The sequence below is a fragment of the Strix uralensis genome, chromosome Z (assembly GCF_047716275.1).
Source record: "Strix uralensis isolate ZFMK-TIS-50842 chromosome Z, bStrUra1, whole genome shotgun sequence".
NCBI lineage: Eukaryota > Metazoa > Chordata > Aves > Strigiformes > Strigidae > Strix > Strix uralensis.
In genome coordinates, this window is record NC_134012.1 from 23,201,372 (window position 1) to 23,273,460 (window position 72,089).

Genomic DNA, 72,089 nt, shown 5'->3' on the forward strand with positions numbered 1-72,089 from the left:
AATACTATTTAGAGGACACAGTCAATGCTTGCTTTTCTTCAAGAAACTCAAGCACTATTTCACATTCAAATTAGTGTTTAATCTGTGTAGAGTAGATTTACCATTTTATAATAAATACTCTTTGTAAAATGTTTTGTAAGGCTGATTTTGAACAAAAGCCAAAACGATGTTCTCAAAATAGAATTTTAAGTAGGAAATTTGATGATATATATTGTTACTAAAGCAATTTCTCAAATAATCTTTTTATGGATGAATATTAAACTTTGATCACATACTGGCACCTAAAGTCAGAAAAGATAATTACTTAATTCTTTGTGTATGAATGAAGTTTTTCTTTTAATAGACAAAGCCGGTCACAGCTGTTTCAGTCTCTATTTGAAGATTTTACTAAAACCGTGATGCATTCTTTAAAGGAAAATTCACAGACAAGTCAGATTCTAAATTTTGAGAAGGAAATCCAGAGGCTATGGTTTTCTCCCAGGTCATGATTGTGAAGCTCCATGAGAGCATGAATTCCTTCTTCCACAGAGTCCAGCTGGATAAGAGCCATCCTGCAATCATTCCTGAAGTACAATAAAAACCATTATTAACCCTAACCAAATTTTCATTGCACTAGCCAACATAGAAAAGTGACACAAGTATTTTTTAAGCCACATCACACATACTGAGCACTTGTACAGCAAAAGAATCAGAACTAGTTATGCACCTGCTAAAATGAGGAGATAACAAAACAATATGAATTTTGCAGACCAATGGCCTACAGCCACACCATTCTTCCATTACACTGCGCTTCAAAAATAGGGTCGAAATAAGACCTGAAGACATTTAAGAAGCACTTGTATTGTCCATATATATAGCATTACCCTAGAAGGTATGATCATGCTAAGATAGTGCTGCCAAGCAATTTTAATGAATGCTAGAGCAGATTCATTGTCATCTTTTACATGATACTTTACATATCCATAGTTTGTATTTCTTTTTAAAGTATTTACTTTCCTTAAACTTATCTTACTTTGAGCACATGTGGAATTTGTCAAACGGCTCAATATTTTTCATTTAATTATGCTAACATAGTATCCCATTAAAATTTTAAGATTAGAATTATCATTAAAATTGTCATAACTAGTTTTTGCCTATATGGAATTTTGTTTATACTTATACACACATGGAATTCCCCAAAAAAACAATTAGCCATCTTCCAGAATGGGAGCTTGGTCAGCATTTTTACAAGAGAACTTACGGAAAGAATTTGAAGGCTTTCACAGTATATCCTGTCTCTGCAAAAAGTTTCTTCAGTTCATCAGCATTAACAGAAGGCCTATTTAAAAAACAAAACAAAACAAAACCCCCTCAACTTGTAAAAGAGTACAGATTTCTGTAATAGTATCAATTCTGCCAATTGTGTCAAATAGTATCAATTGCAAATAGTGTCAATTCAAGCCAATTCTGGCTTCTAAATTAAATTTGAACACCAAAAACTATCTCCACCAACTCAAGCTGTGTCAACATTTTAACCCAAACATTTTGGCTTTGACACAAAGATTTAGCATCACAGTGTGCCACAAAAATATTTCAGATATACTTTACTGCTTTTCATCCTCCCACATTTCTCCCTCAGTTCAATTCAGATTGCATAAAAATCACTTAAGATCTTAACCAGTACCTTCAGAAATACCATTCATCCTGTAATTACTGCAAGTGTGCTTCGCATATTTTCAAGTTGGTAAGTTTTTTTTTCTTCCTCAAAAAGCCATTTTAAGTATCTTAATTTTTTTTTCCTATTTGGACAAGATTCCATGGTTTTCCCTTTTCCCTGCCTGCACAGCTGCCAAACAAAAGAAGCCTGTAAAAACTTATGTTTGGCTTTCACTCCACACATTGCTGACAACATTCTAGATAGGAAAAAAGATTGTTTCAGTTTTAAAGAACACATTTCTTAATATATTTTTTTAAAACAACTTTCTCTATGGAAAAGGTCTGAATTCTTTCGAAACTGTTCTTTAAAAAGTGTTGGAATGATTAAAAACTGTATCTACATTAAATAATGATGCCAATGATGAATTTGATGTAAGTCCAGTACATTATCTCAAAAACCATCTCTTTAATGTTTGCAAAAATTTATAACACAGGACTTAATATGTGAAAACCAAAAGCATTTTCTCAAGAAAATATAAACTGTGGTAACACTCATAAAGAGGAATATTCAGTCAATTCTCTCTGCTAACAATAAAGGATTCACTTTTTGTTAATAACTCAGCAGAATGACCCAAATTCTCAGGAAACTAAAAGGCCAAGGAAATTTAAAGCTTATGTCAGACTTTATAACTTAAGAACATAATGTGAAAAACATCTTTCCAAGATCACCACACATGTAGATACTCACAGGAGGTTGGAGAGATGCAGGGTGGCTGATGGAGGACAGATATTTAGGAAGTTCCTAGAGCCCGGCTGCTTAAAGCGATGTAAAGGACTATTGCTATAGTCCTTTGTCAGACCATGGTCTTCTTGTCCCTTACGAAGAAGTTCAACCATTGTGTGTTTTGAAAAAGTAACAAAGATGGCCCTTCCATAAATCACCTGTCCATTCAAGTAGTTGATAGCTTACCAGTAGAAATGAATAGGAATGAATGAAGGGGAAGAAAGAAAGGATTCTTTGATAACTAATATTGTCTTCTATATAATGTCAGATTTCACATTCTAAATTTAAAGTGCAACTTCCACACCTACCAGGTGGTGTATGTCATATCACTATATTTAAAACAAATATAAGGATGTAATATATTCTCCAGTCTAAATATAACAAAAGTACAAAACAGCATTTTGATAAAGAGCAGTTGATTATTCTTAAATAGCTAGATATAGAATAAACTACAGGAAAACGATATGACGATTTAATTCTAATGTTTACTAGACTGAGATTCACAGGATTTTTTTTTAAACCACTATAGGAGAATAATTTGTTTACATGAAAGCAAACAGATCATTATCAACACATACAAGGAAAAATTTGTATGTAGTAAAGCATCACAATGATGGATTTAATTTGTTTATGCTTGTCACTGACACATGGCAAATTCTTCATCTATATTACACTCATGCTAGTTTGAAGCATAACTGCCTTAAAAATCAGTACCTAATAGAGCCTGGACTGCATCTGCCATCTGAACCAAAGCGCTTTCTTTGTTCCTATACATGATCTTCACACGATGCACATCACCATACAGTCCTGGGAAATCCAGAAAAGAAATTTGTCCAGAGCATTATTACAAACAGCACAAGGGCAAGTCTGTTTCTTTTGACTAACATTAGTGTTACAAAGAATAATCACCTCATTAAACAGATTGGTTAGAATACTAGTATGCAGGAGAGCGTTAAAGTTTGTGTATTGTTTTCTGAAGCTCAGAAATGGGGGGAAAATCCCATGATCTTAGTCATAAAACTGCATGTTTATGTTCAACTTTTAAATAGTGCAACAATGCTAAAGTCCTCTAAACAGAGGCATATTAAAATATTACTATGCCAAGAAACATTGTTGTCTGCAACTAATATACGTGACAGTTCTGTATTACATTTTCTCTGATGCAGTTTTTGTTTTTCCATCTAACTTTGCTTTCCCATTCTTTGTAGTAAATAAATTGGACCACACACTGAAATTCTTCTATCATCATAGCCATTTTGACTTTTTGATACCTGTGGCCTACAACTAGTGACTCAAGGTATTGTCATTTTAAAACCAGTACATTCTCCTGGCGTTTTGTGGACAAGGACAGAACAACAGATCTTGCATTAACCAGCATGTGTCAGACAAATAAAAAGAATGCTAACCCTGTAGTTTCTCAAGGTGTATTTGACATATCTTACCAAACAGGATGAAAAGTCCATATGGTGTGATGGCCTGTTTAAATGATAAAATGAGTATGTTATTCTTAAAGCCACATGAATGAAGACACCTATTGTATAAGTGCATGGTAAACAAAAAGAATGGAAGAGATAATGCACACTAATACATGAATCTGTCTCTTCAAAAGCCATTCCCTGCAACAACTACAGTGTATAGCATTCTTGTTAATATATATTTGCTATCCACGTATAAAATATTTAAACAAGCTAACACTTTACCTCATGCATTTTCATCAGTCAAGACTCAGTCTGTCATGATGAAGAAGTTATTAATATTTTAAGTGGCTTAATTATTTGAACTTGTTCTTTCCAAGCTAACAGATCATTCCATGAAAAATGAAAGAAATTTGCTGAACTAGAAAGAGATTTCAAGAACTCATTTGTATTTTTTAAACATCAGACAACACCTACAAGACTAAAACCAGTAGAATCAAAATGTGTTTGCTTTGTCTTCAATTGTCCCTGTCTCTGTGACCATGACATGATAAAGTTATACACATATCATTTAGTTGTTTACATATGAAACATATAAAAACTGATATTTAAACTGTGTTTCATTAGAAGCTGTGAACAGAAAGCTACATATCAAAAGAAATAATTTTTCTTCAGTGATTTTTAATTAAATCTTTGTGTACCAAGGTCCACAAGCACCAAAGAACATAATTTACAATCTAATGCAGCCAGTGGATAAGGAATTGGCTGGACGGTCACACTCAAAGAGTTGAGGTCGATGGCTCAATGTCCAAGTGGAGAGCAGTGACGAGTGCTGTTCCTCAGGGGTCGGTGTTAGGACCAGTGATGTTTAACATATTTATCAGTGACATGGACAGTGGGATTGAGTGCACCCTCAGCAAGTTTGCCAACGACACCAAGCTGTGTGGTGCGGTCAGCACGCTGGAGAGAAGGGATGTCATCCAGAAGGAACTTGACAGGCTTGAGGGCCATGTCCATGCAAACCTCATGAAGTTCCATAAGGCCAAGTGCAAGTCCTGCACCTGTGTCAGGCCAATCCCAAGCACAAACACAGGCTGGGCGAGGAGTGGATTGAGAGCAGCCCTGCAGAGAAAGACTTGGGGGTTCTAGTGGATGGAAAACTGACTATGAGCCAGCAATGTGTGCTCACAGTCCAGAAAGCCAACCATGTCCTGGGCTGCATCAAGAGAACTGTGGCCAGCAGGTCGAGGGAGGGGATTCTGCCCCTCTACTTCACTCTCGTGTGACCCCCCACCTGCAGTGTTGTGTCCAGCTCTAGGACCCCAACATAAGGACAACATGGACCTGTTGGAGCAGGTCCAGAGGAGGCCACAAAGATGCTCAGGGGGCTGCAGCACCTCCCCTGTGAGGACAGGCTGAGAGAGTTGGGGTTGTTCAGCGTGGAGAAGAGAAGGCTCCGGGGAGACCTTATAGCAGCCTTCCAGTACTTAAAGGGGGCTACAGGAAAGATGGGGATGGACTCTTTGTCAGGATGAGGGGTAACAGTTTTAAACTGAAAGAGGGTAGATTTAGATTAGATATAAGGAAGAAATTCTTCACTGTGAGGGTGGTGAGACACTGGCACAGGTTGCCCAGAGGGGCTCTGGCTCTGGCTGCCCCCTCCCTGGCAGTGTTCAAGACAGGTTGTACAGGGCTTTGAGCAACCTGGTCTAGTGGAAGGTGTCCCTGCCCATGGCAGGGGAGTTGGAACTAGATGATCTTTAAGGTCCCTTTCAACCCAAACCATTCTATGATTCTATGATATTTTACACAGCTGAGGCAAAGTTTTTGCTAGTAATGAGTACTAAAAATACCTGGGTATCAGAAGCACTACTCACACTCTCTAGCCCTATTCCTTCACAACTCACTTTTGAAATGTTTACCAAACATATCTAAATTATTTAAAAACAGAAGATACTGCAGTCTAAGTGTAAGCCCATAGCCTTTTATTGTCAGCATTTAATAATAAGGAACAATTACTATAAATGTAATTTTTAAATGCTTCTAGAGTTTATCCTTCTGGCCAAAATATTTTAATTCAGTACAGAGTTTATTTAATGAAATTTCTTAACCAAACGAGACTTCAGTATTGCTACTAAACATGTTTCTAGGGGACAGGGGGGAAATACAAATTGAAATAAGGCAGCCAGATTTTCCATACACAGAAAAAGAAGTGACAGGGCTCAGACAACCACTGCTGAAGAACAAGTGTTACAAAGTCACCAAGAAATGAATTTACAACAATTTATATTTCCAACAATTAATGTTGTTGTACGTTCTTATATTTTACCTTTAAGAACTTGAGCATTATTTAACACATTTATGCTGAATCATGCATTGCAGCACAAAGTTCTACATGTCAACTTCTTTGATATAACTAGTATTAAGTAAAGCAGCAATGTCCTAAACCAGCTTTGTCCTATCCTTCATATGATTATTCTTAAAACACACACTCTTTTAAGACTCAGAGAATCATCTTGAATAATCAGATGCAGAAAGCACCTCCACAGCAATCATCAGAAATTAACGGATAAGACATACTGACAAATCAAAAAATTGACTTGTCTTACAGTCCTAATCTGCAGCTGTTTCTTTTGATGCTTACTGGGGAATTCAACTATTAGTTCAAAAACAGAATCACAGCAATTACTTAAAAATTAAAGGAATTGATCAACAGATTTTTTAAACTGCAGTAGTATGAAGATATCTTCCATTTTGCCAATAACTCCTAATTTTATCAGTTTTATGGTTAATTGAATCTAGTGAGTAAAACAAACAAGAATTTTACAGTGCTGTAACAGGACTGCTTATCAACAGTCAAGTAGAATTGTCTTTTAAGTCAGGGCCTTGGTAAAGCTTGATTTTTGGTGTTTTTTTTTTTAACAGATGTACATTGCTTTTAATTAAGCATAGATCAATGTGTAATATTTGAGTAACATGAGTAAGCTTACAGAACTGTCTATATAATTTCCACAATAAAAAATAACTATCCAAGTTGTCCTTGGCAATTTAACTACCAACATATGAAAAAAATCTGTGTGGTACTATGGACAATGAACATGTGCATTTATTAACTTTTAAAAATTAATTTACAGTGATGTCAATAGCAAAGTGCACCTATGTTCTTCCTCTAACTAGACTAGATCCTGTCTAGATCTTTCACTAGATCTTCCTCTAACTAGAAAGATCCTATCAATGTTTTGAAAGATACTTGATTTGGCATGCTTTTATCTCCTTTTGTCTTCCCTACTGTTTCTCTTTGTTTTGTAACAAATGAAAAATACTTTGGCTTCTGTAATGATAAAGTAGCACACAGAGGAGTCATATTAACAGAGATACCAGTAAGATGATGTTTACCTCTTCGAATATCTCATATCTGATCATAGGTTCTTCTCCAATTACCAGCTACCCTGCTAACACCGTATTCCTGAAGCAAATTGTGTTAGGAAGATTTTCAACAATATCACAAACTATCTCAGACAAGAATAGATCAGTCCTGTTTTTTATATCTTCAGCTAATGTCAATTTGCAAGGAGGATTCTGGCAGCTGGGACTAATTGATACTTGTAGCCCTTCCACCAATCAAACTTACTTCAGGGTTGAGGTTGCTGACTAGTAAAACAGAAGTTCCTAAAACACCAGTAACATCAGGAATAATCATCTGTCCAGACATTGGAGATGCGATGACTGCGTTTAGAAGACAAAAGCAGGTTACATTTGGCAAAAACATCAATATTCAATTAAAAATGCTTTTAAGGTATTTAGTTATTCCTAGTAGCTGACCAGTAAAGCAGGAAGCACCTCCTCTCCAGAAGTGAGGAAATACTCAGCTGCACCAACAGACCCAAAAGGGGACATAAATGGCAGCTCAAGAAAGAAGAAAAATAATTTACCACAGAAGTTTATCGTGTGCTAGAAAGAAAAAGATCACTGAGTCTAGAAGACTGTTATTTCTCACTTTACAGCCAGAAAAGGGGACACTTCCTGCTTTGGCTTTGAAAGTTACTTAAGTCTTATGATTCTTAGAAAAACAGATGTAGGTTTTCTTCTCTTGCAGGTAATCTTTATCATGGCATTTAATTTCTGCACTTATTAAATTATAAACTACATGTGGTTTTTATTACAGAAAGTAATTTTACTGAATAATATGAGAAAGAGAATCAGAGTGACTCAGATGAACATTGTGTTCTGACTGCTATATTTGAAAACAGTTTGCTCTGAACTCAGGGGTACTCAGATAGACCACTAGCCTCAGATGCAAACATCACATTTTTAGAAAATAGAAACTTACCAGCACCTTGAGGATATCCCATGGCTGGGGTAAACACAGCAGCTCCTGCATATGGTGGGAAGGTGATATTTTGGGTCCCTAGAGAAAGCACACACATTAAAAGAGATTTTTTAATCTTTAGAAAACAGAAGAGACTTCAGCAAGGAGAGTCAGCTTCCAGTGTTGGTATTCTGACATCAGTCCGTGATTACATCTTTTATAAAACATTTGGGTTAAAAACTCTTATTGAAATCCAAGATTCTATGTTTTACAAAGAGAGTTTTCAGCCACTTCTGAAAGCAAATATTCTAATGTCCCTCTCTAAAATGAAGTCAGGGCAAAATGTAATTTAGACATGTTTGAACAGGAAAGCACAGCATAGATTAGCATCCATTAATGTTAAGACACCTGTGGTGCAATGTTCAACAGTTTTTCTTCACACAACAGAAATGCATTCTAGGAATTTTATGGAAAGAAATACACCCAAAGACATTTTGCAATGATAAGATACAACTATTTCCTATATATTTCTGAAACCAGTATGGGCTAAATAATACAAACTACAGTGAATCTGAGGTTCTGAATTTTACTGTCTATTGAGATATAGAAGTATACATATTTTGCTTTTAAGGAGATGCACTTTCCCAGCTTGTATTACTTCATAAATAACCAGTGGTTTTTGTGGTTCTCCTGGTGATCACAACCCTTACACAGATTTGGAATATCAACATAAGAGCCTCAAAGATAGCTCAGTGATTTTCACATTAGTATGTGGAGTTAAGTGCTACATGGGGCAACAAACTTGTGTTCTAAGATGCAGATAGATACAAGCTTGAGTTGTGGATTCTTTCATGTTGGCACACTAGATTTTTTTAAATGTGGTATGCACAGTCAGCAAATACATCCTGCAAGCCTGGCAATATATCTGTTTTACTACTCAAACCTCAACCATTGACTAAAATAGCTACATTCACTGACAGATGGTTATTGACAGGGATGATGCAATACTGGAAGTATCCGTTATGAATTACAAAAACACAAATGAAATGGATGCCATAGATATTCATGAATACTGCATCACATTACACCTCCTCTTATCTGTAGCAACAAAGTGTCTTTCACACAAACTATCACCAAAGCAAGTCATTGTGTTCTTGAAATATACACACTGGTGCATTATAGTGACAAGTTCTGGCAATATAGGTATTAATAACTTATTCACAATCCAAGAATGATAGTGGAAACTTTAATGAACAAATAGACAAAGCACTTTTATTCTGCCAAATAAGACCTGCATGTTGCACACTGATACCAAACTCAGGCATGTAAAAACTGTCACACAGATCTAATGCAGAAAGATCTGGAATTCTTTGTTGGGTTTTTTTTATGTGTAAAATAATTCACTTCATGACCAGCAGCTAGATTTCAAAAGCAAGTTAATTCATGCATCTCCGCTTATGGTCACTGGGTGAGGGAACTCTTAAAATGCAAAACATTCACAAAATCTGCTTGTTTATAGTGCAGTATGTTTTCCAACAACAACAAAAGAAAAAGGGGGAGGGAGTTAAAAAAAAAAAACAAACACGTTTCAAGAGCAGTTCAGCTTTGCTATTAAGATAATTTCAAGTCTATAGAATAACCAGAGATATCATTCTGCTAGATATCTGTGTTATCTTACAATTCTCCATCAAAACTACATCCACTACTAATAACATAAGTGTAAGTGCTGACAAGTGTCCCACCATCTTTTCCTCATGTCATGCAACTGAGGACTGTGAATATGCCTATGGCAACATATGTATGTTTTTACCACTAACAGAAAGTCTAGAAGTATGCTTCTCCCAGTCTACAGCTATTTTTTTTTTTTTAAGAAAAATATTTTTGCAGCTGCTTCACTGTGACTGCACTACAAACAAATTTTCATAGAGACATCAGCCTCTTCTTTACACGAGCACCTCTGCTGTTCTTACTATTACAGTAAGTGTTCAGACTGAAAATGGGATTACTAGCAATAACAAGCTTGGAAGAGAGAGGGGGGAGGAAATGTTATCCTCCAAAAACGTGTAAAATGTTATCTCTGCCCTACAAGCAAGTTTGTCCTTAGCTACTCTAATTGTTCTTTCCCCTTTCATTAACATTTCAAATTGTGTAAGTCTAATCAGAATGTATCAGATCTATAACATCATATTTCCATGATGTTCTATGGCAAATCCTCAAAAAAATTACAAAGATGGTTGTACATTACATAAAGATCCAAGGCCTGTCTTTAAGGGGACTAGCAAAAACAGTCAGGGAAGAAGTGAGTACAACTCACTTTCTTGCTCTAATCTAAGCTACCAAAGCCAACTATCCAAAAAAGCATCTGCAACTATCAAAAAAAGTATCTCCCCGACCTATCACAGAAAGCTAAAGGAAAAAAGGGAATTCCTTCCCAGACCTTGCTACTGTTCTAACCAACTGGATGGCACTTAGATATCTATTCAACAACTGAGAGTTCTTAGCTGTATTATCGCTAATAGTTTGTCATTAGAGAGAAAGAAAAACAGCTAAAATCACTCAAATTGCATTGAGCACTTCTGCCAGGTCATCAGATTAGTCTGTTTGGTGATTTACATTATTAACAAAATTGATTAAATGAGCATGCCTGAATTATTTATGTCAAAAAGGCTTTTCCAGTGTGGCTTCAAGCAGACACTGTCTCCTCTATGTCATAGAAGTGACTTCTAAAATTCAATAAAATATCTGAAATTTTATCTTTTAGAAGGTGACTACAAAACACACATATATAAGTGTAGTATTTCTAAGATTCTTATGGTTTTGTTTGTTACAACAGGCAGTTATCCTATATGAACAAATAAGAGCTAACACCCTTAAAACACTTATTTTCAAGGAGCATTAGGCAACCAGTGTCAATTTTGGATAACTGCCACTGACCATTCTGATATACAATATTTATTATACTACCTGTACCAATTATATTATTTCACAGCATTTTACAAATGTAGCTTTTTGACAACACTTTGAATTTGCCCAAGAGCATTCCTCATGTTATAGTTTCAGATACTCATTTATTTTGAGGAGGACTTCCTGCTTTCCATATAACTTTATCTAACAAACAGAAATGTACACAAAATGTACCCTTCTATGAACCTGATATGAAACCAGAGCATAAATGCAACATAAAAAGCATAATGATCTTATTGTGTATTTATCACTAAAAGTGAAGGTTTCTTACCAAAGGCAGCAGCCTGCAGGAATAATTGGCCATCACCAAAAGGAAGGTCAAAGCGAGTGAAATCTCTACTTTTGTTATTGTTGTACTTTACCGTAAGTCTAGCTAACCTGGAGAAATCAATATGCAGAGTGCAGCACGCAGTATAGATACTTCGGCCATCTAGATACTGAAGAAAAATAATTACATTTTCAGAGAAGAAACACATACTCTCAGCCACCACTCTATTTTCACCACGCAATTGTATCCAAACAGAAATTCATCTTCTGTTTTTAAGGTGCTCCTTTTAATCAGTAAGTAAAGAATTATACTGCCACTATCCTTACCTAAACATCCTGTATAGAGTATTACTGTAGTCCACTAATGAGTAAGTATGATGTTGCCTTGTGCCAATGGACAAAGCATAGCTTTAAGCATAACCTGTGTTTCTAGCTGTGCTTCTAATCTTGTCTCACACTCAACAGACAATATCAGATGCTAGTAGTGATACTAATCTGAAGATTTTTATTGTATAGAACTATCCCTTATATAAGCTGGTGAAGGGTCTAGAGCACAAGTCTTATGAGGAGTGGCTGAGTGACCTGAGGTTGTTCAGCCCAGAGAAAAGGAGGCTCAGGGGAGACCTTATTACTCTGTAGAACTACCTGAATGCATTACCTACCTAAATGATTCTATAAAATCCACCTTTTTTAGAGCAGCTATGCTCAGAAAGATCACTGAAGTAGTATTTTCTGCCTATACGTCATAAAATAATCATGATGAAGGCAGAAAAAACACTCTAAAGGTTCTGGTTTGTTATAAGTATTTAATATAATCTGAACTGAAATTAAAATTTCTGTGATATCTTTAATAAGGTATCATTTATTATTAATACTGATCTCTAAGAAAATATGCTATTCTAACAAACAGGCTATATAATCTGTCCTGGGTTTGGTTGGGCTAGAGTTAATTCTCTTCCTAGTAGCTGGTACAGTGCTGTGGTTTTGGATTTAGTGTGAGAATAATGTTGATAACACACTGATGCTTTAGTTGTTGCTAAGTAGCGCTGATCCAAAGTTGAAGATTTTTCAGTTTCCCATGCTCTGCCAGCAAGTAGGTCCACAAGAAGCTGTGAGGGAGCATGGCCAGGACAGCTGACCCGAACTAGCCAAAGGGCTATTCCATACCACAGAACATCATGCTCAGCATATAAACTGGGGGGAGTTGGCTGGGGGCTGGGATTGCTGCTCAGGCATCAGTCAGTGGGTGGTAAGAAATTGCATTGTGCATCACTTGTCTTTTCTTGGGGTTTATTTTCTCTCTCTCTGTTTTACTGTATTCCTTTTCACTACCATCATTATTGTTATTATTATATTTTATTCAGTTATTAAACCCTTCTAATCTCAACCTACAAGTTTTACTTTTTTTTCAATTCTCCTTCCCATTCCACTGGGAGGGGGGAAGAGTGAGTGAGCAGCTGTGTGGTGCTTAGTTGCTGGCTGGGGTTAAACCACAACAAATCCCAACTACCTTTACTACTTTCCAATATATACTTAATCCCTAAAACACACAGTGAATTACTTACTGGACTAAAGTGCAAGTAGCAATAGATAAATATTCTGTGTCTTTAATTTTGAAGCTGAGAATAAAATAACCTTCAATACCAAAAGTGGGATAAAAGTTCTATTCACTCTAGTCTTTCAGTAATTTTTTGAAAAAACTGAATGCTAAATACCACTTAATACTTAGCAGAATCTCTTCTTCTGTATACCTTCCATGGGAACTTTCAAACTGATTTTATTTATTTACTAATACTGAGGTGACCACATAGGTTAAAGAGAAATACAAAGTGTATCAGGCTTAATTTCAAGTAAATGAAGTATTTTATTTTCTGTCTTTATTTTTCACTTCACAGTTCAAGTATTATAACGTGATGATTTGTAACACTGCTGTCTCTTCTGCAAAAATCTTTGAGGTCTCAGCTCTCAGTATTTAATTTTCAAACTATTCCTCACTAAGGAAATTAACAGTATTTTCTAGAAATGAAAAAAATTTACCTGTTTGTGTGGCACGGTTTTTAGTAGCAGGGGAGGGGGTTACAGCAGTGGCTCCTGTGAGAAGCTTCTCGAAGCTCCCCCTGGCTCAAAGTCAGACTCACCTCTGGCCAAGGCCCAGCCAATTAGCGATGGTGGCTGCGCCTCTGTGATAATGTATTTCAGAAGGGAAGTATGGTGTCGGGGGGAACTTTGAGGAAGAGTTACAAGAAGCACACCTATGCAAACACTAAGGTCAGTGAAAAGAAGGAGGAGGAAGTGGGGGAGGTGTGCTGGAGCAGGGCTGTCCCCCTGCACCCATGGAGGTCACCACAGGAGCAGAGATGCACCTGCGGCCTGTGGAGGACCCCACAGCAGGGCAGGCGGCTGTGCCCAAAGAAAACCAGGACTGTGTGGGAAGAAGCAGCCCCCGTTGTTGTAGTTCAGCACTGGGAGGACTGCAACACGTGGGGGTGGCCCACACCGGAGCATCTCGAGAAGAATGCATCCCATGGGGAGGACTCACAGTGGAGTGAGCTTGTGGAGGACTGTCTCCTGTGAGAGGGATGCCAGTGGAGCAGGGGGAAGAATGCAGAGGAGTGCTTTACCCCTGCCTTGGAGGAAGAAGCAATGGACTGACTGCACCCCCCATCCCCTGCCCCTGTGCCGCTGGGGGTGGAGGTAGAGATATCAGGAACAAGGCTGGGCCTATCCTACTCTATTTTTATACTCCTATCATACTCTATTTTTAATTGGCAATAAATTAAATCAATCCTCCTTAAGTTGAGTCTGTTATGCCTGTGACAGTAATTGATGAGCAATCTCCCTGTCCTTATCTTGACCCACAAGCTTTTTCATCTTATTTTCTCCCCTTGTCCTGCTGAGGAAGCGGAGTGGGAGCAGCTTGGTGGGTGTCTGGCAGCCAGCCAAGGTTAAGTCACCACAGAAAATACACCTAAAGTAGGTGAGCTTTTCTTCATTACTGAGAATGTGCATTTTAAAAAACAGGGTACAGCTCATCTGAAATCAAGAAGTTTAAGGTGAAAACAGTGATTACTGTAAAATTCTTACCAAAATTCAAACAACTAAAATGTCTGGCATTCATCCAATCTCTGGGCATTTAACTACACTACTCTTAGTATTGATCCTCACAGAAAATTTTCCATTTCGTTTGAAAGGCAAGAGTCTTTTTGATCAACTACAGTTACCACTACTGATCACTACTGACAGCTCTGATTTTTGTTTTGATAGACTCATACAGGTCTTGGGGTGTGTGCTATACATTTATGTTTGCAGTTGATGATAGAGTGCTATCCTCTTAACAAATGAGGGATGTCAAAGTTGTTCATGTGCAAAAAGAGTGTTAGAATGATGAGAAGTCATAAAGTTAATGACCAAGCTATCCCTAACGTTTCCCATTTACCTGGGAGGAAAAAAAAACATTTAAAAAAATATCAAGCTGAATACTCTACACTTACCATTTTGGCATAATACGCATTCCTTGGGTGATCATACTCAAGCAAAGCTTGGAATTTATTGTTCTTAATGAAGATGATAATCTTCAAGACAGATCCAAATTTAGAAAAAATCTAAGAAGGAAAAAATGTCAACATTCAGAAACAATGAATAATTCATGCACACTAAAAACTAGTATTTAATACTTCACATAAATTTCTGAAAATTAATTTCTTTTGTAAGAGCTGAACAGTGAACTCAGAATTTTGTTTCAGTTAAATAAATTAAAAGAGGCTACAAAAGATGGGGAAGAAGGATAACATTTCCTTGAAGATTTAAGAATGACTGTTCAACTAACAGCAGGGAAGGCTAGCCCAAACAGGCATTTGTCCAATGTCTGCAGAGAAATTGTGAATAATCAAAGCTGTGGTTTGACAAATGGACTTTCACAAGTCAGTTGAGATAGGAACTGCAAACTGCTTTTCAAGGTATCCGCCTTTACATGTTGTATTTCAAACAAATTCTGCAAGTTTGGTGACCAAAAATACACCTTAAATAGTTGATGTGACTACAAATTAATTACACAGATCCACTGTCCAAACTAGAAGACAAAGGAGGAAAAAAGCAAGACAAAGACCTAGTTTGGGACCTACCCCTTTAATTTACAATTGAATGGTATTTGATTTATTGCAAATAGAAGCATTGCAGAAAATAATTAAAAGATTGAAATTAAATATATATATATATATGCTCAAAATGAGAGTGTGCACTACATGAAGGTGTCCATACAAAAGCAAAGCCACAAAAAATAAGGACAAAAGTATAGCTAGAACATATATGCAAGTGCAGAAAAACTATGTCCAAATTAACAGTGGAAGAGGAAAGGTGAGTTTGGGAAGTACTAACAGTTTCAGAACAAATTGTTAGAATTGATGCAAAGTCAGGAAAGCAGAACCTCCCAGACAAGTATTAAGCCTGGAATGGAAAGAAAGGCCAGAGATAAGGACAAGCATCTCTTGCCAGACTATTAGGCCTAGAATTATGAATACAAGAGACACTGTCCTAACCCCCCTTTGTACCCACTTTTCAGTCTCTCAGAAACAAGTTTTTTAAGCTGCAGTCATTGTTTTGTGGTAGAAGACAGAACAGAAATCTTTTTCACAGCAATTTAAAATTAGCTATTGAGTTCCTGTTCATAAAGCACTTCCTCTTAAGAAAGGCCTAAGTACCGCTTCTGAACATGTGCTTTTCCATGTTTATCCACATTATTTTTAAGATAATGAAATTCAGTGTATTCCTATTAGGTTTTAAACCTGAAACCCACTGTATATATCAATTTTGTTTCTGCAAAAATAACACTGAATATTCTGTTTCTTAGAATAAATATTTTAAGGTGAATTGTGGTAAAAAAAGGTGTTAGTTTCTTGATAAGCAGTTATAACTTACAAAATTCAAAGTTTTCGATGATAGCTTGCCTACTAGTGCTCCATAGGATACTACAGTTATCAGTGAAAATTTTCCTTTCCATTAACCTTACCACACTTACAAAGTAATGTTACATTGTGGACATCAGGCACAAAGTGCTGCTTTAATTAGAGGAGATTGTCCCCTGTTAAGAACTTCAAATATATTCCTTTCTCAAATACTGCTTAATTTTCTAGACCTATTGCAAAAGTAGTTGAGTGAGGGTCATTGGGAAAATATAGTTCTGCTGCACTGAAGTAAACACATATTAAAATAAATTAACATGCATATCCTCTTCCACTGCCTGCTTAGTAAAAAAAGCAAAAAAACCAAATGTGGTGGTTTAGCCCCTGCCGGGGTCTGAGACCACGCGGCCGCTGCCCCTCCCCCACAAAGGGAGTGAAATACAAAGCCCCAAGACTGAAATAAGGAAAGGTTTAATACAACAGTGCAATAGCAACACAACAAACAACAACAATAACAGTAATAGTGATAGCAATGAACAGAGCAAAATAGCTACCAAATACAGCAGTTTGAAGCACGATGTACAAAACCACGAGTGCACCGCGCTCCCGCGCCAGGAAAATGTGACCTGCCAGGATGTGACGTCCGCATGGTATCTGAATAACCCGGCTAGAGCTCCCCCCCACTGCTGGGGAAACTTAACCCTATCCTGGTTAAACCAGGACATAATCCACCCCTTTATTCTATACCATGTGCGTCACATCCAGCTGCCACTTAGCAATTAGCATTGACAAAGAAAAATTAACAAAAGCACAGTATAACTCACGGTGTGTTTTCACCCACAATCAAGTCCCCTTGTGGCACGCATCGGACCTCTCCGTCCTTCTGCATCACCCACCAGGTGCACCCAGGTCCTTGAGCAAAAACAATCCCGTGGATGGGTTTGCCTTTGCCCGGCGCAGGACTAACCCAGACCATTTTTCCCAGCAGGTCCCTCATGCGCACCACAGGGACTTTATCCCCGTCTACAACACGTGGAAGTTTTGACTGAGCCGGGCCAGCTCGATTGGCAGATCCTCTTGTGTTCACTAACCAAGTGGCCTTTGTCAGATGTGTGTCCCAGTGTTTGAAGGTTCCACCCCCCATTGCTCTCAATGTAGTTTTTAACAGTCCATTGTAGCGCTCGATCTTCCCGGAGGCTGGTGCGTGGTAGGGGATGTGGTAGACCCACTCGATGCCGTGTTCTTCTGCCCAGGCATCTATGAGGTTATTTCGGAAGTGAGTCCCGTTGTCCGACTCAATCCTTTCTGGGGTGCCGTGTCGCCACAGGACTCGCTCTTCAAGGCCCAGAATGGTGTTTCGGGCGGTGGCGTGGGACACTGGATAAGTTTCGAGCCATCCGGTGGTTGCTTCCACCATTGTGAGCACGTGGCGCTTGCCTCGGCGGGTCTGTGGCAGTGTGATGTAGTCGATCTGCCAGGCCTCTCCATATTTATATTTCATCCATCGATCTTCATTCTGCTGGGGCTTCACCCATTTGGCTTGTTTGATTGTAGCACATATCTCACATCCGTGGATGATCTCTGCGATGGTGTCAATGGTGAGGTCCACCCCTCGATCTCGAGCCCACCTATATGTTGCATCTCTGCCTTGGTGGCCCGAGGTCTCATGGGCCCACCGGGCTATGAACAGTTCACCTTTACGCTGCCAGTCCAAGTCCACCTGAGCCACCTCAATCTTAGCAGCTTGGTCTGCCTGCTGGTTATGCTGATGTTCATCAGTGGCTCGACTCTTGGGTATATGGGCGTCCACATGGCGCACCTTCACAACGAGGTTCTCCACCCGGGCTGCAATGTCCTGCCATACTTCAGCGGCCCAGATGGGTTTGCCCTTGCGTTGCCAGTTGTTCTGTTTCCATTGCTGCAACCACATCCACAGGGCACTTGCCATCACCCACGAGTCAGTGTAGATATAGAGCCTCGGCCACTTTTCTCGCTCAGCAATATCCAAAGCCAGCTGGGTGGCTTTCACCTGTGCGAACTGGCTCGATTCCCCTTGTCCCTCAACAGCTTCAGTGGTTTCTCGTGTGGGATGCCACACTGCAGCCTTCCATCGTCGATGTTTTCCCACAATGCGACAAGACCCATCAGTGAACAGGGCATATTGTTTCTCTTCCTCTGGCAGCTCGTTATATGGTGGGGCCTCCTCAGCACGTTTCACCTCTTGTTCTGGTGACATCCCAGCATCCTTGCTCTCTGGCCAGTTCATGATCATTTCCACTAATCCTGGGGGGTCGCGGTTCCCTATTCGAGCCCGTTGTGTTATCAACGCAACCCATTTACTCCACGTGGCATCTGTTGCATGATGTGTGGAGGGAGCCTTTCCTTTGAACATCCATCCCAGCACCGGCAGTCGAGGTGCCAGGAGGAGCTGTGTCTCAGTGCCGACCACTTCTGAGGCAGCTTGAATTCCTTCATACACTGCCAGTATCTCCTTCTCAGTCAGGGTATAGTTAGCTTCAGAGCCTTTGTATCCCCGGCTCCAAAAGCCTAGAGGTCGGCCTCGGGATTCCCCATCTGCTCTCTGCCAAAGGCTCCAGGAAGGGCCATTCTCCCCGGCTGCGGTGTAGAGCACGTTCTTAATCTCCTGCCCTGTCCGGACTGGTCCGAGGGCCACTGCCTGGGTAATCTCCTGCTTAATTTGTTCAAAGGCTTGTTGTTGCTCAGGGCCCCATTTAAACTCGTTCTTCTTGCGGGTTACGTGGTAGAGAGGGCTCACAATCAGGCTGTAGTTTGGGATGTGCATCCTCCAGAACCCCACAGCGCCCAGGAAAGACTGAGTCTCCTTTTTGCTGGTTGGTGGGGCCATGGCTGTTATCTTGTTTATCACCTCCATTGGGATGTGGTGACGCCCATCTTGCCATTTTATTCCTAGGAACTGAATCTCCCTTCCAGGCCCCTTAACTTTCTGTCGCTTGATGGCAAAACCAGCCTTCAGAAGGATTTCAATTACCTTCTTTCCTTTCTCAAAGACTTCCTCAGCTGTGTCCCCCCATACAATGATATCATCAATGAACTGCAGGTGTTCTGGAGCCCCACCTTTCTCCAGTGCAGTATGGACCAGTCTATGGCAAATGGTGGAGCTGTGTTTCCACCCCTGGGGCAATCGATTCCAGGTGTACTGGATACCCCTCCAAGTGAACGCAAACTGTGGCCTGCACTCTGGTGCTATTGGAATGGAGAAAAACGCGTTAGCGATGTCAGTCGTGGCGTACCACTTAGCTGCCTTCGACTCCAGCTCATACTGGAGCTCTAGCATGTCCGGCACTGCAGCACTCATCGCTGGCGTAACTTCATTCAGGCCACGGTAGTCCACAGTCAGTCTCCATTCGCCATTAGGTTTTCTCACTGGCCATATAGGGCTGTTGAAAGGTGAGTGAGTCTTGCTGATCACCTCCTGGCTTTCTAGTCGACGGATCAGCTGATGGATGGGGACTAGAGAATCTCGGTTAGTACGGTACTGCCGCCGGTGCACCGTCTTGGTAGCAACTGGCACTCGCTGCTCTTCGACCTTAAGCGACCCCACCACCGAGGGGTCCTCTGAGAGGCCGGGTAAGGTGGACAATTGCTGAACCTCCTCCAGGGCAGCTATACCAAAGGCCCACCAGTACCCTTTTGGGTCTTTAAAGTACCCTCTCCTGAGGTAGTCTATACCTAGGATGCACGGGGCATCTGGGCCAGTCACAATGGGGTGCTTATGCCAGTCCTTCCCAGTTAAGCTAACTTCAGCTTCTAATAGGGTCAGCTGTTGGGACCCCCCTGTCACTCCGGAGATGCAGATGGATTCAACTCCACTGTGGCTTGATGGCATCAGAGTGCACTGTGCACCAGTGTCTACCAAGGCCTTATATTCTTGTGGGTCTGATGTGCCAGGCCATCGGATCCACACTTTCCAGTAAATCCGATTATCCCTTTCCTCCACCTGGCTGGAGGCAGGGCCCCTCTAATCCTGCTCACCATCACTCACTTGATCTAAGAGTGACTCCTGCAGGAATGACTTACTGGTCCCCTCAAGAGGGTCAAGCATACTGCTGGCCATTCTATTCTGTCTGGGGGATTTCCGACTAGACACTGGAGCTGCATCTCTCTTGGAAGACTCCCCTTTCATGGTGGTCTTCCCTTTCAGTTGCTGTACTCATGCAGCTAGGGCGGAAGTGGGCTGCCCATGCCACCTTCTCATGTTCTCCCCATTGTCGCGGAGGAAGAACCACAGGGTGCCCCGTGGTGTGTACCTTCTACCGCCCTTCTCTTGGGTGGGGAAACGCCTGCTTCTAATGGCTGAGACATCGGCCCGTGCAGGTGAAACATAGGACATGTCCTGTTCCATTTTCTGGAGCTTCTGAGACAGTTCCTCTACGGCTGAAACCAAAGCATGTTGGGAGGAAGGGAGACTCCCCTCATAGTGCCGGAGCTGGATAATCACTTCGTCCACTGTCTGATTGTCTCGCCACCAGGATGCTGCTGCTAATGCTTTGGAATGTCCCTCTGGTCCACTTTGCAGGAACTTCCGCCACATCAGCTGTATACAAGGGACCAGATCTGGATCCAATGGTGACTGCTCATCATTCAGATCACCATAGATCATGTCAAACACAGCCATTTCCCTGAGGTTTTGGATGCCTTTCTCCATGTCGGTCCACTTGCCTAACCGACATAGAGCATCATCCTTGTAGGGGTACCTCTCCCTCACAGCGAGCAGGAGTCGCTTCCAAAGGCTGAGGGTTTGAGCCTGTTTCCCTATTGCCTTGTCAATACCAGCCTGCTTGGCTAAAGGTCCCACCTGCTTGGCCTCTCTCCCCTCCAATTCCAAACCAGCAGCTCCAGTATCCCAGCACCGGAGCAACCAGGTGCAAATTTGCTCGCCTGCAATGCGGCTGTAATCCTTCCGCATATCTCGCAACTCACTGAGGGATAGAGATCGGATGATTACCTCCGGCTCTTCCTCCTGCTCTCGTGATGGGCCTGGTTCATTATCACCCTGTGCACTGCAAGGGGATTTTTTGGTATATTTGGTTTTCCGTATCGGGGCAACTGATACTGGTACTGCTTGTCCCTCCGGCTCAGCTGCTGTGCTGGTGGAGGCGACCGGTACTGGCGCTGCCTGTCCCCCTGGCCCAGCTGCTGTACCAGCAGGCTCACTTTCAGACCCTGCATCTCTTTCACCCCCTTGAGGGCAGTGAACAGTGTTAAAGATGACACGGTAAGCATGGGCAAGCCCCCAGCACATCGCAAGGATTTGTGTCTCCCGGGATTTGTCAGATTGGCAGCACACCTTTTCTAAACACTCCACCAGTTTATCAGGACTCTCCATTTGTTCAGGAGTGAAATCCCAAAGCATTGGGGGTGACCACTGACTCAGGCACTTGCCCATCTTCTCCCACACACCTTGCCACTCATAACTGTCTGCCCCCGGGGCAGGTTTCCGGGTGGTGCTATTGTTGGAGAAGTACCCCATGGCCCAAAACAGGATCAGGCAGACATTTAGGAAGCATTGTGCCGCGAACACAGTGGCCAGGAGGCTCCAGGGATAGCTGAAACTCTCAAAAACTGAGAGAATCTCCTCCCCTGGCTCACCCATAGAGGGGGTGAGACCCCAAACAAAAGACCAGGCAGCAAACAGGTAGCGGTGCACCCCCACAAGCAGCGAAACGAGCCCATTATAAGCAGACAGTAACCAGTAGAGCAAAATACAGCTCTTGTCACATTTTCCACCGACAATAAATGCCACTACTAGGAGCACAGAGTGGACATGAGGATTAATCCAGCCCCACCACGCAAGCAAATTGCCCAGCCTTGCAAACATTTCTTATCAAACAATACAAGTAAAACAGAAAAATTACACCTAACAGATTGCTCTAACACACTTCTCCTTTTGTCCTTATTTCAGTCTTCTCCAGCCTCACGTTGGAGCGCCAAAGTTGTGGTGGTTTAGCCCCTGCCGGGGTCTGAGACCACGCGGCCGCTGCCCCTCCCCCACAAAGGGAGTGAAATACAAAGCCCCAAGACTGAAATAAGGAAAGGTTTAATACAACAGTGCAACAGCAACACAACCAACAACAACAATAACAATAACAGTAATAGTGATAGCAATGAACAGAGCAAAATAGCTACCAAATCCAGCAGTTTGAAGCACGATGTACAAAACCACGAGTGCACCGCGCTCCGCGCCAGGAAAATGTGACCTGCCAGGATGTGACGTCCGCATGGTATCTGAATAACCCGGCTAGAGCTCCCCCCACTGCTGGGGAAACTTAACCCTATCCTGGTTAAACCAGGACACCAAACAAAAAACACACACGAGATTTGATCCAGAAATTGCTGTTGCACTATAAAACTATAACCACAGAAGTTTGTTCTCAGGTTATTCTGAGTGCACTAATAATCCTAAACAGTTGACAGGATTTGCACAAGCTCAATAATGAGTGAACAATACTCAGATAAAAACAAAAGTTTAGATAAGGCAAATTGCTACATCAAAGTAACAACTAGTATATTAGCTAATCAGTATCGGGGCAGGGGGGGATGAAATACAGAGAAAGAGGAAATATTTAGAAGTGAGAGGAAAAATAAAGTGTTAGTAAAAATCAATAGTTGTTTGACATACTAGCAGAACAGCAAAAATATTCTTCAAGGACTTCAGATTCTTGTAGAAACATCCCAATTATTTTAAGTCGCATTAGTTGAAGAAACTCATATTTGGGGAATATTTATTATTGCAAGATTTACTAGTAATTACAAAAGCTTAAAGTATGAAACCCTTTGCACTATCTGGGGGGAAAAAAAAAAAAAAATCAACAAATTCTTCCAGCACAAAGAAATAGTCTCATGAAGTTATTGTTTTTAAACTTATGGTTTTCACCAGCACAGCACAACCCCTAGCAGGAATTACAGTAATGTCTTTCATAACTATAGCCCACCATTATTCCAGGCTTCCTAACAGTTTCTAACAGTTGTTGAACAACCAAAAACATCTGTCCAAGCAGCTACAGTTGTAGTTACATCACTTGCATGAAATTATAAAAGTGAATAGAAAACCCTAAAATATAATCCAAGCAACAAAAGTTACTCAGTACAAAGACTGCTAAAAATATTGGTCTGGAAGTTCATAACAATCAGTATTTCATTAACTCATTATGTGGACATAAATTAGAAATAACACCTCAAGTTTGCTACTGCGTCCACAGAAACCAAGGAACTAAAAGAAATGAAAGACAACATGAAAAGCTGAGTACAGAAGCTCTGTTTACTTTGATTTTGGGGGGGCAAAATTGATTCAAGCCTAGATCCCTAAATTGCAACAAATCACTTTAAAGTGACAGTCCTCAAACGATTTAGGATCCACAGGTACTTTTAAAAAAAAAGTTAATGGATTTACAATGGTAACCTTGGAACAGATTTTAACTTTTTTTTTTTTAGCAATACTCATTACCTGATACAACATGTCTAAAGTGACAGCGTAGAAGAGCTTTTCAATTATGATTCGAAGAACAGAACTGTGACTTGGAACAAGCCCACCTTCAGCATCAACAACATTTGTATCAGCCAGGTTTCCAGACACCGCAGCATTCACAGCTTGCAATTCTGCTTGGTCTTTCTGAAATCATGACACAGCAGAGACCACAATTAACTTACACATTTACAAATTATTCATTTCTAAACAAAGTTCTCTTACAACGAACAGCACGTAAACTGCATTTAAAACGCAACTTTAAGAAATAACATATTCCCTGTATCTGATTATTGATTCAAATCCCAGATTAATAGGTAAATCATACCTCTTCCTTCCCCCTCCCCTAAAAGAAATCAGATCATACTTTCACAGGACTATGACTTTCTTTTTTAGTTAAACAGTTACTACTTTGTAATGCCATATAGACACAGTTTTGCTTTGATCCAGTAAGCTCTTGTCATTCTAGAGATTTTCCAGCAAATCATTATGACGACAATATTGTAATAGACTAAAAACCAGTCAGTGTACCAAAACCAATTTGCTCTGCTTTATGAGGATTTCATTCTCTTCAGAAACTAAGTTTTGCTGGGGATAAGCTTAAAGGTGCACACCCTGCTCTTTTTTCTAAGCCAAGCTATCAACCACAAAAAAACATCTTTAAATCTCACTCCTCAAACTGCCTCACTGGGACTTTGGAAGTCTCTACATTTGTTTTTGATAGGCTTTTCTCAAAAAGGTCTTCAGACTACCGCTGAAAGCACTGTGCTCTCACCAGTCCAAATGCAGTGTGTGACTTGAAGTCACGTCTCGGTAACACCATTTCATTGGAAGATAGATTAAACATGGCACACGGTAAAGATGTTACCCAGTTTCAGAAACATGTAACCATGCAAAATAATCTGTACTTCAGGCCTGAGCCTAGACACTAGGTCAGTAACATAGCATTTATCTGTTCTGCTGGGGTCTCTAAAATTTTAATAAAACTCAAATGTAAGTGCAAGAAAAATATTTTTTTAAGTAGACAATGTTGTTTTTATAGAAGGAGAAAGTAAGCTGCATGCACTGAGTTGAAAAGTCTGAGAAATGGATACAAGGAGTCTTATTTGCAAATATATTCCTGAGGCTGTTACATGCACCACATCCTTAATAAAAAAAATTGTTATTTTATCTGATTTTGCACATAACAAACCAATCCACCAATCTCAGATGAGGAAAGAAACAAATAACATTTATCAGATTGACAAACTGGCAAGATTTCAGTGACTTTTGTGTCAGCACAAATTAAAAATAAGCACTGATTTTTGCCCCAATCACTACTTGCAACATTCTTATAGAAAACAAAATCATGATACACACATAGTATTATATAATTTATATGTCTAAGTGGCAGTGTGATTCCGCCAGGATCCAAAAATCTAAACAGAATTTAACTACAATAAAATGGCTTGTATACTTTGATCTTATGCAAAGAGTATTTCCTTGTTTAGAGATTAGGATTTAAGTCAGTCATCTGCAATGTTCGGATCAGATTCTTAAGAAATCAATTTTCAGTACTTCAAAAATACAAGGAAGAAATTAATTCTGGTGTTTGGTGTGAAGATACACATAAAACTGATGTTTTATCAGTGAAAACATCTGTATTTTCCATATTTATCTAAGATAACACTATTAAGAATAAACTTGAACAACGTAAAGATGGTTATTTGCTATTCCTGAGTTTGCAAGGCCTTGGAACAGTGCCAACAACACACATCTTGCAACAGCAGGTTACAAGACCCCTCACAATAGCACCCATATCTGATAAAGTAAAAAGCTTCAAAATATCTGCTTTTGGGGCAGAAAGTGGTTCATCATGTATCAGCTGGGTTTGGTCTTCCATATGTTCTTCAGATAGCATCTACAGACCCATGATTAACAATTAAATTTAAGAAAACACAAATGTATAAAATTGAAGTGGTATGTTTTTGTAGTATTTCTGCTATTATGTTATGGACACAATTAATAGGGGGAAAAATTCAGGAGCAATTATTCAGAGAAAATATTTACTGGAGAAGACATTTTCTTCATATTCTGAAGTTATTGAAAGCTGTTACCTAATGTTAAAACCTTGGAATAGCAAGAGTTCTTTCAAAACATTGTAAGCAAGTATTTCTAAGTAGTGTAGAAAGTAATAGCAGCATCAGCTACAGCAGGCTGCTTAGGATTGCTTCCAGTCAGGTTTCTAATACAGCTGAGGATGGAGACTCCACAACCTCTCAGACAACCCATTTCAATGTTTGACCACACTCACAGTAAAAAAGCTTTTTCTTAAGTTTGAGTGGATTTTTCTGTATTTGAATTTATGCCCATTGCCCGTTGTCCTATCACTGGGCACCACTGAAAAGAGTCTTGTCTCCACCTTCATTACTCTTCCCAAGCCTTCTTCAGGCTAAACAGTCCCAGCTCTCTCTGGCCTTTCTTGTATGACAGATGCTCCAGTTCCTTAACTATCCTCATAGACTTTTGCTTCTTTTGCTCCACTATGTCCATGTCTCTCCTATGCTGAGGAGCCCAGGACTGGACACAGCATCCTAGATATATCTCATCAGTGTTGATTAGAGAGGAAGGTCACCTCCCTCAATCTGCCAGCAACACTCTGCCTTCCGCAGCCCAGGAGGCTGCTGGCCTTTGCTGCAAGGGCATGTGTGTTGTCCACCAGGACCTTCTCTGACAAGTTGCTTTCCAGCTGGTTGGCCCCACTGTACAACGGTACCTGGGTTTACTCCTCCTCAGGTACAGGAGTTGGCATTGCCTTTTATTGAACTTATTGAGGTTCCACCTGTCAGTCCCTTTCTCCAGCTTTTCAAGGTCCCTCTGAATGGCAGCACAGCCATCTGGGTTGTCAACTGCTCCTCCCAGTTCTGCATTGTCAGCAAACTTGCTGAAGACATTCTCCATGCCATCATCCAGGACATTAATGAAGATGTTAAATAGTGTTGGACAGAGTATCAACCCCTAGGGTTCTCCACTAGCAACTGGCCCCCAGCTGGACCTCATGCCACTGGTCACAATCATTTCTGCATTTCACTTCACAGTCTACTTATCTATTTAATCAGTTTGTCTGTTGGGATGTTATGGGAAACAATGTTGGAAGTCTTACCAAAGTCAAGATAAACAACATGATGTGCTCTCCTCTCATCCACCAAATCACTCATCTCACCGCAAAAGGCTATCACATTGGTGAGTCATTAGTTCCTTTTCAAAAACCCATGCTGACTTTTCCCAACCATCTTTTCATCCTTAGAATGTTTGGAAATGGTTTCCAGGATTAGTTGCTCCATTACCTTCTCAGGGACTGAAGTAAGGCTGATCAGCCAGTGGTTCCCTCAACATTCCTTCTCACCCTTCTTTAAGACAGGAGAGAGATTTGCTTTCTCCTAGTCCTCAGGAACCTCCTCCAACTGCCACAACCTTCCCAAGGTTGTAAGAGTGGCCTTGCAATGATCAGCCAGCTCCCTCAGCACTTACAAGTGTATCTCATTAGGGACACACTTCTGTTTATCCAGTTTGTTTAAGTGTTCCCTAATGAAATTCTTCTCTACTTGCTTCATCAAGACTTTCCCACTGTTCTCAGTTGCTTGATATTCCCATGGGAAAATCTTAACCACTAAAGACTGAGAAGACATCCAGTACCTCAGCCTTTTCCACATCCTCTGTCACAAGGGCCCCTGCCCCATTCAGCAGCAGGCCCACATACTCCCTAAACCTTTCTTCTGCTGTTGATACATTCTGAGGAACCATTCTTGTTGCTGTTCATGTCCCTCACCAGAGCCAAGTCCATGTGGTCTTTGACTTTCCTAACCACATCCTTGCATGTTCAGATAATGCTCTATATTCCTTCTGGTTCACCTGACCATGATTCTATCTTTTCTATGCCTCTTTTTTATGTCTGAGTTCAGTCAGGAGCTCCTTGTTCATCTAAGCAGTTCTCCTGACACCTTCACTTGATTTCCTGCTCATCAGGATGAACTGTTCTTGAGCTGGAGCTCTTCCACAGTAATTTTACAGATATTGAGAAGTCCCTGTCTAAAAGAAGTTACTGCTGAGATAGTGACAGAAATAATAGCTATCAGAATGTGACTGTTGGTATAGCGGAAAGTAGTCTGTTTTTTTACTAATCTTCTGGTTTAACCCTGGTAGGCAGCTAAATGCCACACAGCTGCTTGGTCACTTACCTCCAGCAGGATGGGGGAGGGAATCAGAAGGGTAAAAGTGAGAAAACTCATGGGTTGAGATACAGACAGTTTAATAGGTAAAGCAAAAGCTGCACATGCAAGCAAGGCAAATTAACGAATTCCTTTACTACTTCCCCTGAGCAGGCAGGTGTTCAGCCAGTTTCAGGAAAGTAGGGCTTCATCACATGTAACAGCTGGGAAAAAAAAAGCTGTAACTCTAAATGTCCCACCTTCCTCTTTTTTCCTCCAGCTTTCACCACAGAGCACAATCTCATATGGGGTGGGATATACCTTTGCTCAGTTGGTGTCAGCTGTTCCAGCTGTGTCCCCTCACAGCATCTTTTGTGTTCACACTGGCAGGGCAGTGTGAGAAGCAGAAAATGCCTTGACAATATGTAAGCATAACAAGCTACTATGAAGAAAATAAACTCAATCCTAACCAAAATGAGTACACAACTTGTGCAATTCTATTCTGTTAAATGGAAATATTGTACTTACAGTCTGATCACTTAGATGGTCAGTTTTAAGTTCTCTGTAATGGGAAAACTGAATATGAACAGGATGACTGCGGAGGTGAGGTACAGTAGGACCATAATAGGCCACCATATTAACAGCAGCTTCTTCAGAATCCATTTCCAAAAGTGCCTGCAACAAACACATAACAATTGTCAGTGTTGTTTTGTATACAAGAGAGAAGAAAGCATTGAAGCACCATTTATTCCCAATTCAACTCTCACTAGAAAATATATATGAAAGTACAGCACTGATCTGCTCAGCATTAAAATGCATTTGTGGGTGTGTGTTTATGGGGATATTCAATTTGTGGGTTTTCTTAAAAGGTTTTACATTGTGAAGCAGAATAACTCATTAAAGAAGAGATGGAATAAGTATGACATATGGGAAGCAATGCTGCTAAATATACCTCATTGCTAATCAATATATTAGATTCCTGAATCCAAGCAGTATTACCTAGGTAACAGATACACATACTGATTGAAAAACTAGGAACAGGACACTAAACATCTAACAGTTTGTGCAAAGTATTTGACACTGTCCTGCATGACATCTTTGTCTCTAAATTGGAGAGACATGGATTTGATGGATGGAACACTCAGTAGATAAGAAATTAGCTGGATGGTCACACTCAAAGAGTTGAGGTCGATGGCTCAATGTCCAAGTGGAGAGCAGTGACGAGTGCTGTTCCTCAGGGGTCGGTGTTAGGACCAGTGATGTTTAACATATTTATCAGTGACATGGACAGTGGGATTGAGTGCACCCTCAGCAAGTTTGCCAACGACACCAAGCTGTGTGGTGCGGTCAGCACGCTGGAGAGAAGGGAGGTGCCATTCACAGGGACCTGGACAGGCTTGAGAGGTGGACCTCTGCAAACTTCATGAAGTTCAACAAGGCCAAGTACAAGGTCCTGCACATGGGTCAGGCCAATCCCAAGCACAAACACAGGCTGGGCGATGAGCGAATTGAGAGCAGCCCTGCAGAGGACTTAGGGGTAGTAGTGGATGGAAAACTGACTATGAGCCAGCAATGTGTGCTCACAGCCCAGAAAGCCAACCATGTCCTGGGCTGCATCAAGAGAAGTGTGGCCAGCAGGTCAAGGAAGGGGATTCTCCCCCTCTACTATGCTCTCATGAGCCCCCCCCACCCCCCGCAGTGCTGTGTCCAGCTCTGGAGCCCCCAACATAAGGACATGGACCTGTTGGAGCAAGTCCAGAGAAGGATCACGAAGATGCTCAGGGGGCTGGAGCACCTCCCCTGTGAGGACAGGCTGAGAGAGTTGGGTGTGTTCAGCCTGGAGAAGAGAAGGCTCTGGGGAGACCTTATAGTGGCCTTCCAGTACTTAAAGGGGGCTACAGGAAAGATGGGGAGGGACTCTTTATCAGGGAGTCTAGCGATAGGACAGGGGAGTAACAGATTTAAACTGAAAGAGGGTAGATTTAGATTAGATATAAGGACAAAATTCTTCACTGTGAGGGTGGTGAGACACTGGCACAGGTTGCCCAGAGAGGCTGTGGCTGCCCCCTCCCTGGCAGTATTCAAGGCCAGGTTGGACGGGGCTTTGAGCAACGTGGTCTAGTGGAAGGTGTCCCTGCCTGTGGCAGGGGGGTTGGGACTAGATGATCTTTAAGGTCCCTTCCAGCCTAGCTCAGTACTCTAGACAATTTTTAAATGAATGCCTATTATTTTTAGGATTTTAGTGTTTATTCATGATGTGAACTACCGTGTCACATCTAAAAAGATTTAAAAAAAACTAAATAATTTATTTCACATTAAAGGATTAACATGCAGGTTGTTGATTTAATCAATCAGGTTATTTCAAGACATATGTTGACATTGGTAGTGACAATGTAGTTCTTTACTATCTATATATTCTTACATAAGGTATATTTCATGTTTAGCAATATTATTAAAAAGTTACTAGATAATTATTTAATCCAGAAGTATATTAAAAACTTAAAATAAATATCAAAACATCCCCTCACATTTGAAAATATGAAAATATTGAGCTATCAATGAAATATTTACACACTGTTGCAATCATTTCATTCAAATCCAACACCAATAGGGTCATAATATGAACCACATCAACAGCCTTGGTCTTATAATTGAAACACTGAAAATTACATACCTGACTTCTTTCTTTTAGCATCAAGATATTGGTTACTTTACCAAAAGGAAGGCCTAATGAAATGATTTCTTCTGCTGTAGCATCAGCTGGAACTTGATAAAGATGAAGGACACGTGAAGGGGGTCTGTCTCCTTCAGATTTCTTCTTTTCATCCCCATTATCTAAAATATTTTAGGGAGAGGGATGGATAAACAAACAAGACAAACTTATTGCACAGTATAGATACCAAAACCTAAAAGAGATAAACCACTCACTGACCTTGACTTATCTATAGCTATTTGAATCCTAGGAAAGAACAGTTCATATATAACCAAAGGACAGTTAAAGACCCTTCAGGCATTTCAAATCTCCATTGCAAGGGGAGTGTGAGGTGTGTTTGTTTTGTTTTAGTTTGGGTTGGTTGGTTTGTTTATTTCCTTGGGGATTTTTTGGGGTTTTGGTTTTTTGTGTTTTTTTAAGTTTTACAGACAGAGAGGCCAATAACTTCTTCACAGCTGCCCATGTAACATTTACCAAATGTTAATTACACAGAAGAAGGGCAAGTAGCAATTGGGAGGTAATACGTTCATTTTTTTATTACTAACTTATCTTCCTGCATGGTATGTTTCTTAGATTCAGTTGCTACCTCGAATAGGTTCTTTAATTTTATTAAAGAAAGCCTGCTGTCCCACATGATTTTAAGTTTTTAAAGTCCTTGAAAATGATAGACAGCAGTGAGGCACAAGATCCCTACAGATTCTAAAGTCTTCCACTTTGGCAAACCACTTTTTTTTTTTTAAACACATGCCTCTTTGAATGCTGTAAACAGGTAAGTGACCAATGATTACATTTCAAGAATATGACTCTGAGACATTGAGAGCACTTTTAAGCAGAACATCATACCTGGAACAGGCATATTTTTGTAGAAGCTATCACAATGAAGTAATAACTTAAAGTACTAAAAATTAAATTCATTAGCCAAGCCACAGATCCCAGTAAGAGATTCTCCTAAAGCAAGCTACAGAGGTGTATGAGACTTTTTGAAAAAAATATCCTAAACTGAGAGGAAAGAGAGCATATTTGATGGAAATTGTGTTGAAGTTTACCTTAAGTGGTATGCAGTTAGAAGAAGAAACAGCATTCATTTTTTACTTATGTGTCACAAACAGCTTCACTCCCACAAGAGGGATAGCCTTAACACCTCATGTGTTGCATTTAGTCTTCCAAAGAAAATCACAAAAGATTAGGAAAAAATATCTGTATGAGCTTAGTAAGTTATTTCAGATTTTGCTTTAGGTTTTGAGTACAGTCTAAGGCTGAGAAGTGGTTCACATAAGTCACTCTGTATAAGGATCTTCACAGAGGGTTTTTTTTACTAGTGTAAGACTGTAAAACTCAAAGTTAGATGATCTAAGCCCCAACCATGGTACACTCATAAGCCAAGTTAACTGACTCCCCCACCTGCAAACCCAAAAAGTCTGTTACGCCTTGATTTTTGCATCAAAAAGTTTTCAATAGCATCATGTGCTCTGTGTGCATTCTGAAAAATGTGAACATGTGGTAGACGTGTTGGGGATGAGACTTCAAGACAAACAGAAATATATTAAATGCATATCAGTACCAAGCCACAACAGGATATATTACTGTTAAAGCCTAAAAACTCATCCTAATTTGTTAAATCTACTTTTCAGGTTCAAAGTGGACAAGATGTCCTTGAGTTTACTAAGCTTGACTAAAGAAAGCAGGAAATTAAATCTAACAGGAATTTTGCCTTTAGTTTAAGATGAGAGACTCTCACAGAAGCAATACCTTCTGGGTTCTGACTCATTATCAGAGGTGACAAGATGGAGCTAAGTGGCAAGCACAGCATTTTCTCTCTACATCTTCACTGAGTGTTCAGGACGGGCATTCAGCCAAAAAGGACAGTGCTTACCTGAACCATTTCAGCCTGTGTACATACAGTGTGCATCCTCTATTTCACTATCTACCCATTGGTAATCATATATTAGATCTAGTTCATTTGGCTTCTGCACAGACCAACACCTGACCTAAAAACACTATTAAAGTGCTTCTTTTCCTGTTGTAATTACATAAAGTTTTGTGGAACTTCAGCTAAGTCACTAAATCAGCAATAAAAGCTAGCACTCGTTCCATCCCAAGTAAAACGACCTCAGCACTTTTTTAAACCATCCTTCTTTCTCCAGATATTGTTTGATACCAATTTTGATGCAGAGTGATAATTTTTTCTGGCATCTAAATTTCAAAATTGATTCAACAGTTCTTTAAAGCATGCCCAAGGCAATCACCTCTTCTGAATTTTATGCTCAATTGGGTGAAAGCAAAAAATGCTTTCAGAAAAAGATAAGAGAAACCTTGTGAACAAAGTGAAATTTGGGGGCTGGTGTTACAAAAGGAAGTTCATTACAAACATGATTCATGACTGGTACAAATATATTTCCCAAGTGAGTGGCCTCAGATCAAGAAACCCAAAACGTTTTTTAGATATGTGACCCACCAGATGGAAAAAACACTGCAGGTGAAGCAGTTGTATTAGGTAAAGATATGCATCTCAACAGAGATCATATAAACCCACACTAAAAGTATAGAGTTACCAATGAGAATTAGAGGAGTTTTGGATTTATGAGGAGAAAAACATGGCTATCTTATTTTAAAGTTTAATATCCTGGATGTCACTATGAAGGATCAGTGGTTGCACTGATAATTAATAAAAGCCACTTGAACTCAATACAAATTTATACTCCTTGCCAGCTGGTTTCTTCTCACAAAAATACCATCTACACAGGCCTGAAATATATGTCAGCTATTAAATTACTCAGTTATAAGCTAATGCCATTTTAAGCCAAGGAGAAGCCTCTGGACATCTGTGATAGTCTGATGAAACCATAGTTAATGTCTCAAACATCCAATGGTGGACTTTGGTAAAGGACAGGGTCTCTGGACATGCTGGCATTGTGCAGGCAACAGCAGAAAGATGTGGTGAGAGGAAGGGGTCCCACAGAGGTGGGATCATGCTTTTCTGGGGCTGAACCTCCCTATCTTGACCGACTCTGTAAAGATGTCACAATGCATGCACCAAAAAGAAAGGTCAGACAATGGTCATACCTGGCCGGGGGGGGGGGGGGGCAGGAATAACTCCCCAACAACCCCCAAGCCCACCAACCCACATCTAGAAGAATCTAAAGGTATAAACTACACATGCACCAACCTGGTCTAGTGGAAGGTGTCCCTGCCCATGGCAGGGGGGTTGGAACTAGATGATCTTTCATGGTCCCTTCCAACCCAAACCATTCTATGATTCTTAATACATGGAGTGGGGCAGAGCATAATTTTGTTTGGATGGTAGTACTCATTTAACACATTTGAAGAAACACGTGGCTGTGATTTCACACCGAGTCATCACATTGCTTAAATAGACCCAGTTTCCTTACCTTGCATCTGTCTATTCAATTTCCCACCATCTCCCAAAAAAACATTCTGTTGAAGAACAATCTGTGCACACATGTACTGAACCAGATCAAGAAAGCTTGGTGAGGCTGCTCGTGGTGCAATAGAGAATACAAAAAAAAAAATTTACAGAGAAAACACACTGTTGAAGAACTGTGATAAAAATCTTTTTTTATGTATACCTGTCGATGGAGTAGAATTGTCCATGGTAAAAGGCCTGTTTACTGACACCAGAAAAAAGAAGATTGTCAGGTTCACTCTAAAAAAATAAGACAAGATTACTAGTTATCACTGTTACAGAGAAAGAGCTTGATATAAAAGCACAACAATTCCTGTAATTCATTCTTCCCAAGAACAACCCCTTTCTATATACATTATCCACTATTGCCGTTAACTTATTTTTCAGGAAAAAAAATGCCAACCACACAACTTTTCCTTCTGTCTCCAGATGTTAGCAAGTTCAGCTGTGTTATACTTCTTAATTCTCTTATTATTTATCCTACTATGGTTTACATTCTAAAAGATCAATAACAACAAATGCTTATGAAAAGAAGTGAGCTGACTGCTGGCACTGGGTCTGCCATACAACATTGTTTCCAGATATGAGTAAACACACAGCAACATAGATAAGGGCAGCATTTGTGATTGGATACAGTGGACCTTGAGCAAAAATTAACTCAAGACGTATTTAAATAAACCTATGGCACTTTTTTCCAAAGCTAATTCTTGTCCTAAGAATTTGATGGTGGATCACATTTAGAAAAAATACTGAAGATCAAAGCATATGCTTTAAGAATACTGACAATTTGAGGCTCTAACTACTAACAGAAAAGAGTTTGAGCACTACAGGTTCTTCATGCAAAAAAAATCAGCACCTACCTGCCAGTTAAGCTTCTTTATTCTTTGAGACTGTTCTAGTATGCCAGCCAAGCATCAGCTTCAAAATGCCAACAAGAAACCAGCTATCACAACACCTCTGAAAGTCAGTTAATGTTCCTGAAACTTGCATCACACTCTTCCATGAAAGCATTTTCATTAAAAAGTTCAGACTAAGGGAGTGGTTCTACAAGATGGAATGAGCTGATCCAAACAGCTCCTCACCACTTTGGTGGAAGGAGAGGTTCCCATTGCCCTTGTCTCAGTATTTCCACCTGTCATGGTCATGAGTTGCTTATCTTGCACCAGCTCTGGTGCCCATGAGATTTTCCATGTGATGTCTCAATCCTCCAACCTGCCAGCACTCTATGCTGAGTTAAATCAATCAGCTGAAAGAGGGATTGAAAAGTACCAGGATCCAGTGCAAAGAAACAGGAACCTCCTTGAAGAGGAGACAGGACTAAGAAAGCATCCTTTTGACAGCAGCAAGTCATCATGCTGGCTTGTGCTGGTTGTGAAAGCACCAGACTCTTTATAAACTGCCTGTGTTTAAAGGAGCAGTTTGGTTCTTTTCATCCTTGCAATTAACTATGTGTTCCTGCTACTTCCCCAATGTTGGAAAGGTCATTCACAACAGAAGGCTGCGACCAGGTTAGGATGCTGAAAAACCTTTTCAGCCAATTTAGTTGCTCATGAAGTAGCACAGGTGTTAATGTAGGATGGAAGGAAACATGCCTGTGCTCATTCCTCTCTGGCAGCAGTACAGATGTATTATGGTTACCCACAAAACTGCATCTTAACAGTATATTTAAGTGCAACATCTAATTGTGGCACACACTACAAAATTATTTTTTACATTAAAAATAAAACATTTAAAAACATATTTTAAAGAAATTTCAAGTCTAATTGTTTTCAATTACTACCAATTAATTTGCAATAAAAATATAGGTTAATATAAAGAGCAGCTTATTCAGCTGAGAAATAGAGTACACCAGATATTATATATTCCAAATCATGCTTATTTAGATGGTCAGATTTTAAACTAATCTCATTAAACTTTGCCAATTAAATGGTTACTAGATGTCTAATATATATGACACTATTTCAACAGATACTGGAATGTAACTAACATCCAAAATCAGTATTAATTTTTTGTTACTAGAAGTACCTTGAATACGCCAGCATCCAGGTATTGAATGTCTAAAGAGCACATTTTGATTCCAAAATGGAATTTAATGGTAATGGTAATTTAATGGTAATTAAACAAAAGCAGCAATATGTGCAGCTACGAAGTGGTAGAAAGTATTAAGGATGGTCTTTTATTAAGCCAATCCTTCCTTTTATTTACAGGACAGCAGAAAAAAACCCCGCTACTGCTGTAACTCCAGTTGTGGAGGCTTTTAGCTTGTTTTTTAACTTAGCATTTATTCAACAGAAGAAATCTCTGCATTTTTCAAGAAGGCTGTGAAAAAAATTGGTGTTTTAGAATATCCAACTCTGGCAGCAGGTGTCTTTTTTGGCAACTTGTAGCTGTTTTATGGTTTCATTATAAACCCTGGTCCCAAATACATTTATTAGTATTTTGACAGATAAGTTAACTTCAAGGACTTAACACATTCTCACTATTCCATATTTAAGTTGATATAAAAAACCCACAACTGACTTTTTCAGAAAAAAAATAATTTTCCAATCTCTTCTGTTTTCAGAAGCTGTCCTAGTTGATTCAACTCAGGATCCAAATATGCATCTTAGTGCAGAAACTAGAGTCTACTATTTTGACAAGCTATGTACTAATAGTTTTTGCAGAAGTTAGGAAAATGTATAATGGCAAGATTTTACAAATTAGTGTAAGTTGTCTAAGTATTAGTCTACAAATGAGAAAAAACTGTAAATTATGAACTTAGACATACATATTTAATGGAATTTATGATTTACAACAAAAATTATTTGCCTTCAACTTAAATTTTACTGCCTGCATCAATAACTTACAGCATTAGATAGTTTGTAAGTTTGGCACATGGAAATGCAACTGGTAAGTTTGATACTGATTTCCAGGCAAAATTCTTAGAGGGTACCACAGAAAATATTAACTAATTGTGAGGATTTACAACAGCACCATGATGCGTGGACAGATCTTAAAGACAGATTGCAAAGACCAGAATTTTCTATCAAAGATAATACAGAAAATATATAAATCAACCATAACCTGAAAGATAATTCAGCGCTCTCAGACCAAATTCTAGCATATTAAAAAAAAAACAAACATGTATGTGACCTTCTCAAGAAACATTCATCCTTTCTACATGACACTATCACTACAGTTTCATCCAGTAATAATATTGCTTGTGGGATTGAGCTGTAAACCAATGTAGCAATTTCAGGTTAAAAAGACACACACACACACACACACACAGAAACACAGTTCAGATGGCCGCAGTGATCTGTATTACAACCCTCTGTAGAACTGCCCTGTACCCATACAACCGAACCTGTAGTTCACTGCAGCACAAAATGAACTGTGCTGGGACAGGGGACTAAACCAGCTTCAGCAGCTGAAAAATGATGCCACAGAATTACAACCTTCACTCATGACACATGCCTGTACCTACACCTGATACATCATTCAATCATCATCTCCTAAGACAGCTCCCTAGATTTTGCCTTTGCACTGACAGACATTAACCTGGTAATATAGCAGCCAAAACACAATGAAAGCTCTTTTAAACCCCAAGCTCATCACCTAGTCAACTGTTTTACTTGGTCTAATAAAAGACTAGCAAGGGTTTGCGTGTCTTACAATACAGGGAACCATCATCATTAGAAACGTTCAACTGCCTTCATATCTTCAATTTGATAGCAGCAGGATTTTTAAAAGAATGTACTTTTTACTGTGTTTATGTACTTTTTTAAAAAACCCACACAATAAAACATTAAATCAAGACATCATAGAATAATTGACCTGCCACAGTCATGCTGTCTAGAGCCCTTATTACGAAACTTAGTTTCTTACAACCACAAGATTTTGATTATACTTTTTGTTATTATTTGAATGCTCCACTGAAACACTATTCCAATTTATAACTTTTGATACCAATACTAAGTTACACACCTACTTATACAATCACAGCGTATTTATTAATTATAACATGTCCCCTAGAAGGATGTGACATAAGAGAACTGCTAGAAACTCCACTGTTTTTGCAGATGGATGACTAAGTTATTTCTGAAGCACAAGAACACTATAAAGATGCTTTTCAGCATCTCATCATTTATCCAGCCATATAACTGATAAGCCTTCTCAGTCATTGAATGAAAGCACAGAATCACACAGAATCATCTAGGTTGGAAAAGACCTTGAAGATCATCTAGTCCAACCATTAACCTATCACTGACAGTTCCCAACTACACCATATCCCTAAGCGCTATGTCAACCTGTCTCTTGAACACCTCCAGGGATGGGGACTCCACCACCTCCCTGGGCAGCCCATTCCAATGCCTAACAACCCCTTCTGGAAAGAAATACTTCCCAATATCTAGTCTAAAGCTTCCCTGGCGCAACATGAGGCCATTACCTCTTGTCCTATCACTTATTACTTGGTTAAAGAGACTCATCCCCAGCTCTCTGCAACCTCCTTTCAGGTAGTTGTAGAGGGCGATGAGGTCTCTCCTCAGCCTCCTCTTCTCCAGACTAAACAACCCCAGTTCCCTCAGCCACTCCTCGTACGACATGTGCTCCAGACCCTGCACCAGCTTCGTTGCCCTTCTCTGGACACACTCGAGTCATTCAATGTCCTTTTTGTAGTGAGGGGCCCAAAACAGTAATCGAGGTGCAGCCTCACCAGTGCCAAGTCCAGGGACAAGATCACCTCCCTGTCCCTGCTGGCCACGCTATTTCTGATACAAGCCAGGATGCCATTGGCCTTCTTGGCCACCTGGGCACACTGCTGGCTCCTGTTCAGCTGGCTGTCAATCAACACCCCCAGGTCCCTCTCTGACTGGCAGCTCTCCAGCCACTCCTCCCCAAGCCTGTAGCGCTGCTGGGGGTTGTTGTGGCCCAAGTGCAGCACCCGGCATTTGGCCTTATTGAAACTCCTACAGTCGGCCTGAGCCCATCGCTCCAGCCTGTCCAGGTCTCTCTGCAGAGCCTCCCTACCCTCGAGCAGATCAACACTCCCACCCAACTTGGTGTCATCTGCAAACTTACTGAGGGTGCACTCGATCCCCTCGTCTAGATCATCAATAAAGATGTTAAACAGGAGTGGCCCCAAAACCAAGCCCTGGGCGACACCACTTGTGACCGGACACCAACTGGATTTAACTCCGTTCACCACAACTCTTTGGGCCCGGCCATCCAGACAGTTTTTTACCCAGCAAAGCGTGCGATCATCCAAGCCTCGAGCAGCAAGTTTTGCCAGGAGAATGCTGTGGGAAATGGTGTCAAAGGCCTTACTGAAGTCGAGGTAAACTACATCCACAGCCTTTCCCTCATCCAATAAGCAGGTCGCCCTGTCATAGAAGGAGATCAGGTTTGTCAAGCAGTACCTGCCTTTCACAAACCCCTGCTGACTGTGCCTGATCATCTGGTTGTCCCGCATGTGTTGTGTGATGGTACTCAGGATGAGCTGCTCCATCAGCTTCCCGGGCACCGACGTCAAGCTGACACGCCTGTAATTTCCCAGATCATCCTTCCAACCCTTCTTATAGATGGGCGTCACATTGGCCAGTTTCCAATCTGTCAGGACCTCCCCGGTCAGCCAGGACTGCTGGTAAATGATGGAAAGCGGCTTGGCGAGCACCCCAGCCAGCTCCTTCAGCACCCTCAGCTGTGTCCCATCCGGTCCCATAGACTTGTGTGTGTCTATGTGATGCAGTAGGTCACTGACTGTCTCCTGGATTGTGGCGGTGTTCGTTCTCCCAGTCTCTGTCTTCTGGCTGAGGAGGCTGGATTCCCTCAATACAACTAGTCTTGTTATTAAAGACTGAGCCAAAGAAGGCATTAAGGACTTCAGCCTTCTCCTCATCACTTGTTACCATGTTTCCTCCTGCATCTAGCAGGGGACGGATACTCTCCCTGGTCTTTCTTTTGCTACTGACATAGAAACATTTCTTGTTGTCCTTGATTGCTGAAGCCAGGGTAATTTCCAGCTGGGCTTTAGACCTCCTGATTTCTGCCCTGCATAGCCTCACAGCATCTTTGTAATCACTGTGAGTGGCTAGCCCCTTCTTCCAAAGGCTGTAAACTTTCCTTTTCTCCCTGAGTTCCAACCAAAGCTCCCTGTTCAGCCAGGGTGGTCTTCTCTGTCGCCGGCTTCTCTTACAGCACCTGGGAACTGCCTGTTCCTGAGCCATTAACACTTCCTTCTTAAAGGGTGCCCAGCCTTCCTGGACCCTATACCCCTCAGGACCGTCTCCCAAGGGATCCTGTCAAGCAGGTGCCTAAACCAGACAAAGTCAGCCCTTTTGAAGTCCAGGATGTCAGTTCTGCTTAGCCCTCTCCTGGCCTCTCTAAGAATAGAGAACTCTACTATTTCATGATCAAAAACAAACCCAATATGAAAATATTCTAGAAGAATGCAAAGATAAATTGACACCATGACAGTTTTCCTGCAAGCTGAAGTACAATGTGTATATGCTTGGGGATATTCTGGATTAGTGAAGGAGATGACATTTACTTCATCAGTGTCCTCCCATCCCTATTCATAAAGAATGCACAAAGAAATGACAGAATTCAAGTTCATGAAGCCTGTTTGTCCAATCTTCTTCCTTCCCAGATAGAGATGAAAGAGATATTTTTGAAATCCTTTGTAACGTGAAGCATTTAATGTGGTGACAAAGACTGCTACGGTAAAAGGGCTAGCAAGGCCTTGTGTGCTGAAAAAGTCCACAAGTTAGCGTGGCCTAATTAATGTGTTATAAAATTCTTACTCAATCTTCCTACAGAGGCTAGAGAGTCCTACCATGCCCCTAATCTCTCTCTGTATTCATTTTTCAGTTGGCTACTTCTTAGTTATTCACTGTTTAAGTCCAGCTCAGAAACAGTCAGAGCAGTCAAATCCTGCCTACAGTTTCTACCTTGACATCCCTTCTTGTCTGCAGTTTGTAGACACTTGACAAGCACTTGTGTCACCAGGGATGTCAGCTTCACTGCCTTTACGCCATCAGTATTGCTTCAGTTTTCACAGCACAACTGTCTGAGATGAGACAGTTACTTAGTAAGTGTCCTTACTCACAGTTACTTAAGTGAGATGCTTGCACCAATTGACTGTGAGGTCTCACAGGCAAAGATGAAGACACAGGGAGGCAGAAGTCAGCACAGCTGCCTAACCTTTCACTGATAAGCACTTCTAGCACAAAGCTACGCTTACAGAAAGTGGCACCATAGTTCTGTTTGAGTGTCAGAAGTACTGTACCAATTACATGGAGAATATTCCTTCTTTCAGACCTGTGGAAATGTAGATAAGTGCAGTTGTTCAACACAAGGACAGCTACCAGTCCAGGGCTGGAACATCCTCCTCTGTTCCTTTACTCATTCCATCATTCCTAACACATTAATGATCTCCTAATGATCTTAAACCATGAGACTTCCCACCTCTCCTATTACATAACAACACTTTTGCATTTATTTGTGATTAAGTCATGATATGTAAGGTAAGAGCAACAGAGCACTTTACAGCTAGTTCAAGTTTATTCTTTCCTTTATTTATTGAGTAGGAATTAGAAAGCAGTTGCTTGGGAAGCATAGTTTGATTTTAGACATTTCTTTAAAAACAGGTAAAATGTGTGTAAATAGTGCCAAGTAACCAGTCCAGAAGGAGCCTCTACAAAGTGCAGCACTCAATGATAGGTTAATGAAACAAATTACTCTTCATGGTCCACTTCCCTGACTAAATAAGGCATGTTATACAACTTCAGACTACAGCAACAGATGTTTTTCCTGAAATTACTTAAGCTGTTCTGTGATTTTTAAGTTTCAGATAGTGATATATTTTAATGAACCTGCAATTCAGGTATAAAAAATGCTGCACTCATAGCAAAGAGGTATGTCTGAAAGTCAACAGCTCTAGGTTTCTGAAGTCTTTGTGAGTCACAGAGTTGGAAACAGGGAGGTAAGTCAGGTACTCTACTTCTTTAGAACACATCCATTTGTCAAAACTGTGGCAGGTATCCATTCAACATTACTTCTGGAATCGATGAATCATATAAACAGCCTTTTAATTTTTAAAAAAGGCTGTAGGTAAACAAAACCACCTTTTTTTCCCAAACTTCCAACTGCAGTATGTTCTTCCTCTCTTCCTTGCTAGTCACAAATTCTTCAGTGCAGATCAAGTCATGTATTTGTATTAAAAATAAACTGACCCTAAAAGATTTTGGACCCCAGAAGACCTGTCTCAACTGATCAATAATTCAATTAAAAACATGAAACTACTTTTTTGAACTTACAAATTTTCAGAGCCTTTCAAATTGTCTAAAAAAATTTTAAATTCCCATTCTAACTTAACCATAAGACTCTAAAACATGTGTCATGTTTTGAATTGTTTGCCTTTTGAGTATTTAATTTTCAGTTTCACATTTAAGGCTTTTCTCCACCACAATGAAAGCCAGAAGTTGTTTATTTTTCAAAAGGAAGATCGATGTTCTCAATCACATAACTCTAGGACTAAAAGCTGTAAGAATTGCACAAGTCTGCATCACAAATTATTACTTGAATAAGCTCTTATCCTAATTGATGAAAGATTTGCATCAAGATCAACAATAGAGTATAACAATTCTATTCACAAGCTGAAGTTTCAATTACTACTTAGACTTTCTAGGAGAGTAGTGCTGTATGCAAGAAAAACATGGTCCCACCTATGATACCTACAGTTCTTGTTCTTTGTGCCTCATCTGTGTTTTGTTTCCTCCCCAATTCCTCAGCAGAGTTTCTTACCAGTTTCTTACTGCATGACACTTTCTCATGCAATGGTCTCTGTTCCTCAGTCCAATTCTGCTTCATCTGTTACAACAATTAGTCACTGTAAGAATCATCCTTTATATTAAAGCTTCAGTATTAATACACTAATTATATAAATGAGGGCAAAGACATAATCTCTGACTGACTGGAGACTCAGGAGACAGCACAACATTAATATATCCCTATTTTTGCTTACATTCTCCCCTGCATCCAGAAAGTCTACATCTTTTGTTTAAATGAATGCTCCATCTTTTCAGTATATATGAACAAGCTCTTCTCCACGCTTATTCCTTCTCCTAAATATCACCAGTCAGATAAAATGAACTTTTTCCTTCAGCTTTAATTCACAATAATATATCCTCTAAGTTTTCATTTCTTCTAACTCTTAACAGGAAGGACAAGTTAGTTGGCAAAGTAATCATCTTCCCTGATCAAAGTACACTGTGAAGTGATTTGACAGTAACACTAAAATCATTTTACTGTTAAGCATGACTTTAGATTTAATGTTGCTCTTTTGCTCACAAACATACAACCAACTAGATGAGAAACATGATTCAGAGAAGAAAACCTATGAAGCAAATACAACTCATGTATTTTATTAATATTTAAATCCATGCATCCTGTGTTTTTTAAAATACTGGTAACTAAATGAGTTACCACCTTTGGGCAGTCTACAGCTTTAAATAAGATTGCGTTGGTTAAACGTCAAGTTATTTACACTCACTAGTCTAAACACAGTTTTAATCTAGATTTTGGATTGCATGTTTTGAGAACTCTGGATCCTGCTGAGACCTGGCTTTTCTTGTCATGTGTTGTGAGCCCCCCTCCCTATCTTTTAAGGTACACACTGAAACGACAACTAGTACCATAATAAAAAGCTCCTCCAAGAGCACAACACACAAGGCTATGCTTGTCACAAACATGCACTAAAAATGTCAATTTTGTACAAGAAACAGATGAATCCTATGGCTCCAAAATAAACTTCACAAAAATAAAAAGCTCCTAATGAATCACAATCTTGTTCCTTGATGATTCTACATCAAGGACAGTATTTATATTATTACTGTCTAGTCCTCAGCCCTACAGAGAGTAATCATAGCACAGCAAAAACAAGCAACAGAAAGCAGAGGCAATAGGGGAACACAACACAGACTGAATGATCTTTGCATTTACATAGAAGTCCCATTAGTGTATATACATATAAATACACACACATACACTTGAGATTTATTTTATGTGATAAGACAAAAATTGCCATTAGCAGTACCGTTAGCAAACCAATTTCCCTGCAGAAAGTATGCTATGGGATCCTACAGATAAGACTTAGCAACGGAGAGTTATTTTCAAGTTACTTTTACATTTTTAAAACACTTAATTTCACTTCCATACATTTGCTTTCTATTTTAGAAAACAAAGTCATTGTACATACATAAGCTTTATTTCAATAAATTGAAAGGCATGTATTAGTGGATAAAGCAGGACTGTACAGAATAAAAGGAAATTATATCTATAAACACAGCCTTCTTCAGTGACAGACCTAAGTAACAATTCCAAACTAATGACAACTAAGACAACTCAGTTTCTGAAGCAACAGATAGCTGCTTTTAATCTGGAAAAAAAAAATCTAGAAGTGCATAGAATTATAGACACTAATTTGTTTATCAGGAAGTGATGTCTATACTCATTGACTTTTCCTTTAAACACTACTTTAGCTCATGTATTAAGCTGACCTATAAGAGCAGACATTATATGTAGTTTTGCCACCTACACCTTCCCTCACACTTTTGTACCCCATCCCTATAAATACTTGCTTGTCTGGAGGAGAAAGACCAAGGAAAAAAAATTTATAAATTAAAAAAAGTTAAAAAACCTAAACAGTGCAAGAGACTGATGTCTGCAGTTTGTACTCATCTTCTGAATCTGACCTGTTTTATAAGGAGAGCAGGCTTTTCTATACCTTTACCAAGTTTTATTATACAGAAACAAGTTTGCTAGCACTGACAGAAACCAAATGAAAAGTGAACAGATCACTTCAGTCCAAGAAGTTTTCTCCACAGACCTTAAGTTTTGCACTATAGCCTCCACCACACCCATGGTATTGTACTGTGCACTGAATAACTTAACAAAAAATCATTACAGATTTCAAAGTTACTGTGTTTTGGGAAAGGACAGGTAACTGAAACAAGGGGAAGGAACAGACATGAGGCTAGAGTAATTTTCCTGGTAACACAAGGTCAAAACAAAAAGCTTGTCTGTATACATGGAGCAAGGAATTAGAGACTAGAAAACAGAAACAGGTGACTTGACAAATTAAAAAAGAGTAAGGAAATGAATGCACTATAGTGGGTAGTAAAATGAAAAAATGAACAACCAAAATACCTACAGAAGTGGAACCAGAAAGAAAATCCTAATCAAGCTGAGCAAAGATATGTAGAAAAAGATGACCTAACAAAACCAAGAAGGATTATGTGTAATTTATGAATTAAACTTAGTGACCTGGCAATGTTACAAGTCAGTAAAATACTCAGATATTACATTCACTTAATTTGCAGCGATTCTTGGAATCACTGTGGCAACATGCATTTCATGCTGACTGCCAAACAATACTGTAAGTGTTTCTAGTCTAGAAAATGTTATGATTAAAAGGCTGAAGGTATATGGAAGAGTAGAATCATTTAGGTTGGAAAAGACCTTTAAGATATGGGGGTCTATCTCATAAAAGGTTGAAGCACAGTTTGCATACTTAAATGCAGGCCTTGAAGTATGTTGTCACTCTGGACAAGTGCAAAAACGTGCTTTGAATCTTCCCTTTAGAAATGTCTATAACCGTTCCCAAAGTATTGCAGTCCAGGAATTACCTAGTAAGAAAGAATAAAAAGTTGGAGTGATAACTCTTAACTGAATCACTGCAAGGTGCAGTAGAACCGATCTGCAGTGTCCTGCTCTTCATTATATACGGAAGTTATTTCACATCCTTCTCATGTACCACTGCACATGCAGCTACCATGCCACCTAAAGACAAGAAAAAGGTTAGCAGTCCCTGATTTCTCCACATGATCTGAGCCTAAATCAGAAGTCATGGTAAAATTTGGTTTCAACCTATAGCCAAACTGGTTTTGGATCATCTTTATTCCCATGACTAATGCAACCTACCTACCAAGAGATAGCAATGTTTTGTTTAAATGGTAAGATCCAAGTAGGGAGTACTGACCCCACCATACACTTTTACACTTTTGTGAAGTATGCACACTTGCACAGAGTGTAAGTATGCGAACGTTATTTTGATTCCTTTGTTTCTGGTATTCACTATTGAGAAAGAATGATTTGTCTTCTCCTTGTCTTTAAATGCCACTGTAAACCACCATGTCTTTTAATGAATGGAATGGCAGCAAGTTAAATTTCTTGTAGTACAGTGTGATTTTAAAAGTTAATTGCAAAGATAATGGATTATTGAATCATATGAGCATTTATTCCATTAGCTTTCACAGGAAATTTAGAGTGTGGTTCCTTAGTCAGTTTAAATTGATCTAAAGGCTGCAGTGACCAGAGGCAATCATGTCATTCCCCACTCTTGTGTTTTCACAGCTCCCCCTGCAGTGACTAACAACTGCAAGGCAGCATGGTACCAGAATAATTTACTAAACCATTCACACACAATTGCTACACCACGAGGGAGGTGCAGAATTGTGCTGCTGAAGATGGTGCTGCACTTTTGGCAACACGCCTGAGTTCGAACAACTTCAGCTAACAGGGAAATAGCAAGAGCAAGGAAGAGTGATATCAACAGGAACAGTCAAAATACTTTTTTTTTCATCTACTCACTCTGCAGCAGTGTCAGAAATGCTGCCTCCTACATCCACAGACCTGAAAAGATAGGCTCTATTTCCACATGCTGAAATGAGGAAAAAAATACCAAGACCACTCAAATGTAATCTTCCATACAGATTAAGCAGCACAAAATGAAATTAAAAGTACAAATGATATACAATGGTCAAAAGAATAAAAAAAAAACAACAAAAAGCAAGAGTGCAATTCTGTACAACAGTTAATAAGTGCAAAAGAATTAAGAACTGCACCTTGAAAGAGCAGCCGTAAGCATAGTTTTATTACATAACTAACTCTCATCCTCACGTTTTGACACAATACTGTGTTTAATCAGGATATGCTTTAAAAGAAAGTCGACGTAAACACATTTGTGCTTATCTCTCTTCCAGAGGTGCTTCAGTTAGCACAGGATTAGTTCAGCAGAAAACTTCATAAATACTCCCTGGTAGGACCCAGCATACTTTTCTGCTTATCTACCCCCACAGGGTACCTAAGCAGAGTGATTTCTTAACTACAAACCAAATCAAATAAATAGTAATTTGACAACTGATAAGGAAACTATGAGATTGATTTATGTTTTGCTATTTTCATGTTTCTGATTGTGGCAGATGATTCCCATTTCTGATTATACCAGATATGAACAGTAAATAACTTTGTTCAATGAACAGTAAGCTCATAAAGAGGGATAACTTCAATCATACTGGGCCTACATTAGATATTTTTCACAAGCACATAACTTAAAGTGGGTTAGAAACAGATACTGAAGAAGGAACTACAGGAAAAAGTAAGCTGTGTAATTCTACTCTGTGAAGAATATAAATCTGAAAAAAGGTTGTGAGCCAGAAACTTAAGGATAATAATGTCCAAGTGGTTGATGTCTCTTTAAGAGCTTGAACATCATCTTTCAAAGTTTAGAAGCCTTGTTAAATGTGAAGACTTAATCTGGTACTGGTGGGGCTGAATTTAACCTGCAAATATAAATTTCTAACAACTTTTAGTACTGTTGCAGTAGAAACCTCGATAGGGAGGCAGGTGGACAAGAACACTTTCGTATAAATGCTGATTAACCAAAAAGCAGATGGTATTAGGAAGTCAGAAAAGTTTGGGCTGCACTGCTTTGAGACATCAGGAAGAAAAAAAAACATAGTCAGAAAAAGTCTTCCTAACTTCTGTTTCAGAGTTCCTGGATTTCAAGAACAGCTAAGTTTTTACAGGTCATGGAGTTAAGAGGATGCATTTAATGTTAATATCTGCATCTTTGCATGAAGTTAGAAGCACTGTCTTTAGTGATCATTTCCATTTTCATGTATGCTACTGTTGTGATAAATAAAAGAAATGCTTAAGTACTTTACTGACATTAGGTGTAGTTAGTTTCCTGAGACAGTTGAATTCCCACCATGGGCAAGCTTCTCAGCCTTTGGATGCTGGAATAACAATAGACAACAGAAAAAATACCAGCAATCATAGCGGCACTTTAAAAGTAGTGAGGGAAGTTGGCAGTACACATAATGACCTTGGTTTTATTACTTAGTTTCAAGTTAAGAAACTTTATCAAGATATGTGACAAAAGACAGTGTACATCAAGTTATAGCTGCAACAGGAGCACAATAAAGGGAGGAACAAGAAGCAGGGAAGAACGCAAAGGGAACACGAAGCAGGAGGAGAACAAGAAGCAGAAGAAGGGACGAAGTAGCGGGAGAAGGTGAAGAAACAGAGGGGAGGGAAAAGGCGAAGCAGAAGGGAATAAGATGCAGGAGAAGCGGGAGAGGGGAAACCAAGAAGCGGGAGAAGGGACTAAGAAGGAGAAGAATAGGGGGGGTAAAACAAGAAGCTGAAGTAGAAGGGAACATGGATGAGAAAAAAGGAGAAGAGGGGGACCATGGAGCCAGGAGCAAGAAGAGGGGAACCACGGAGCCGGAGGAAGAGATGACAGGGAAGACAGGGACCATGGGTAGGTGGCAGAGGAAGGGAAAGAGAAGAATGAGGGAGAACAAGAAGCAGGAGAAGGGTGTAACAAGAAGCAGAAGACACTAATAGAAGGGAACATGATGCAGGAGAAGGGGGTAACATGAAGCAAGAGAAAAAAGGAGAAGGGAACAAAAAGAAGGAGGAGCCAAGAGAACACGAAGCAGGAGAAGGTGGGGAATGAGAAGCAGGAGAATGAGAAGAAGGGGGGGTAACACGAAGCAAGAGAACAAGAAGGGGGGGTAACATGAAGCAGGAGAACAAGAAGTGAACAAAAAGGAGGAGAAGGGGGGAACACGAAGCATGAGAAGGAGGGGGGGACCAAGAGGCAGGAGAAGCAGGCAAAGGAGAAAGGGGATGTACCAAGCAGCAGGCAAAGAAAGGTGCAGAAGTGGGGGGGACACAACGAGAATCAGGAGCGGGGCATGAATAAGAAGGAGAAAAGAACATGAAGGAGGAGAAAAAAAAAGAAGAGAACCAGAAACAGAAGAATGGGGGGGTAATGTGAAGGAGGAGAAAAAAGGAGAAGGGAACGAGGAGAAGGGGGGGGGGGGGGGAGGAACAAGGAGCATAAGAACTAGAAGGGAACAAGAAGCAGGAGAAGAAGAGGGTAACTCAAAGCAGGAGAAAAAAAGGAGAAGTGTATAACAAGAAGAAGCCAGGGGAAGGCAAAGGAGCACAGCCAGGGTGAATAAGAAGGGAACAGGAGCAGGAGGAGCAGGATAAAAAAAGGAGCAGGAGGAGCAGGGAACGAGGAAGAGAAGGAGAAGAAGGGGATAATGTGAAGCAGGAGAAAAAAGAGATGGAACAAGATGCAGGAGGAGAAGAGGGTAACATGAAGCAGGAGAAAAAAGAAGGGAACAAAAAGGAGAAGCCAAGAGAACAAAAAGGAAGAGAAGGTGGAGAATGAGAAGAAGGGAACAAGAAGCATGAAAAGGGGTGGGGGGGAACCACGGAGCAGGGAACGCGGAGCAGGGAACCAAGAAACAGGCAAAGGAGAAGGGACTGAGGAGGAGGAGGAGAAGGAGAGGGTGAATAATAAGAAGGAGAAGATAACACAGAGGAGATTGGAGGGGAAAACACAAAACATGAGAACTAGAAGGGAACACGAAGTAGGAGACTGGGGGAGAGCACAAAGCAACATGAAAAAAAGGAGAAGGGGGAGAAAGGGAGAAGCAGAAGGACAAAGGAGCAGGGATCAAAAAGGAGAAGGGAACCAGAAGCAGGAGAATGGGGGAGAATGAGAAGGAAGAGAAAAAAGGAGAAATGAATGGGGGGGAACAAGAAGCATGAGAAGTAGAAGGGAACAAGAAGCAGGGGAAAAAAGGAAAAGAGCAAAAAGGAGAAGGTGGGGAACAAGAAGGAGCAGGAGAAAAAGAATGGAACATAAACAGGAGGAACACGGTGGGGAACGTGAAGCAAGAGAATGAGAAGTGGGGGGAACGCAAAGCAGGAGGAAAAAGGAGCAGGGAACGTGAAGCAGGAGAATGAGAAGGGGGAAAAAAACAAGAAGGGAAGAAGAAGGAGAAGAGAATCAAGGAAAAAAAAAAAAAGGTGAAGGCAACTAAAAGCAGGAGAAGGAGAAGGGAACGAGAAGAAGGGGGGAAACACGAAGCAGGAGAAGAAGTGGAGAACACCAAGCAGGAGAAGGGAACAAAAAGGAGAAGGAGCAGGATAAAAAGGAGCGGAAAATAGGGCACAACACACAGGAGTAGAAAAGGGGAAGAAAGGAAGGACCAAAAAACCAGGAAAGGAAGTGATTAAGAAGAAGAAGGGAACACGAAGGAGGAGATTGAGAGGGAAACACGAAGCATGAGAACTACAAGGGAACACGAAGCAGCATGAAGAAAGGAGAAGGGGGCAGAACCGAGAAGCAGGAGAACAAAAGAGCAGGAGGAGAAAAAAGGAGAAGGGAACCAGGAGCAGGAGAATGGGGAGGAATAAGAAGGAGGAGAAAAAAGGAGAAGGAGAAGGTGGGGGGTGGGGGGGGGAAACGTGGAAACAAGAAGCATGACAGCTAGGGGGGAATGTGAAGCAGAAAAAAAAGGGTGGGGAATGTGACACAGGAGAAGGACAAGAAGGGGGGAATGTGGAGCGGGGGAATAGGAAGAAGAGATCAAGAAAAAGAAAAAAAGAGGAGAAGACAACCAAAAGCAGGAGAAGTAGGCACTGGACGAATGTGAAGGAGCAGGCGAAGGAGCCAGAGCAGGAGAAAAATAAGGGAAGAAGAAGCAGGAGAAAAAAAGAGAAGGAACAAGATGCTGGAGAAGGGGCTAACATGAAGCAGAAGAAAAAAGGAGAAGGAGCCAAGAGAACATGAAACAGGAGAGCAGGGGTGAATAAGAAGAAGCAGGAGAACGAGAAGAAGGGGAGTAACACGAAGCAGGAGAAAAAAGGAGAAGGGAACAAAAAGGAGGAGAAGGGGGGGGAACATGAAGCATGAGAAGGAGAGGGTGACCAAGAAGCAGGAAAAGCAGGCAAAAGAGAAAGGGGCCAGACCAAGAAACAGGCAAAGAAAGGTGCAAGAGAAGGGGTGGGGGGGGGGGAAACCAAGAATGAGGAGTGAGGCATGAATAAGGAGGAGAAGGGACCATGAAGGAGGTTGGGGGGGAACATGAAGCAGAAGGAAAAAAAAGAAGGGAACCAGAAGCAGGACAATGTGGGAGAACACGAGGCAGGAGAAAAAAAGGAGAAGGGGGGAACACGAAGAGAATGAGGAAAATAGGGGGAAACAAGAAACATGAGAACTAGAAAGGAACAAGAAGATGGAGAAGGAGAAGGGGGATAACACAAGCAGGAGAAAAAAGAAGGGAACAAAAAGGAGGAGAAGAGGGGAACATGAAGCATGAGAACCAGGGTCAATAAGAAGGAGAAGAAGAAGGGAACAGAATTAGGAGAAGGTGGGGAACGAGAATTAGGAGAAGAAGGGAACAGAAGTAGGAACACGGGAGGAAAACGTGAAGCAGGAGGAGAAGAAGAAGGAATCAAGAAGGAGAAAAAAAGGAGAAGGCAACCAAAAGCAGGAGAAGAAGGGAGCGGGAAGGAAGGGAGCGGGAAGGAAGGGAGCGGGAAGGAAGGGAGCGGGAAGGAAGGGAGCGGGAAGGAAGGGAGCGGGAAGGAAGGGAGCGGGAAGGAAGGGAGCGGGAAGGAAGGGAGTGGTGGTGAATAAGAAGAAGGTGAAGAAGAAGGGAACAAGAAGTAGGAGAAGGTACGGAAAGAGGAGAATGAGAAGAAGAAAGGGGTAACATGAAGCAGGAGAATGAGAAGAAGGGAACAAAAAGGAGAAAGGGGAGAAGAGAAAGCATAAAAAGGGAGAGGGGGGGACCAAGAAGCAGGAGAAGCAGCAAAGGAGAAGTGGGGGTGGGGGAGAACCAAGAAGCAGGTGATTGAGGGGAACAAGAAGCATGAGAATTAGAAGTGAACACAAAGCAGGTGGAAAAGGGAGAAGGGAACACGAAGCAGAAGGGGTGAACAAGAGGCAGGAGAAGGAGAAAGAGAAGGGGGGGACCAAGAGGCAGGGGAAGGAGGAGAAGGGGGAAGGAGAAAGAGAAGGGAGAAGAGGGAGCAGGAGAAAAAGTCAAAGAGAGAAAAAATTTAAAAAGGAGAAGGAAGGAGGGGGGCACGAAGAAAAAGAGGAGGAAAAGTTTAAAAAGGAGAAGGAGAGGGGGAAAAAGAGAGAAGGAGAGAGGAGGAGGAGGAGAGAGAAGAGAGATAAGGTGATAAGGGGGGGAAGACAGAAAAAGAGAAAAAGAAAATAAAAGAAAAAGAGAGCAGAAGAGATGCGCCTGCCCCGGATACCACAAAGTTTCCCGCGAAAGAGCCCGGTGGGTCCCTCAGGTCCGAGGCAGCGACGGCTGCCGGTTTCCTCCTTCCAAGAGTACCTGGCGGAGCAGCCCGCGGCAACATCCCCAGTCCGAGCGCGGTCCCGCCGACACGCGCCGTCCCGCCGACACCCGCCGTCCCGGTCAGCGGATCGCTCCCCCAACCCCCCTCTACCCACCTCCACGGCAGCAGGTGAAGCCGTCAGGGGATCGCCGGCAAACAGCCGCCGCCCACCCCTCAGCGCGACTCCAGCACCAGGTTGGGAGCCGCGGCGGCAGGTACTAACCCGCCCATGGGCCAACCAGGGGCGGCGGCGGGCGGGCCGGGGGCGGGGAAGCGGGCGCGGATAACGGGGAGCGGCCGTGGGGCGGGTCCCCCGCCACGGCCCCACCTCCACGGCGCCTCCCCGCGCTTTCCCTCCGCCAGCTGCGGCGCAGGCGCAGTGAGGAGCGGAGGGGTCCGCGCGCCGGGAGGGAGCGCGCGAGAGGTGCGGTGCGCGCTGCCCCATCCGCGTCCCCGCGCCGCGTCCCGGCCCCGCGGAGCCGAACGAGGCTGCGGGGAGCGGCGGCCCCGTCCGCCCGTCCCGGTGGGGCGGCGCTGAGGGCGGGGACCCGGCACCTGCCGGCCCTCGGGGGCCCCGGTGCCCTCCGGCCCCACAGGCCTGGGATGCAAGACTGGAGTAATGCACAGCCCTGCCGGGAAACTGGCATAGAACCATAGAACCAGGTTTGGGTTGGGAGGGACCTTAAAGATCATCTAATTCCACCCTCCTGCCACGGGCAGGGACACCTTCCACTAGCCCAGGTTGCTCAAAGCCCCGTCCAACCTGGCCTTGAACACTTTCAGGGAGGGGGCAGCCACAGTCTCTCTGGGCAACCTGTGTCAGTGTCTCACCACCCTCACAGTGAAGAAATTATTCCTTTTATCTAGTCTGAATTTACCCTCTTTAAGTTTAAAAATGTTACCCCTCATCCTATCCCTACATCCTCTGATAAAGAGTCCCCCCCCATCTTTCCTGTAGCCCCCTTTAAGTACTGGAAGGCTGCTATAAGGTCTCCCCAGAGCCTTCTCTTCTCCAGGCTGAACACCCCCAACTCTCTCAGCCTGTCCTCACAGGGGAGGTGCTCCAGCCCCCTGAGCATCTTTGTGGCCTCCTCTGGGCCTACTGCAACAGATCCATAGTCTTCTTATGTTGGGGGCCCCAGAGCTGGACACCACTGCAGGTGGGGTCTCACAAGAGGGGGAAGAATTCCCCTCCCTCGACCTGCTGGTCACAGTTCCCTTGATGCAGCCCAGGACACGGTTGGCTTTCTGTGCTGAGCACACATTGCTGGCTCATAGTCAGTTTTCCATCCACTACTACCCCCAAGTCCTTCTCCACAGGGCTGCTCTCAATCCACTCATTGCTCAGCCTGGATTTGTGCTTGGGATTGGCCTGACCCATGGGCAGGACCTTGCACTTGACCTTGTTGAATTCCGTGAGGTTTCCACAGGCCCGCCTCTCCAGCCTGTCAAGGTCCCTCTGGATGGCACATCCCTTCCCTGCAATGTGTCAACCACATCACACACACACAGCTTGGTGTCATCAGCAAACCTGCTGAGGGTGCCCTCTGTCCCACTGTCTATGTCGCCAACAAATATGTTAAATAGCGCTTGTCCCAACACCAACCCCTGAGGAACATCACTCATCACTGCTCTCCACTTGGACATCAAGCCATTGACTGCAACTCTTTGAGTGCAACCATCCAGCCAATTTCTTATCCACTGAGTGATCCATCAAATCCATGTCTCTCTAAATTTAGAGACAACGATGTCATGCAGGACAGTGCCAAAAGCTTTGCACAAGTCCAGGTATGATGTCAGTTGCTCTTCCCTTATCCACCAGTGATGTAGCCTCATCATAGAAGGCCTCACATAGTTTCCAAAAAGGTCTGCTCCATGATCTTGCTGATCACAGAGGTGAGTCTGACTGGCCTGTAGTTCTCCAGGTCTTCCTATTTTCCCTTTTTGGAAACGGGGTTATGTTTCCTCTTTTCCAGTCAGTGGGAACTTCATCGGGCAGCCACGACTTCTGAAATATGATGATGGTGGCTTAGCCACTTCATCCTCCAGTTTCCTCAGGACCCAGGGATGCATCTCATCAGGTCCCATGGACTTGTGCACCTTCAGGTTCCTTAGACGGTCTCAAACCTGATCTTCTACAATATGCGGTTCTTCATTCTCCCAGTGCCTTAACTTTCTGTGACCTGGTCGGTGTGGCTGGAGCCCTTGCTGGTGAAGACTGAGGCAAAATGTTGTTGAGTACCTCAGCTTTCTCCATATCCTGGGTGACCAGGTCTCCCTTTTCCTTCCAGAGAGGGTCCACATTTCCCCTAGTCTTCCTTTTATTACCAACGTATCTGTAAAAGCAACCTTTTTGTTGCCTTTGATATCCCTGGGCAGATTTAATTCTATCAGGGCTTTGGCCTTCCTAACCTGATCCCTGGCTGCTCAGACAATTTCTCTGTATTCCTCCCAGGCTACCTGTCATTGCTTCCACCCTCTGTAGGCTTCCTTTTTGTGTTTCAGCTTGTCCAGGAACTCCTTGTTCTTCCATGCAGGACTCCTGGCATTCTTACCTGACTTCCTCTTTGTCAGTATGCATCGCTCCTGAGCTTGGAGGAGGTGATGCTTGGATATCAACCAGCTTTCTGGGGCCCCTCTTCCCTCCAGGGCTTTCTCCCGTGCTACTCTGCCAAGCACATCCCTGAAGAGGCCAAAGTTTGCTCTCCTGAAGTCCAGGGTAATGAGCTTGCTGTGTGCCCTCCTCACTGCCCTCAGGATCTTGAACTCCACCATTTCATGGTCACTGCAGTCAAGGCTGCCCTTGAACTTCACATTCCCCACCAGCCCCTCCTTGTTGGCAAGAACAAGGTCCAGCAGAGCACCTCTCTGTTGGCTCCTCTATCACTTGGAGAAGGAGGTTATCATCAATGCATTCCAGGAACCTCCAGGGTTGCTTATGGCCTGCTGTGTGGTCCCTCCAACAGGGATCCGGGTGGTTGAAATCCCCCATGAGGACCAGAACTTGAGGCTGCTCCTATCTACCTATCGAGGGCCTCATACACTCTGTCTTCTTGGTTGGGTGGCCTGTAGCAGACCCCCACTATAAAGTCACCTGTCCCTGCCCTCCCTTTAATCCTGACCCATAAGCTCTTGGTCAGTTCCTCATCCATCCCCAGGCAGAGCTCCAGGCACTCCAGATGGTCACTGACATAGAGGGTGACCTCCCCTACTTGTCTTCCCTGCCTGTCCTTCCTAAAGAGCCTGTATCCTCCCATTCCAACTCTCTAGTGATAGGAACCATCCCATTCCATAGGAGTCATCCCATCCATCCCAGGAGACTCTGTGATACCAATAAAATCACAGCTCTTCAGGTGTGTTCACGTCTCTAGCTGCTCTTGTTTATTCGCCATGCTACGTGTGTTTGCATGGAGGTGTTTAAGTTGTGTCCCCAATGAAGCTGACTTGCTGGCTGGAACTCCTCTGTGCTGCTCTTCAGGTGCTCTCCTGCTGACCTGTGACCCCTCTCCAGGCTCTGGGCATCTACTGCTGGCACTGGCATCAGACTGGTAGGAGTGGGATGGATTGATGTTCCCCTTCCCTGGCAGCTTTAGTTTAAATCTCCCTTCACCAGCTGGGCAAGCCTATGACCGAAGATGCTCTTCCCCTTCTGTGACAGGTGGACCCCATCAGCCCCCAGCAGACCAGGTTTCTCACAGCAAGTCCCACGGTCTAAGCAGCCGAACCCCTGGCTGTGGCACCAGTCCCGTAACCAACTGTTGATTCGCCAGATTCGAGTGGCCCTTTCAAACCCCTTCCCTTCGACCGGGAGGATCGATGAAGAAACTCCCTGTGCTCCAGAGTCCCTTCCTGCCGCTCCCAGGGCTCCGGAGTCCTTCTTGATCCTCCTCACTCTGCTCCGGGCTGTGTCCTTGGTGCCCACGTGAAACAACAGCAGTGGGTAACAGCCAGTGGAGGTACAAGGCTCGGCAGTCTCTCGGTGACACCCCTGATACAAGCCCCCGGTACGCAGCACACCTCTTTAGAGGGTGCGTCAGGTCAGCAGACGGTGCCTCCGCCCCTCTCAGAAGACAGTCGCCTACCACTGGCCCCGTCGCCTGTTGGTAGCGGCGCTGGTTGTTGCAGGGGAGCAGGCCGGGTGCCTCCCTCAGCTCCAGCGTCTCTCCTGACGTGACAGGCCGCTGCTCTTCAAGTCTGCAGCACGGTGAAGCGGTTCTGCCAGGGCACCTCGGGTTTTGGGAGAAGTCTCTTCCTCCTGCAGGTCTTTGCCATTGCAAGCTTCCATTCTTCTGCAATATTGGCCCCTCTCCCTTCCATGTGTGCTGGTGAGGGAGTTTTTGGCTGCATGACCATGGGCTGTGGGTCCTCTGCAGGCTGCTTGGAACCAGCTATCTAACTCCGTCTCAGCCTCCCTGATGCTCGGCAGCCTTCTCACTGCCTCCTGCAGCTCAGCCACCTGCTGCAGGAGTTTCTCCACCCAGGCACAGCTTTTTCAGGCAGGTCTGCTGCCTGTCCCTGGCCCAAGACAAAGGTCTGGACACTTCCAGTGGCACGAGGTCTGCGCTGCAGCCTCTCCTTTCAGCAGCTCCAGCTGGGTGGAGGCATCGTCCACCGCTGGGTAAATGGTGCAGACCCCCCAGCTGAAGCTGCAGCCTTTGCTCTCAGATGAGAGACATGTATCTGAGGTGGCTGCATGCAGGGTCAAATGAGTTGCTTCTGCATCCTGTTTCCTCAGAGTAGGAGCTCAAGGGATGGGAGGTACTGTGGAGAGACCAGACAGCTACCAGATGAGGCACCTGCATGTCAAGAAACTGGGAGGAAATGTGTTACTCTAGTTTGTGTCCCGTGTAGTGCAGATTTCAAGGACTTCCCTGAACTGACTCCTTTTCTGGGCTGTGGCATTAAAGAAATGTGTAGCCTTAATGAAATGAGTGAGAATCACAAGACAATTCTTGGCATTATCTAAGTCCTGTGACTCTGATAGGCTTCAGTGAGAAATACAGACCTGACACAGTGTTTGGGATAAAGCTCTTTTTGTGTTGTGTCTCTGTAGAAATATGAGGTATGGACATTTCTCTTATCACTCTTGATATAAGTCATGTAAGAATATGGGAGAAGAGGCAGCTTCAGTGCAGAAGGGTTGAAAATTCTGTGTGAGATGCCAGTGCTTCACATGATGTGGAAGTTACAAGTATGATAATGATAGGAAATATGTACGTGTGAGGGTTAGAGGACAGTGGATAGAGAGAGGTGCCATTGGTCTCTCTGCTAAACCCCTGACTGGAACAGGAAGAATTAACATGCACAAGAGGTGTCTTCATTTTAAGTGTGGCGGATTGTGACAGTTGCTTATTTGACTGATGCACAAAATCACCTGAAAATAAAAAGTAAAAGGTAGTAAAGCATGATAATATTAGAAGAGGGACAAATACATATGCTTTCAGAAGTCATTTGTAGGCTGATGCCCTTATAATGTGAAATCTTTGACACAAAGTGGGAAAAGGCTTTCATTTTTATTTGTTCAGTACCTAACACAGTCACAGTACATGACAGTGCCCTTTACAAGAAACAACAGGATCTGTTATATATTTGCATCTCCTGGAGTTCACCTGGTGCAAGACTTAGCCTGGCACACAGGCTTTTGATGATTAAAATTCCCAATCCTCTCCCTCTTCAGGTAATGAAAATATGTTTGGCGAGTGAACTGCAGGCACTTCCTAACAGATTTCCTATCACCTGTGTCTTATTACCTGCCAAAGGGTATTTGCATTGAATGTGACAGAACATCTTCTGAGTCCTGCCGTAGGGAGAGTAAGTGGAATGACTGGAGAAGAAGCTGGTAGGTAGCAAGTTCACCAGGTACTTGGCCCAATCCCTGCCTGCATCAAGGAGTGCCTAGTAAAATGAGTGCTTTGGAGTTCATAGAACATACACACCAAAGTGGGGGACTGGGTTTGATCAAAGGCTGTAGGTTGAGAGTCCTGTTATCTAAAAATGAAATTAAACTTTTTCAGCTGAAGGTTGTGAAGTCTACGATGGTAAGACACTCCTGTTTCTCATCCTTTTTCTCCTTTTTTTTCTCCCAAACATGGTTGCATGCCAATCTGTCTTTGCTATCACAGGTGCCAATGTGGCCAGCCCATACACCGTATTGGGGAATTAACCTTATCTTAAAAAAATACTTTTTTTTAAACTAGGTAATTTGTCAGTCAGGCTGGTCACTTAATCCAAGTCAAAAAGTGTGTCAGTGTGTGTGTTTCTAGTTTAAGACTGTTAGGGCGAAGGTAAGAAAATCATCTTATAGAGAGGGAATTTCATTTTCCCTGTGTACTTCAAGTTTTTGTGGTTTGATAGCATAATCTCGTATGTCCTTTAAACTCAGCCTGAATTTTCTAAACTGAGAAAAGTTGCAGTCTCAAGTGGAAATGTGAGAAAGTTGTGGTTTCATAAGGTTTTCAGCTTAGACCAGGTTTTGGTTTAAAGGTTATCATCACTCGTGAAAGAAATGAGGTTATGAGTGTGTTGCTTGATTTAATCAGTCAATTTCCAAGAGTAAGTTCCTGAAAACTGTAGATTCTGTTAAGCATATAGAAGTGTTTAAAAGTTTGCTTTTCTGTTCCCCCATGAAAATCAGGAGCAAGACAAATTACCATGGTCAAAAAACCCCAGCCAGCATATTGACAGCTGAGGTAAGATTAGAAGTACTTTGATGAGTATTCATTTGAAAAAAATGAGTTTTAGTCATAATACCACACTCAAAATCAATGTTATTTGAATCATTTTTGAGGATAAAAGGAAGGGAGAATATGTTTTTTATATATATATATAACTTTATATTATATATATTCTAACATATAGGCTAATATATTCTAATATACACACACCTATGAGAATATACTAATATATTCAATATTTTCAATATATTAAAATATATTATATATGTTAGTGAATTTATATATATTTTAATATAAATATAAAATGAAGAATTTTTTAATCCTTTGAAAGATCTTTTCTTTAGAGGTCAGATTGTAAAAAAAAAAAAAAATTACAGTTTCATCCCTTGACACATGTTTCTTGCTAGAAGTTAAATATACGCTATAATTTAAAAATACTATGAGGGTTCTCCTGTAATTGGTCTGTCCACTATAAAAACAGGAATAAGTGTGTTTCACCAATAATCTAGACCGTGCTTCTCTTGAAGAATGTTTTTAAATTCATTTCCAACTGCAATTCACAAAGCCAGTAGAAATTTTGATAGATTGTTATGATAGAAAAAGAAAATAAGTCCTTTGTGATAGGACTTGCGAGTTGGTTGTTAACACATGCAGGAAACTGTGGAAAGGAAGAAAAATTTAAACATTGCCTTCCTGGGAGGGAAGGAGTGAAAGGGAGAGAAAGTTATAAAGATAATGTGAGAGAAAACACTTCTAGAAAGCAAACTTGGTCTTTAGGGGTTATATTCCTACTTACCCTGTGGCTGTTTTAGTGTCTTGTTTGGGGTTTTTTTTTTAATTGGACCACTGATTTTACTCATTTTTTTCTTTTCTGCTTTCTTCCCTGGTTGGTTATGTCTCTTTTTCTCCTTTTCCAGTTTTTTTAAATTGCATTCTTCTTGGTCCATGTCAAATCCATGATTCCTGTAACTTTAGGGAAGTCAGTGCAGTTGTGCTGTCTATAAACTAGGTGTGAGTGATTGTGTTGAACAGATGTGTTGTGTTTCAGCTGCCTCTTTTATAAGGACACATAAACTGAGTGATAGTTTTACTTACCTCAAAGAGGTATATGGTGTAATTTAATTCAGTAGAACTTCAAGCAAGAACAGAGGTCTGTATGCACAGATCCAATTATAGCATCAGGGCCTGGGTGCACAATAATTAGCCTACTCGGCGTACAAATATGATTAGACAGACAGAGTCAGTCAGTGTGATCTATTCTAAACAGATGACGTTTATCTGTTTTCAGCAGCACAACATTTTATCGAAAATTACTTGTCTTCGAGGTTGTTCATATCAGGTTTAAATAAACTAATACCTACTGTATTTTTCTCATTCGTATCTTATTGATATTCCTATTGTCCATATTACTAATACTTTCCTACACTATAAAACAACAAAAAAAAACCTTGGCCTGTTTTCATGTTTTGTGATTTTGTTCTGTCAAACTTACGGCACAAATACCTTTCAGAATTTAGCTGACCTGTTTATCACAGAGGAAAACTTTTAATAGATTCTCAACACTGAAAATACTTTTTCCTTTCTGATTCAGTCAGTTTTTAATGCTTGCCACAAAATCAATATGTAATCTTGAAGTCATACTGTTCCCATGTGCTGTAACTGGAATGCAACATTCTGCGTACGCTGATTCAGTAGTGAAAGGAGACATAGTACACTCAGTTCCAGACATCTCCATTTCTTCACTGGGTCTGATATGGCATGACTACTTACCATTCTGTGGTTTAGTTTACACATCCATAAGATGGAAATTGTACTTACTATGAAACTCAGGGAAATGAATTTGTCTGAGAAAGAATATGTTCAATCTTTTCAGTGAACAATTTAACACCACCTTTGCTCCTTTCTTGCCAGGTTAACAAGAAACATGACTTTCCACCTTTTCCCCAAAATCTACTGTTAAGTCATTTTAAACAATACACATAATTACTGTGAATTGTCAGCTTTCATGATTATCTTCCAAATTGTACAGTCATCATAGTAAATTGATAGTTTAGACATCTCTGTTACATTTGCTTCTTATTTTTGCCATCCAGGTATATTAAGTAATTCCTGTATGAGTGCTAACTCATTGGAACAAACTCATCACCATATAGTTTTAAGACTTCTTTTTTTTTTTTTTTTTTTTTACATTAATTAGTAGTTGACAGCTAAAAGGTCTTCTAAACTGCTTTTTATTTAATAGGGAAATATACTATTCTCCATTTTATTTAGCTCCTATTTACTCACAATAATTTCATACATTGTCATCTTTCATGTAATTCTATTAAAACTTCTCAGTTCTTTGTGAAATGTTATGTGTGCATAGTTAGATGTGCTATGTTTCTGGGAATGCAATACAATACAATTTCTAGCAGGAGCTGCTTTGTTTAATTTCCTGGAAAAAAACCAAGAGATTTCTTATTAGGGTAGTTGTTGACTGGGATATTCAGCTTTGATCCTACTTGACAACAAAGTCCTTCACTAGTGACTGTAGCTCAAGAAGTAGCAGTCCTAATTAAACCTGACGATTTACTGCAACTTGTCAGCTCCTCAGTTGTTCTGACCCAACTACTTGTAAGGTCATTTCACAAAGTGGATTATAAAAAGTTAGGGGTTAGTCTGGTTGGCTAAAGTGGGGATAACAATTTCCAGTAGTGGGGCAGAGCAGACATCTGGAGAGACCAGCCATGTGCCAACCTTATCTGACTTACCAAGCAGTGATGGAGCTGGCAGCTCCATATCCTGGTAGGATATGGACTCTCCACTAAACTGCCTGCAGTACCCTGGCTCAGCAATACAAGTTGCATCTTTGACTCTGCTGGTTGCTTCTGGAGAGAAACTAAACAAGATGTTTTCTATGAGCGAACCAATTCCTTTGAATGAACCACTCAAAGTGGCAGTTGAATATGTGATTTACCATTCTGTGTCTTTCACAAAGGGGCCTGGTGCATTGCAGAAACTGGGTGCAGAATCTTAGCAGAATTTTAGTGACAGTGAAGAAAAAGGAGAAATTGTTTTGCTAGGCTACTAAAAGCTGTGTTTATCAAAATGCTAAGTTTAATTCAGACTGAAATCACTGTATGGCCACAGTTTAAGAGCAGCTATTTATTTGCATTTTTTTCCTGAGAGATAAACTTCACAAATTTCTGTTCAGCTTGTAAGTGTGAAAATGTGTTAAAATATATGTGCTATTGCAATAGTCATACATTAGGTTACTATTAAGGAATTTAGTTATAGCTGCCTCACTGTAAGGTCTGAAATGTCCTCACATGATGAAAATGTTCTTGTACTTAGGACTTGGCTACCATTCAAGGTTATGGTTTGTGTTCTGATTTCAGTGTCGAATCATTCTAAGGCCACAGTAAACCTAAACAACATTTGTTGGCAAATAGCAACAAATTAATATTTGTCTATCTATCTCATGGAATTGTTAAGAGAATGAACTAACTAAATAATCAGTGACAATGTAGCTAACCTGTTAAATACAGCCCCAAGTGTAGTCCATTGCACTAATTTAGTCCAGGGTTGCCAAGATCTATGGATACTTTGGAGATTCAAGTCACAGAAGTTGACAAAAGATCGGGTGAGAACAGTAAAAGGCTTTGGCAGCTCGGATGTAAAGAGTGTTAGGGAATGATGTGTGATATTTAGGAATAGCAGAAATTGAAAGATATTTTATCTGTGCCTGTTGATATCAAAGTTTAATTTGTTACCAGAGCATAAAATAAACTTTGAAGCAAGATCTAGCAAACTTGGGATGTAAAATTATGCTCCAGAATCAGTATTTGTGCATGTAAATAGAACTGCCAGAATGTTGATTGTGAACATACCACCGCCCCAGTGAGGTAAATAAATTCTGGTTTTAAAGTAAATATTGGGCATTGGACAGTTCAGAGGAAACTCAGAATGTCACCCTAACTCCAGGTTTAAGCTCAGAGGTAGCCACTTGGATCACAGAGCAGAAGGTTAGGGGACAGAAGACAGGCACAGAGTAAGAGCGGGACTTGCTGTTTCATGTCTCTGGATAACCATTTTTCATTGCTTATAAGATGGTACCAAACACTCCTTGTTGTGTCTTCTTACTGTTCTGAGATACTCTTTGTCCTGTGAGAAAACAATAAAATTTACTAGGATCCATCCAGTGGGTATGGCAGCAAAGATCTAATTCTTAATGCTTTTCATTGTTCTTTTCCCAGGATCCAGTTGGGATGAATCTTGGATGTGCATGTAATACATAGCTAATCTGGTGCCTGTTTTGAGGGTGCATGTGAAACTGTGGCATGTTCTCAATCTAATTCATAACACATGCCTAGAAATGATCAGTGAATATTATACATTGTTTCTCATTGCATTTTTATTATGCTGAAGTGAGTTACTCACTGCCGTCATTTACAAACCTATTCAAAGTTACTGGATGTGGCAGAGGGGAGAAGCATTCAAGGACTTTCATTTAGGAGGCCTTCCAGAGGCAGAAGCCACTGCTCAAGTTGTAAGGACAAGTGGGAGTCTCTTAGGAACCTGAGTCTCATTTCTCCATGGGATGGTCAGGTAGCAGCCAGAGGAGGCAGCTCCCCCAAGGAAAGTGAGAGGCGAGCAGCCACAAGGCAGGCCAGGCTGTGGCCTCAGCAACAGGGCATGGCACCAGGGGGAGGTGAGCAGAGCAAAGTGGTGACTGCAGCAGGTCCTATTGACTGTCTGGTGAACATCAGGCAAGGAGGAGGTAACACGCTAGGTCCAAGGTGAATCCAGGTGTGATGGGTTTGTGTGTGGTGGGGTTTTGGTAGCAGGGAAGGGGCCACAGAGGCAGCTCCTGTGAGAAGCTGCTGGAAGCTTCCGCGGCTCCAAGTTGGAACCAGCTCTGGCCAAGACTGAGCCAGTCGGTGATGGTGGTTGCACCTCTGTGATAACATTTAAGAAGGGGAACCTGAGAGAAGGAGGAGTGGGGGAAATACCTATGCAAACAGTGATATGAGTTGAAGAAAAAGAGGAGGAGGTGCACTGGAGCAGAGATTGCCCTGCAGACCATGGTAAGAGCACAGGCTGTGCCCCTGCAGCCCATGGTCACCAATGGAGCAGATGCCCACCTGCAGCCCATGGAGGACCCCACACTGCAGCAGGTGGTTGCACCTGAAGAAGGCCTCTGAGGGAAGCCTGCACTCTTGCGGTTCATTGCTGGGAGGATGGCAATGCATGAGAGGTACTCACACTTGAGCTGTTTCAGAAGAGCTGTAGCCTGTGGTAAGGACTCATGTCAGAGGGAGTTCATGAAGGACTGTCTTCTGTGGGAGGGACCTCATGCTGGAGCAGGGGAAGAGTGTGAGGAGTCCTCCCCCTGAGAAGGAAGGACCGGCAGAGACAATGGGTGATGAACTGACCACAACCCCCATACTCTGCCCGTCTGTGTTGCTTGGAGGGGAGGAGGTAGAGAAATCAGGAGAAAAGCTGAGCCTGGGAAGAAGGGAGGAGTGTGGGGAATGTGTTTTCAAGATGTGGTTATATTTCTCACTGTCCTACTTTCTTTGACTGGTAAATTAGCATTGGTAGTGTTCAAATTAAATTGATGTTCTTTCTTCCCAAATTGAGTTTCTTTTGCCTGTGAGCATAATTGGTGAGTGAGCCTTCCCTTTCTGTGTCTCAGTCTCTGAGTCTTTTGTTATATTTTCTCCTCCTCATCCCACCAGGGGGAAGGAGTGTGTGAGCATCTGCTTGGTGCTCAGTTGCCCAGTTGCCCTCTGGGCTTAAACCATGACACCAGGAAATCCAAACAACAATTCAGGTACAGAGCTAGGGGCAAGTGTACCTAAGATGTAGCTCAGACAGGGACTGAAGGCCCAGTCATGAGGTTAAATGAAGACCCTAGTCAGAGGGCGTAGGTGAAGGCTCTGTCAAAGGCTTATCAGGGCAACCAAGGCCTGATTGTCCCCTGTGTGGACTTTCCCATTGACTCTGTGTAGGTCAGAGGCAGAAAGAAGGTGGGATATCAAGGTGAAGAGAAGTCAGCTGAAAGGTGAAGAAGTGATGAATGGCTGAAGGAAGATAATGGTCCTTTGAGCAGAATGTCTGTTGGAGAAGCAGGCATTGCTTTTGGATAAAGAAATATTCCTACCTTTTTTTTTTTCTTTCTTTCTTTTTTGTCCCTAGTGAGATACAGAGTGGTGTGAGCATCTTTTATTCAAAAATATCCCCCCAAGCTCTCTGGGTAGCACCAAAACACTCTGGCTCATGTAGTCCCAGATTTAATTGATTTGACCTTGTGATTTGCTTTGTATTTGAACAGTACTTACTGTCATGAGGTAACAAGAATATCTTGATGCTGTAATAAATCTCATAATACTAATGAAACTCTGAATGTTTGACATCATTTGGCCTCGAGTCTCTTAATTGATTTGGTTGTTGACTGAAGAGAAACATAGGGGTTTTTTCTATCTTACCTATTTAAAGCATCCACTTTTCAGGACAGAGACTAATTTATTGTACTTGCATCTTGACATTGTGTGACCCAGATTTCTGGTACATCATCTATTCAGTTTAATAAAGTACGAACAAATTGTATGAAGATTTGTCATTCAGTGTTCAGAGTGCTGCTCTCTTTCTTTTGAGTACTCTTTTTCTCAAACTCATGACATCTAAATTTTCTCAGTTTTTCTTCAACTGAGGCCACTGCTGTGCCTAATAATGGGGAAGTGATCACATCTTTTCCATAGAGAAGCCTTTGTACTTCAACGTGGTGACAGCACCACACATATAATAGTTTTGTTACCTCCTCCAGGTGCCTTCCTGTTACAGTTTGACATAACAGTACCCTCTAGTGGTAAAGTTTATTTATTTATAGCGTATTTGAAAGTGGCAGGGAAACGGCAGAACTTCCAAGATGGACGATTAGCTGGTGACTGTTATAGTGGAATATCATTATCACACAACACCTTTTTTTCTCCATGAAAAATTTCCTTGACGTTCTTCCAGTCTTATGGATGAGTTTATGATAGTAAGTTTCAGTAGCAGACCAAATTTCCCATCAGTACATCTCCCTAGTAAATTGAAACATCTATAGTTTACAGCTCAAACATACTTATTTGTGTTCCTTTTTTTCTTTCCAAATATTTGAAGAATCTATTTTTGGTAGGCAACTGACAATTTCACTTTTCTTAGTACAAGATGCTTTTATATCCATGTTGTACTCTTACAGACTTTGATTAATCTTGCATAGCATCATGTTCATGACTTGTTTCTTTTACACATTTTTTTATTAGTTAGTTGTCCTTTAGGATGCTCCAGTGTGATTTTAGAGTTCAGTCCCACATTATACTTTGCAAATTACTACTTTCAGCTCCACAAGTTTTGTTTCACAACAGATGCAGAAACACTGTCTCACGTGAACTTTGTAAGTACCTAAATGTATCAACATACACATTACTGGGTGAGAAGTCCTAGCCAGGGAAACGTCTGCTGTGTGTTTGATTTCTGGACATCTGGAGTGAGGATAATCTGTAACTGCACAGTGTTACTTGTTAATGCAAATCTATATGTATTGCTTCACTACAGTTAACAACTCTATTCCACAACTTGTTTGCAGAAAATTGTGGAAGAGGTCTGTAAGCACCCTGTATCAATTACCTGAGGAGAAGGGAAGTGCAGGGTTATAAAATGAAAGGAGTCAAACTATTTGCTTTCTTTGACAATTTTTAGCATCTCTGGCTGGCTGGAGAGAGGGGAATTCTGCTGTGTGGAAGAAAGGAATTCAGCTTCCAGTGAGCTGGAAGGAAGGATGCTGCACTAAAAAGTTTGGAGTTATTCTAATGGTTTTGGCTTTTCTTCTTGAAGTGAAAGTAACAATGTGTCTAGAAACACTAAGGAAACTGACCACCAGCTTGTTTGCCTGTGTGGCCGGAGGTGTTCTGAAGGGTTTAGGTGTGAACCTGAGGGTTTCAGTTTTCTGGGATTCTTGGAAACAGCTTGTTTCCACCAGCAGTGGGAACTGGAGGAGCTTGGACAGAGACAAATTCAGTGGACAGACAGCTGAACTTCAGAACCCAAACCTCAAGGAAAAGTTTTATAAAAAACTAAATGGTGGCCCGGGGAGGATGTATAGAAATGTGAAGTCCAAGAGGTCCCTGACTAGAGACTGGAAGGTGATACTGGTTGAGAGTTCAGGAGAGTAGTGTCTTACCAGGAAAGTGGTGAATGGCTAATTGGGGGTGCTGTCTGGCACTATCACAGGCCATACTTGCCAAGTCCCAGCTCACAGCTAGTTCCCTGCAGGCAGACTTTTATGTCCGCACAGTGTCTGATTGAAATCATTGCATAGCCTGAGGCAGTTTTTTGTTATAATAATAGCCACTGGAGCCAGTGGATACAGGCTCCCTTTGGCTTAATAAGGAGTAATATTTTATAATCCTGTAGTGTCAGCTAGGCAACAAAGAAAACTCTTACCATTTTCTCCTGGGTTTCGGGGTTTGTTGTAATTTTTCCCCTTGTTTTAGGTTAGTTTTAACACCCATTTTATTACCTCTGATTGCAGACTGATTTTTTTCAACCCAAGCATGCGCACAAATCCCATACTAGTATCTAAAAGCATTGGCTTTGTAACATCCTTATGTATAAGGTTTTGGTTTTATTTTAATGAGGGTAATTACTAATATTTGTGTACAGCTGTCTGGCTCAGTTCTGATCCTGTGCATCTGACAATGCTTGTCTTTTAAATTTATTTCTCATGCTCCAATAAATATTTTTCCATAAAGAATAGTCATAGACTTAAGTCATTACCCCACGCATTAGCATCACAGCTTTCTTCTTTTGCTGTGTTTCATTGTGACATATTGTTAACTGACTTCCTTTTCCAAAAATAAATTATTTTGGTTTGTATTTCACACAGTCCTGCTGGTACTTGGTATTATTTCATTGTGCTAGGGTTGCCCTTATATTTATTCTAACAAGTTTTTGTTACTTTCCCTTGAATTTCTATTCTCCTGAATTTCTAATCAGATTTTCTTTCAACTTGCGTGGTTTATACTCTTGTTTTGGAAAGCTTTATTTGGGGTTTTTTTTGTTGGTTTGGGTTTCTTTGTTTTTTAAATAATGTTCAGATAACTGTTGCAGTCAGTTTAGGACCGATTCTTGCAGTACTTCTTTGAGCTGTTTATTAGAATACTGCATCACTCAGAAGATAGTAATTCTGACTGCTGGCACATTTCCCTTCTTTTCCCTTCGATCTATAAAATAACTGCTCTGTAAGCTGACCTCTCAGGCAATTCATTGTAAATAAAACGTGCCTTTCTCCCCAGAGAGGTTTCTGCACAGATCAGAAGGCTGAAGCTTCCTCGTCTGGTGGAAGTGTTCCACACCTGAGTTTTCTCTGGAACTGTGGTTGGAGGAGGTGACAACTATGTGGATGTGTAGCAGCAGGAAACATTTGGCTCATCAAGCAGTGTTTTGCCCATCACTTTGGAGAAGTTTGTCTACTATTAACAAGATCTCTCATCTTCTCAGTTTGGAAACTCTCACTCCTGGTGAACCATTGTTCAGCTTCTGCAGGAGAGCTGTATAGTCCTTTAATGGCTGTGGGCACTGCACACACAGCAGTGTGTGTCTCTGTGTGTGTAGAGGGGGCTGTTTTCCTTTGCAGTTGCTTGTTTTCACTCGCTTCTAGGAAAAAGTGGAACTGGTACAGTCACTGCTTCCATTTCTCTTCCAGATGCCTTACCATGCTAAGATGATTAGCTTTATATGCTTCAGCTTTGCAACCTCAGAATTAAATTAGGTTAGTTATTTCAGTGACAAATGTCAGGATAAATCCTATACTGACCTGTACTTTGTTGAATGCAGTTACTAATGGACTCACTGCTTGATTTACACAACAATAGGACCACTTAGGATGCCTTTTCAGCATGGAATATTGCTCCAAATTTTTACAGAGTGAGTAGGAACACAACATTTATTTATGCATCAAAATAAGAAAGATCTAATGTTCAGAATCTGCAGGAGTGCTACAAAGATGTACCACCATCTGGAGAAAAAAAAAAAAAAAAAATTATGTTAAAGGTTGACTAGTTTACCGATCCTGCAGCCTTTACTTGTGCCTTTATTTTTATTCTCAATCTTATTATTTGGAAGACTCAGATTAATGCATATACATACATACATATATATATATAATGGACAGCCCGAAGCCAAAGTTTACTTTCTTCCTCACTGAGTCTGATGGATTGTCAAAGTTTGTGGTGGACTTTGTCCTGAAAAATTCTGAGTTTCACTTTCAATGAGGGATTCTCAGCAGCTTCCAGGACTGGATCTGAACAGGGCTGAATGGTTTGCTAGCTAGCAAATAGGAGCTTTCCTTTTGCAATGTTCCACTGAAGAAGTATAAGCAACACCATAACTCCATTAATGTAATGGCTACCTGATCCCTGCTGTTGCAACAGCATCCTGAGGGAAATGGAAGAAAGAACCTGTATTTTACTATTTGTACAGTGAGTCTGGTATTATCAATGTAAATATGCAAAAGTACAAGGAGACACAAGAAAGGCCAAAACAATAAAGACTGGGTTAGTGTAGAAACTAAGACTCTAGCAACAAGTGTTCTCATTCATGGACAATTGACAGGGTTGCTCGGAGTTACTATGAACATTTGTGTTTAGAGAGTGATTCGGTATCTAGCGGTAAATTGTAAAAGATTGGTCTTCCCTCTGGTGCTCAAGGATTTAACAGCTACTTGGGAAACTTTCAGCCCACTTGATGCCTATGGCAACTTGTTCTGCCACAGACTTATGCATAATCCTTACATGTCTGTTTTCACTGAGTATGAATTCAAGTGACTGGCACACAGACAGAGAGGAGTAGCCAGAATGTGAAGGTGCTGCATGGTTCTATATTTATCTCTGTGTATTGCTTCAATGTATGGGACCATATTTCACAGTTAGCAGAGATGCCCTACACTAAGGTGATTTGTGTACAGTATTTTCGCAGCTAACTGTAAAGGCTGTTTTTGAAGGGCTGTGTCTGGCATTTAGGAAAAATAGAGAAGTGATAGAGCAGTTCAGCGTGCAAGTTGCAAGTCTGAACAAAATACTCACTATGACTTTAATTTACATTCCCAGTGGTGTAAGGGCCAAAAGTCCCAGTGAAAGTGAAATGGAACATGGGCAGTGGGCAACTCTCAAATAAGAGAGCTGTGGTTCAGCTGTAACATTGTGTGCAGTCATTTGCATCTGTGTTGGAAGGAAATCGTGTCAGCTCATGTGCAACTGCTTCATTACGGAGCCCAGCACAGAGAAGGTAAACTGGGTGGGTTCAGCAGCTGCTAGGCAAGCAGCAAAATGAAAGTCCCAGACCCCTTTGCAGAAAGGGTGGTCACGTAACTTGAAGTGGAAACCCTCTCAACCATCCAGGCTTACTTATCACAACTTACAGGTTGTTAGCAAAAATATTTGATTACATTTGAAAGTTGAGATGATTTAAGTTAATACCTGTCAGAAAGAAGTGATCACAAGGAAGGTTTTGTAAATAAATCATCAGTGTTTGAATGCATGTAACTGAACATAGCTCTTGGAAGCATCCTCCTTGAGGTGACAACTGCCTTTACCCTCAGCAGAATGTGTCTTTACATAAACTTTCATGACCTTTTTTTGTATTTCAGTGGAAACAACCTCTTTGTACACCTCTGGTACTAGTGCCTATACTTTGGTCTCTCTTGCCCTGTAAGGCAATTTGTTGCCTTTCTTGCTTGCCCAGTTAGGGTGTTCATGGTAGAGATCCTAGACTCTGTTGCCATCTGAACATGTGGAGGTGCCTGTGTCTCCAGCCACAAACCCACACCAATGTGGCAAGAAAGGGAGAGAGTTCTTCCTACACTAAGAGCAAGGCTGATGAGAGGGCACCTATCATCACAGGCCTGGGGTTTCAAATCAGATGAAATGGACTGATTATGAGAGACGCCTCAACCCCATTGTTGTCTTTTGTGAACACCTGCAGTAAAAAATCTGCTACAAAGGAGACACCCAGTCATGGATGGTGACCCCAATGGCAGGCATACTTGGAGAGACTTAAAAAACAGCTCTCCTCTCCAGAGGTGTCTTAAAGGGCACCTTTAGGGGCTCCCTCCTTTTCTGAAGCACAGCAATGAGATTATCTGTGAGTTTTTAAAAGAAGTGTGACAGAGTAATGTTTTGGTTCAATGCATGGACTGTGTGGCAATAAATCCTTTGGCTTTTAGGAACATACTTCATGTAGTAAGTTCAAAAAGAATAACAGCCTGCAGTGTCTTTGACGCACTGTCTCTCAGAGTCTCCCTCCCTCAACACAAACCACGCAGAATTCATTAACCCTTTCCTTCACTGAAAACCCATTAACTTCTGAATGACCTTTTCTCACCCTCACCCTTTAGCCAAGTGCAAATAGACTAATTAATCCACACATATTTCCATTACCATGCTTATCAAGGTTGAATAAACCCTACAGAAGTCCAAAATTAAGAAGAAATGGTGCATTCTATCATGGATAGCAAAGATTCTGCATTTAACCTCCTCCATTGGGGCCAAAGATGTCTGCTGACAGAACAGCTATCTGGGGCTGTGCCATAGCTCAGCTCTTAGCTGAAACTTTAGCTTAATTTCTGACTCTTCATATAATGTTACCTATGGTTTCATTTCAGGGCTATAGTCCTGAGTGAAACCAGAATGTATTTCTCAGTCAACTTTCAAAGACAGTGTAACTTATTATAGTAGTGAGACAGATATCGAATACAGTCAGAAAATGTCATAATAGTAGCATTATTGAAAGTTAGATAGTTTTAAAAGCA

At 41.4% G+C, this 72,089-nt stretch overlaps 1 protein-coding gene across 1 annotated transcript; it reads right to left on the reverse strand.

Annotated features, from left to right (window-relative positions):
* Positions 1 to 430: 430 nt before the first annotated feature.
* PTBP3 (polypyrimidine tract binding protein 3) lies at positions 431 to 34,303 on the reverse strand. The gene is made up of 13 exons (XM_074855522.1): positions 34,264 to 34,303; positions 30,638 to 30,798; positions 28,492 to 28,638; positions 23,759 to 23,923; positions 14,866 to 14,976; positions 11,379 to 11,544; positions 8,165 to 8,242; positions 7,466 to 7,560; positions 3,862 to 3,895; positions 3,134 to 3,226; positions 2,384 to 2,600; positions 1,241 to 1,318; positions 431 to 563 (listed from the first exon to the last, which is right to left on the reverse strand). Exons 1-13 carry the CDS (start codon positions 34,286 to 34,288, stop codon positions 431 to 433), a joined length of 1,503 nt encoding a protein of 500 aa, XP_074711623.1. The 5' UTR covers positions 34,289 to 34,303.
* Positions 34,304 to 72,089: the final 37,786 nt, after the last annotated feature.

Excerpts from the sequence above, each read along its gene's own strand:
- PTBP3 (XM_074855522.1), bottom strand. The coding sequence starts at position 34,288 with ATGGACAATTCTACTCCATCGACAG. Across the intron at positions 3,227-3,861 it reads TGGACTTTTCATCCTGTTTG|GACTGTATGGTGATGTGCAT; the intron begins GTAAGATATGTC and ends TGGATTTCCCAG. Across the intron at positions 564-1,240 it reads AAAGCCTTCAAATTCTTTCC|GAATGATTGCAGGATGGCTC; the intron begins GTAAGTTCTCTT and ends ATTGTACTTCAG.